Source organism: Leopardus geoffroyi, chromosome D1, assembly GCF_018350155.1.
Source record: "Leopardus geoffroyi isolate Oge1 chromosome D1, O.geoffroyi_Oge1_pat1.0, whole genome shotgun sequence".
Classification (NCBI taxonomy): domain Eukaryota; kingdom Metazoa; phylum Chordata; class Mammalia; order Carnivora; family Felidae; genus Leopardus; species Leopardus geoffroyi.
In genome coordinates, this window is record NC_059329.1 from 105,114,033 (window position 1) to 105,174,980 (window position 60,948).

The window sequence follows — 60,948 nt, forward strand, 5'->3', positions numbered from 1 at the left end:
TGTGACTGCGACTTGGGGTGACACGTAAGACGAGCCAGAGCAGAGGTGAGGAGGCCCCGGGCTCCCCAAACTGTCAGAATTCACCGCCTCCCCCCGGGTCCCTTCTCCCTGCACAGTTCCGAAGAGGCGGTTGCCAGAAAGGGGCAAACGGGGCTATTGCTAGAAATGTCTGCCCCGTGCTGGTGGCCGAGGTAGAGGCGGCCCCCATGCCCGCAGGCCCAGAAGGGACCCCCGGGCCCCACCCCCTGTAACATGTCAGCTCCTCAGCTGGACCAGAGCACGGCCAGGTCCTACCCACCCGGGAACAGACCCCAGCCCCCACTCCACCCCTCTACCCTCCCTGTCCGCTGCCCTCCAGTCACTGGCGGACACACGGGGAGCTCGTCCACGGGGGGCCGTGGGGCGAGTCACAGAAGGGAGCCTCAGAGCCCAGGGAGGCCTGGCCTCCACACTCAACCCACCGTGAGGTCTCTGGGGGAGCGTGGCTCTGAATCCCTGGATCGGGGGTGGGCGCAGCCGGGGCCTCGAGTCGGATGGAAACGGGGCCCAGTTCTCCCCCACAAACGGTTCACGCATCTCCCTGCCTCCCTGGGCCTCAGTGTCTCCACCTGTACTCTGAGAGGTAGATGATGGGACCTGGGCCTCGCAGCTGGAAAGCTCAGAGATAGGAGTCAGGTTCGGGATTCCAGCTGTGATAGCCAAGGCTGTGAGTGAGGCTTCAGGTCCCAGGTCCACACCGGCTGGCGCCGCGGGGTAAGCCAAGCGAGGGAGAACCGCCTTCTCCGTTCCTGAATGTAGCCTTCCCGGGACCGTCTGTGATTCCTGCGATTTCCGGACTGTATTCTATTCCCCTCATGTTTCCATAAAGTGATTTTTCTTCTCGCCGCGCATTATCGTCGAGGGGAACTTTGTGTCAGCAACACACAGGAAGCCGATACCTTTCCACGCAAAGAGGCAAAGCACAAACATGATGGAAACGCTGCAAACATAAGACGAGACTCGCTTGCCACCCCACGCGGTGAGCTCAGCACCTGCTTCTCTGCCTCTCGCCACCCCCGCTTCCCTGAGGCTCCACAGACACTGAGCCACCCCCTTGCCCTTCCTCTGCCTGGACTCTCTTCCCTGGAGAATCACGGCACTCACTCTGCCCGGTAGAGACGGGGCTTCTGACTCTGGGCCACAGCTCGTGTCATTCGCCCCTCCCATCAATCTGTGGTGTAGGTTCTGTCACTATCCCCGTGACACGCAGGCTCAGAGATGTTAAGCAGGCTTCCCGAAGGCACCCAGCTGGTAAAGCAGTAGAGAGAGCCCAGATTCGGACCCGAGCACCCTGACTCCACGCTGACGGCGCCCAGACGTGGCGACAGGATGGCCCCTGCTCTCCAGGAGCGCTACTCTCACTGGTCAGAGGAGACGTGCCCGTACGACAGCCACCACAGTCCACACGGCAAAGTCAGCCCTCAAAGTTCACGGGAACCCCGTCTTCCCAGATGGGTCGCTTGCCGTGTGGTAGCCCAGGTTCGCAGCTGTTCGGGATCGCAGTCCTACAAAACCCCAGGGTGCAGCGATGCCCTCGGGGTCCCCGAGCCTCGCACTGACTATTCCCGGGGTTCAAGGTTGTCTGAATTCTGTCGTCACTTCCCTTGTTGCCACTCCTGGCTGTCACCTCTGGTCTCGGTTAGTGACTTGCCGGTAACCTCTGGTCTCTGCTTCTGTTCTGCTGCGTCTGCGGGTCCCAGCTGGCTTTGGAGCAGAATGTCAAGCGTAAGTCCCTGGCCTTGGACGGAGCATCAGAAGGCCCAAAGCCATGCCGATGTGTGGGACAAACGGTTAGGACAAAGAATCCGAAGAAAAGAACCTCAAAGCCTGGCTGTCTGGAGATCCCGGGTGCAAATTTCCGCTCGGGCGGTCGCTTCCTCTGTGACCTTGACCCGGCCCCATCCCCTTACAGGGCCTCAGTTTCCTCATCTGTAAAATGGGATGTTGTACTGGACCGGTGGTTTCGTTTCAACCAATCTATGAAAAGGAGAGTAGAGCGACTCAACTGGGGTGTGAGCACGCTTGCTTCCTCTTTCTCCATGTGTATGCACGTCCACACCCAGGCACCCGTGCATCTCCGTGTAAGCCTTTGTGTGGAACCATCCGGAAGTGGCAGACACCAGGACCCTCCGTCCCCAGATTCTTCCACCTGCATTTCTTCCTGAGAATGTGAGCATTCTGCACAATCACAATAGTATTATCACAGTAAGAAAATTAAAGATGATTCCAGGGTGGGGCGCCTGGCTGGCTCAGTCAGTTAAGCATCCGACTCTTGACCTCGGCCCACGTCGCGGCCTCGCAGCTCGTGACTTCAGACTCCACGTCGGGCTCTGCACTGGTGGCGAGGAGCCTGCTTGGAATTCGGTCTCTCCTTCTCTCTCTCTCTCCCTCCCTTTCTCTCTCTCTCTCACTCCCTTTCTCAAAATGAATAAATAAACATAATTTTTTTTTTTTTTTTAATTCCAGGGCGCCTAGGTGGCTCAGTCAGTTGAGCGTCTGACTTCGGGCCAGGTCGTGATCTCACGGTTTGTGGGTTCAAACCCCGCATCAGGCTCTCTGCTGTCAGCTCAGAGCCTGCTTCACATCCTCTGTGCCCCCCTTCCCCTGCCCCTCCCCCCTCTCAAAAATAAATAAACATTAAAAAAAATTGGGGGGGGGGCGTCTGGGTGGCTCCGTCGGTTAAGCGTCCGACTTCGGCTCAGGTCATGATCTCGCGGTTCGTGGGTTCGAGACCCGCGTCGGGCTCTGTGCTGACGGCTCGGAGCCTGGAGCCTGTTTTGGATTCTGTGGCTCCCTCTCTCTCTGCCCCTCCCCTGCTCGTGTTCTGTCGTTCTCTGTCTCTCAATAATAAATAAATGTTAAAAAAAATTTTTTTTAATTTTTTTTTACGGAGACCCTGTCCATATTTGAATTCCCCCCATGGTGCCAAAAATGTCCTTTACTGTACTTCAGGTTAAACCTGGACCCAGTCAAGTTTCATGCATTATATTTGTCACATCACTTTGTTTTTGTTTTTGTTTTTTTTCATCTAGAACAATCCTCCCACGTTTTTCTCATGACAGGGGCTTTTTGACAAGAACAGCTGTCTGTGGAGCGTCTGTTTTGTTCCTCACGGTGTCCTTCCCTTGCCCCCCATCCTCCCTTTTCTTGTCACCTGGCAGCGACCCGGAGGCCTGGGTCGATGCAGGGTGAACGTTGAACGTTGGGGAGAACTCCCCAGGGGTGGTGCGGGGCCTTCTCACTGCATCATGTCCCAAACCCGGGAACCTGCTTGTCCCTCGGTTAGTAATCCCAGGCATGGGGGTCACTGTCATAGCTCGCCACTGCCACTGTCATTTTTTTTTTTTTTTAACGTTTATTCACTTCTTGAGAGACAGTGACAGAGTATGAGCAGGGCAGGAGCAGAGAGAGAGAGGGAGACACAGAATCCGAAGCAGGCTTCAGGCTCCGAGCTGCCAGCCCAGAGCCCGAGGCGGGGCTCGAACCCACGAACCGTGAGATCATGACCTGAGCCGAAGTCGGACGCTTAACTGACGGAGCCACCCAGGCGCCCCAACCACTGTCATTTTCTATACCTGCTTTTCCTACCGAGTTGTTGTTGTTGTTGTTTTTAAGAAAGCAAGACAGCTCGCATCACTTATCAGATAGGAAAATGTCGACGTTGGTCTTTCTGTAAGAGCTGAATGTCTAGTATACGAAACTCTCAAATGTCGTTAACACTAACTTGACAGTCTTATATCGAGTACAGTGATGTAAACTCATTCTTTCTTCTTAAAATTTCTTCATTATCATATACACCATGTGTAAATGAAGGGAAATTGGAAATGCTCCCAGGGCTCATACGATTACCAAGCCCCGAAAGGGATTCATGAGCCTAGCGGCTGGGGGGGAGGGGGGGACAGTGGCCTCGATGACCCTCAGGGCCTCAGCGAGCTCTAGAACTTTAGATTCCCGCGACAGTGAGCCAGCAGAAAAGGTGTCACGGCCCACAGCTGGCCTCAAGATGCCGCTGCTTAGAGATGTCAATTCAGTGGTCTTGGGGCAAATAAACCAGAGTGCTCTGTCCCCTGGGTCCCCATGGGGAGTGAGGCCTTCCCCTCCCCAGTGAGGACACCGCCGACCACCCCTGAGCCTGGGGAGGGACCAGCTTTGTGAGCGGTGGGTTCCTGAGAAATGAGCACACACAGAGTCGTGCATGTCCTGGTCAGGGCAGGGGAGATCACGGCGCTCGGGAGGGATAGAAAGTCACTGCGGTAAGAACTTCCTGTGCCACTGACTCCTCATGGAACTGAGCCTCCATTTTCTCATCTGTAGAATGGGAATGGCGCTTCCTCCCCCCACCGAGTGGTAGTGAGGGTCGGAGAAGACTGTGGATGGGAAAGTACCAACTCAGTGTTCCCCAAAGCGTGAGACACGGTGGGGAACGGTGTGGGAGACAAGAACATGGTGATAAAGAACATCAGTGCGCGTGTGGAGGGAGGAGTCCCCTTTTCAATCTCCTTCAATCTCTTGGATTTCTTTTGGGAGAAAGTCTCCGTTTGGGACTGCTGTGTCGTTAACTAACACCAGCTAATGTCCCTTCACGGGGAGACAGCAGACCTCGGGCAGCGAGCGTCATCGCATTGGAAAAAAAAATTATAAAAAGGAAGTCCACCCGAAGAGGCCCGTTAAATAATGGTACAAGGCACAGAGAGATCCATAAAAACTGCGAAGGTAGAGCTTGAATGACCGACGTCTGAGAAGCAAGGAAAGCCGACCTGCCCTCCCCACCCCGTTCACAAGAAGGAAGCGGGTTTGCACCCTGTGGCCGAGCTGAGAAGCTTACTCGGACCCTTGAACCTGATTCGACCCCCCGGTCTCGTGGAACTTTTGCACTGGAAGAATCTTCATGGGTGATCTCACTAATCCCTCGCATGGAGAAACTGAGGCCCAGGTGTCTGAAAGGTGACCTAGCAGGCCCTAGACTAAGATGGGGCTGGAGCCCGGGTCTGGTGCCGTCGCCCCACTACCCATGACGTGCCCCCCACCCCCACCCCCAGCCCCCACCTTCCCTGGGAGTCTGGGGAATGAGTCCAGCAACGACAGCCCCCGGCCTCTCTGGGGTGGAGACAGGCACGAACGATCGCACAAAGAAATGTGCAGCTGCTGTAAGGGAAACAGGTGTGGTGAGGACTGTGCTAGGGACCCGATCCGGAACACCTCCGGGGTGAGGCAGAGAAGGCATGAGCGGACCTGCCTTTCTTCCAGGCCACAGCCTGGAGCTTACCTGCTGGGCTCCCCCCACCCCCCGCCCCGCCCCCAGGGCTGCGACCAGACCACCTCCCCCCCTGCCTCCCCACTGCTTCCCGCCCTCCTGCTGCCTTGCATGCATTCAGGAGCAAACGGCCTACTGTGCGCCAGGCCCCTGCCCACCCGGACCTGTCAGCGCTCCGCCAGAGTCAGAACCAGGGGGAGTCACACACTGAGATTTGCTGCAAGGCATCGTCTGCCGTGGTTGTGGGGGCCGGGCAGGCAGGTGTATCCTGGGCGCAGCAGACACCGGGGGGGCCGTGCTGGATCTCAGGGGGCCCCGCCCGAAGCCGCCCTCCACCACGAGAGTCTCTCCTTCGTAAGGGAAGCTCCACTTCTATTCTCTGAGCCTTCCACTGATTGAATCAGGCCCACCCAGGTTATCTAGGAAACTCTCCTTCACATAAAGCCGGTTGATTGATTATGGATCCAATCACATCTACAAAATACTTTCACAGAAACCCCTAGACTGGTGTTTGAATACGTGGGAACTTAAAAGAGAGGCAAAAAGGCCCCTCTGCCGGGTGGCTCCCGGGAATGGAAGTAAACACAGGACCAGCAGGACAGGGTGTCAGGGGAACGTGGGGGCGGGGCGCTCAGGGAATCCCTGCAGGAGGGTTGGGTGCCTGAGCTGGGCCTCCAAGGCAGGAACAGTGCCCTAATATGGGGAACAGCATGGGCAAAGGCACAGGATGAGGGAAGCAGGAAACAGTTATAAAATTACAAATGGAGGGGGGTTGGGGCGCCTGGGTGGCTCAGTCAGTTGAGCGTCCGACTTCAGTTCAGGTCATGATCTCGCAGTCCGTGAGTTCGAGCCCCGAGTCAGGCTCTGCGCTGGCAACACGGAGCCTGCCTGGGGTTCTCCCTCTCTTTCCCTCTCTCTCTGTTCTCCCCTACTCGTGCTGCCTCTGTCTCTCTCAAAATAAATAAATAAACTCGAAAAAAAGAAAAAGAAATTACAAATGGAATTTCCAAATACAGAAAAGAACCTCTCCACACGGGAGTTAAGCATCCACAGACAGCAGGTAAGATAAAAAGCGTTGCAGTGGCCTGAACGTCTGCGCCCCCCCCCCCACGCCGCCCCAGACTCCTATGTGGAAACCCCAGTCTCCCGTGTGGTGGTGTTAGGAGGTGGGGCCTTTGGGAAGAAGTTAGGTCACGAGGGTGGGGTCCTCGTGACTGGGATTAGTGCCCTTGGAAGAGGCAGGGGAGAGCTCGCTCCTGTCTCTGCTCTCTGCCACAAGAAGATTCGGTGAGAAGCGGCCACCAGCAGGCCAGGAAGAGGGCCCTCCCCAGAACCACCTGGATCAGAACCACCTGGGAGCCTTTAAGTTATGCAGACCTCTCCCCCCCACCCCGCCATGCCCTACCTCCAGCGACTCACGCTTAACTGGGCCAGAGCAGTGGTTCTCATGGGCAATGTCTGGAGACATTTTTGGTCGTGGAGGATGCTACCAGCTCTAGTGAGCGGAGGCGGGGGTAATGCCCGGGACAGCCCCACCTCCCCCAGCAAGGACCAGCCCCCCAGGCCAATATTGCCAAAGCTGGGAAACCGTGTTAGAATGAGGCCAGCACTTCGAGAGTGTGCTGTCGGCCACAGGGAGCCATCGATTTATGTTCAGGAGAGATCTCTCTGAGACTGTGGTGTGCAAAAGTCAGGAGAATTTCTCACCTCAGTGGGGGCCAGCACTTAATCTCTGGCTCATCGGCTCAGGGGCAAGCCCCTGTGCCCGGCACTCGAGGCTTGGTAATCAGGAGTTTCTTGCCTGTTTAATCCTGCAGAAGGGTAAGTAAAGACCCTCTTCACAGTCAGTCTCCCGCCCTGCTCTGGCCAGTACCTCAAGCCCTCAGAGAGGTTAAGTGACTTGTCCAAGGTGACACAGCAGGTGTGAGGCAGGGTGGGGCCGGGGCTGCGTGTGGCCCTGAAGAGGGTGAGACCTCAGACACAGCACAGGGCCCCTCTCTGCCCCGGAGCTCCATTGGCCAGCAAAGCTGGGCCAGCCCACCTCAACAGGTGGGAGCCTGGGGCTTCGTGAGGACACAGGAAGGTGATGGACATGGTGAAGGGAGGGCTGAGAAAAGAACAGAAATGCAGGGGGGTGGGGGCGGGGCGTACGAAGTGCACAGAGGAGGAAGATGCACCCGAGGGAAGCAAAAGCAGCCATGGGGCAAAGATTCCAACATCGGGAAGGTGTAAGTGGCCCAAGAATGTGTGTGTGTGTGTGTGTGTGTGTGTGTGTGCACGCATGCGCGCACGGGTGCGGGTGTGGGCGTCTGGCCTCACTACCTCCTCTCCGTATCCCAGTGATGTGGGTGCAGCGCCCGCTCAGACACAGTGACTTTCTCGGAGAAGGATTTCAGGGAAACGTGGACAAGCGCTGGGGGACCATGATCAAAAAAGACATGACCGCCAATTGCCCTGTGAGCTAGACCCGGGCACTCGGAGGCTCCTCACCGCCCCCCCCCCCCCCCCCCGCCACCATCCTTGGAATGTGGCTTCCCTCTGACTTTCCCACTCCCAGAGGCTGCTCCAAGGACACAGCCACCAGATGTGACGTGATGTTGAAAGCACTGGGGCACTTGGTGGCCCAGTGGGTGAAGCGTCTGACTTCGGCTCAGGTCATGATCTCGCGGTTCTCGTGTTCGAGCCCCGCGTCCGGCTCTGTGCCGACAGCTCGGAGCCCGGAGCCTGCTTCGGATTCTGTGTTTCCCTCTTTCTCTGCCCCTCCCCTGCTCACGCTGTCTTGCTCTCTCTCAAAATAAATAAATTAATTCATAATAAATAAATATATAAATTAACGCAAACAAAGATGCTCTTACTGTCCCCTGTTCTCTCTGGACCTCAGACAGACCTCAGAAGACGTGTCTACCCTTCCCAGGAGGCAGAACAAATGAGGCTACAGACTGGAGGAGAGGAGGGGAAAGGCACGGTTCATTTCTCCAGCAGGTCCTTCTGTCCCCCTCCACCCAGCATGAGAAGCAGTCCCCTTGCTGGCCGGGGGGATGTCCGGGCTCCAGCTCCTGGCCTTTAACCAGCAGAGGTGCAGGGTCAGGGTGGACAGACAGCCCTGCAGGGTCAGGGCGGACAGCCCTGCATTTAGCCATTGTTCCCCTGCTACAGAGCAGAAACCGAGGCCCACGAGTGTGAGGGGCCTGCACCAGGTCCCCATCTGGCGGGCATAGGGCAGAGTGACACCATCCGGCCCCAACCCCACACTCCTCCCCGCTGCTGTCCCTGCTGTGTCCTGTGGCCACCGCTGCTCCCTTTCTGTCCTGGCCTCCCGCTTCCACTCCAAATCCTGGAAAAGACTCTTTCTGAGGAGTTCCCAGGGCCGGACCCTTTGTCTCATCTGGCAGGACGTGGCTGAGGGGGCTCTGAGGAGAGGGAAGGGAGGAGGGTGGGAGCAGAGGGCTCCCCAACAGCCACCCTTATCTGGACCCTCTCACCTGTGATTCCAGAGGACAGGTGAACAGCCCAGGGGCTGCTTTCTGGAGGGGGAAAGCCTGGAGGAGTATGTCTCACCCACCCTACCCTCACTGGTTGTCTTTATGGCTGTGGCCGTGGCCGTTAGAGAATCCCTCCAGCCTCCTCTCCTTTCCAGAACCGTCTTTCTCCAGAACCGTCTTTCTCCAGCCCCATCAGGTGGCCTCTCCACTCCCCCATCTGGCTCTTTTGCCTGGAAAGTTCCCGGGCTCACCTACTCCTCCATGGAGCCAACCCCCCCTCCTCCCCAGCAACACACTCCTCGCCCGCCACCGCACGCTGGCTCTCACGGTGGGCCCTTCATGTTCAAGGGTCTCAAAGTCCCAGCCCTCCAGGAGCCAAGTAAGCCGCATAAACGAATAAAGAAAGTGAGTGTTATGTCAAGAGGAACTGGCCGCCAGCAAGAAGGCTTCCCTCCTAAAGGCCACTTATTTCCAAGCATTTCATACCCTGTCGGTGACACAAGGCCCAGGAATCAGGGAGTTCCGTCCAGGGCCCCAAATACTTGCCCTGGGTCCGTGCACGTCTTCCCCGCCCGCCCACGAGCTCCTGCCTCGCACGGTGTCTTTCATCGTCTGTATAACAACGCAGATGATGAGAACAACAGTGGGCAACCCACAGTGGGTCTCCACCGTGCTCTGGGTACAAATTAGAAGCCCTGGAGGGTGACAGCATGGTCGGCAGAGTTACTGAATTTCCAAACTGGCGTCTCAGCTCTCCCGGGAGTCTCTGCTCCGCGGCCTTCCTGGGCACCAGGGTCCCGTGCCCTGCAGCAGCAACCTGGCCGGGCTCCCTGCTCCCTGGGTGTCCCCAGCCGCATCTCAAACCGCAGGAGGACTTTATTCTCCTCTGTTTCCATGGCAACAGGAGCCAGCGAGGTGCTCGCTCCCCCCCCCCCCAGCCCCTGCAAGAAACATGCATGGGGTTGACAGCCTCACTCAGAACTCTGACGATACTAATCACCCCACAGAACATTAGTGGCACAGCTGACTTGAACTTTGTGATTAGACTTGAACCCATTATTGTTCCTCCAACAAGCTCTTGGGGTCCAGACACTGGGGCTTATGTGTCTGTGTTTCTTCCTGAGATGACCCAGGAAGGAATTCCCAACAAATTCCTATTCTTTGTGAGCCTTTGTCTCCCTCCCTCAGGTTCCAAACACTCTGTCTTTGTCCATTTCCTCATGGGGGATGCGTGGCCCTCACACGGTGGCTTCTCCTGCCCTGAGACCCTCCCACATCCTCTACCCCATTTATGAACTACCTTCGGGGGCTAATCCTTTCCTAAGATGTCCGTGCTTGGCCAATCTCTCCCTTTTTAAACTGAATCTGGTCAGCTGCTCTTCCGTAGGTGTTAGCCCGGCCAGACGGGGGAGGCTGCTGGGATTTTTCTGGCTTTGTATCCCCGGGCATGTGCTGACTTTGTCCTCCTCTCCGGATGTGTCTGGGGAAGGCTGAAGGAGGGCAGAGCTACGTGGCTGGAGTTCGGCTCAGACCCCTCCCCAGCTTGGATGGGCAGAGGGGAGACAGAAGGAATTGATTTGGCACCCACGGGGCCCCGGGCATGAGGATACACCCCCCCCCCCCACCGCCCCATACATAGATGAGGAGGCCGAGCATCAGAGGGGTGACATTCCCGGTCACAAAGCAGCATATTTAATGGAACCCCAGTGCAGCCCTTACAACAATCACTGCTTAACTCAGGCGAGCCCCGGAGCCTGGCTAAAAGCTTCCGTCTTAATTCAGCTGCTGCATCAAAAACACTATAGGCTGAGTGGCTTAAACTACAGACATTTCTCACAGTTCTGGAGGCTGGAAGTCCAAGATCAAGGCGCTGGCAAATTTGGTGTCCTGTGAGAGCCCCCTCCCAGGTTCACAGACTGTCTTCTCACTGTGTCCTCCCATGGCAGAAGGAATAAGGGAGTTTTCTGGGGCCTCTTTCGTAAGGACACTAAACCCATCCGTGAGGGCAGACCACCTCTGAAAGACCCCACTCCCAAATACCATCACATTGGGGGTCAGTGTTCAACATACGAATTTTGGGATACAGTCGATGGAAGGTAAATTCTGCGGAAATGCAGACAGAGTCCAGGCAGGACCCCACAAATGTCAGGCATGGAAGTCACACCCACCTGGACGATGGACGCATTTTTTTTCCCTGCGTCACTAACAATTACGCTAGGAATGTCTACTTGATCCCAACCTGAGACTAAGAATGTCAGAGTTGGAAGTGGCCTTGGGGCTCGTGAGCTGGTCCAACATCTCCATTTTACAGATGAGAAAACTGAGGCCCATGAGGGGAAGGGTCTTGCCAAAGTCACACAGCAAGTCAGTACCTTTACAGGAAAAAGCTACGTTCCCCACCCCCCTCCCCCCGCCCTCCAAACTGTTCCTTCTACCGTCACCAGCCAACTCCCACTGAACTCAGGAGACATTCCCTTCCGCCAGCTCCAACGCCTGCCTTCCACCCCACGCTGGCACCGCCCACAGCTCCTCCACGGTCATGGCCCCCAGAAGTGGCGAAGGAAGTCTAGGAAAATAATCCTTGCAAAAATAAAAGAGTGAAGGTGGCCGTGAGCTTGGAGGAAGGAGAACCCAGGCCTGACCTTTGAGGGGCAACAGCGGCGCCCACAGTAAGCTTGGGGAGGCAGTGAACGTGGGGCTTGGATGCTTCCAGCAGAAGGAGGGGTGGGGATGCCGGCCTGACCAGCACCTGCCTAGGTCCAGACATGGCCCTGAGCTGATGTGAGACTGGCAAGCGATCGGCAGGCACCCATTTATAAAAGGAGGCCCCCTGCGGCAGGTCTACAGGACCCAAGTGGGGACCACACTTTCAAGCCTCAGGAAGGCCCCCCTGGTCCATGCTTCCCGCACATGGTTTGCGTCTAGCAGAAAAAAGCAGCTAACACGTATGCAGCCAGACCTCATTGGTACCACAGAGACACGGCAGGGGCCAGAGGGCCCGAGGGGTGGATGCGTGGATGTGACCCACAGCTGGCCTGAGTGGAAGGATCACCCGAGGGGGTGCTCAAAGCCAGGATTCCCAGGCGCCTCACCTGGAGATGCTGAGGCCCAAGTGTTGGTTATTTTTAGCAGGCACCCAGCCGAGGGTGGCGATCAAGCAAGACTGGGCCACAGGGGATGGGAGAAGGGAGAAGGTGGCAGGTTGTGGATGCGGTTGGAGCAGGGGCCGGGCAGCGGGACGGAGCGGGGCCCTTTTTGGAGCAGGGAGAGGCTGCAGGCTCAGTAAGAGAAGGAGCCATGCGGCGGGAGGGGAGGAGGCGCCCAGGCTGCCGATGGAGGCCCCCACGGTCAGGGGAAGGCTCAAAGTCTCAGGCCTCCGACTCTGGGGGCCTCCCAGCTCTCCGTTCCTGAGCTCAATCGTAATTTGAGGTGTTTGGGGTTTCTGTTGTTTATTTTTAAGGTCCCCCATTTTCGCAAAGGGAGGCAGCGTGAGCCAGTGGACTGAACACAGGGTGTGGGGGTCAGAAGGCATGGGTGCTAGCGTAGGCCCACCCATTTCCGTCCGTCTGACCTGTGATACAGCCCTTCACAACTGGGGGGGGGGAGTGGGGATGGGTAGTAATTAAGCAGGGGCACCCACCTGAGGGAACTAGAGACGTGGTTAACGAGCCGCAGAGACAGGTGTGAGCTGCGGAGTCGGTGGGGTTATTAACTAGCCTGGCTGAGCGGGAGGGGGAGAGGGAGGGGGAGAGTGAGGGGGAGGGGTGGGGTGGGAGGGAAGCCCCAAAGCAGGAACACCTCGGGTTCCGTGGCCAGCTGTCCTGCCTCGGAGGCCAGCTCCGGTCTCTATGAACGGTGTGACCCAGGCAAGCTAGTACTGTTTCCCGTGAGTGCGACGGAGATGGGGGTTACGGAATTGTAAATGCTTGTTGGTAAGCCTGAGCCTAAGACAGGTGGTCCCAACCCGGCCCCCACCTGCTTCAACTGGTCCCTGTACCCGCCCTCCCGGCTCTCATCCTCCAGCCCCAGGCAGCGACCTCGGTATGTTTTGGCGCCCTCGTGTGTTTGTCCGGGGAATCGTTCAGTGTGCAAGGATTTAATTTACACAAACGGCATTGTGACGTCTCGCTCGGTTTCTGGCTTTAATTTCCTACTCAGCCCTGTTTAAGATGCATACGTATCACTCTCTGCCGACAGCCAGACCTCTGCTTTTAACGGCTGCAAGTTGCACACGCGTGAACACCCATGTCTTACCAATGTCCTCTCCTAGCAATGCAGATGGGGAAACTGGGACCCGGGACATGGGGATCCGCTTGGGAATGTTTTGCCGCATCCTTGGTTGACATAGGGGTGTGCCCAGGAGCTCCACGGAGAGGATGTCTGAGGCGGCAGGCTCTGAGACCCCAGCTCTAGCTCCCTCCCACGAGCTTGAGGCAGCCCGGCCCCCCGGCCCAGCTGCCCTTGGAAGTCAGCCCATCAGGGGTGACAAGCCAGGAGCAACAGCCGGTGATGCCCCCTCCTCCCGAAACCCCAAGGGTGTCAAGGCAGAGCCCGGAGGAGCCTCCCCTGCAGCCTCAGACCCAGGAGACCCCCCCGCCCCGGCAGGAAGGACCTCTTCTTCCGGGGACGGCCAGCCACCTCGGGGTTAAGTGGACCACTCAGTCCCCACAGACCCTCCTCCCTCCAAGGTAGACACGAAACAGTCACTGCCAGTCCCAGCAGCTACGGAGTGGGCAGGAGTTGCAGGGCCAAGGGCACGTTCCAGCAGGAAAGTTAGAGCAGCCGGAAAACAAGCCAAAGCTGCAAGGCTTTCCCTGCATGGCCTCCAGCTTGGGGAAATAACAGGAAGCCTGGGGCTGCCACCGCATCCCGGAGGGTGGCTGCTTGAACCCAGAGCCAGCGGGATGACCTGCTCCTGGGGCCACTCTGGGGTAGGCAGTCAGCTTCCCTCTGGTTCCCCTTGACTGTCCTTTGCTGATGTCCCACACCTGCAGGCCGTTCTCCCCACCAGGCCTGAGTGGGTCTTGGCCCGTGGTCAGCAAGTGTGGGCTGAGGATGTTTGTCCGGCACTGAGGTCACAGTAGCAGTTGAACCGCATGTTTGAATCCTACATCATCCGGTCACCAGCCGGGAGCTCTGAGCCTCTTTCCAGAATGGAGGCTCCCTCACCTCGTCCGTGGGCAGAGAAGGATAGAAAGAGCGGAGAGAGCCTGGGAGAAGCTACGTCTCTTGGGTGACAGGGATGCAGCATGTCAAGGGCAAGGTCACGGTGCTGCTCCCGGGGTCAAAGAAGCCGAGAACAAGGTCACAGCTTGGAACAAATGACCACAAATTTGGGGCAATCAGCCGAGGCAACCCAGCATTCTGGAAGGCGAGGTCGAAACTATCAGGATGCTTACATGGAACACGGGCTTTGTGCTTGGGCACAGACAAGGGTGCCTGTCTCCCCGGGTTCTGACAGCTCAGTGAGTTGACGCACACAGAGTGCTTAGCACGCTCGGAGCCTGGTCCCTTGGAGGCAACCCACTTACTAACTGCTAATCTCCCGCGAAGGAGGACCGGGCTGAATGCCCAAAATGAACCTACCCCAAGGCTTCCAAGAGTTCTACAGACCAGTGGTGCCCAGCTGGGGGTGGGGGGCCCTGGGTCTGCCTCTGACTGGCTGTGTGACCCTTGGCCAGGCATTCCAGGCCTCTATTTCCCTCACTGCCAAGTCAGGAGGTGGATGAAGAGGTTTGCCCAAGATCCCTTTTGGCAAGTGACATCCGGACAGACGTCTGCTCAGCTCCAGCCACTTAGGTGCTTGAAAGACGAAGCCCCCCCAGAGACCACCGGGGTTTAGCTCACCCCCACCCCCACCCCACAGGCCCTGCAGATCCTTAGTGGCTTTCTTCACGTCAGCTGCGGGGTTATCCTGGCTGCGGCCCCAAACCTCGTGGCGCCTCCCACCACTTACTGGCACCTGCTGGCCGGCGGACTGGTGGTAAGTATCCTGGAGATGCTGCCCGGTGGTGGCCAGAGGCAGGCTTTCTGCCGAGCCAGGGAGGGTTACGGGGACCTGGGAATCCTCCTCCCTCCCTGGGCCCTTGGGGGAGAGAGTTTGAGTCTGAAATGGGGGTAAGGATTCAGGATGCCGAGCTGTCCTGAGCTCCAGAGGAAGATCTCATTCACCCCACCTCACACCCCCCCTTCAGGGCTGGGTGCTCCCAGGTTGGGAGCTGGGCTTCTGGGTGGTCAGCCAGAGGCTGCCGTTCCCTTGCACGTGGGGTGGCAGGGGAGGGAGCAGGGGACAAGGGTCTCCTGGCCCAGTAGGTTCGGCCCAAGGAAGAAGGAAGGTGAGGTTCCTGAGGTGGGGTGGGGTGGGGGTCCCACATTTGGCACACAAGTCAAGAAATACAGCCTCTGCGGTGGAAACCCTCCCCCTCCCCAGGACGTAGTGTCAGACACCTGATTTCTAGACCCAGATCTATCACTTGCCAGCCCTGTGACTTAGGCGGAGACAAGGGAACAATCCGCCCTGGTCTCTTCATCTTCCTATTAAGAGACTGGTCCTTCCGGGGCGCCTGGGTGGCGCAGTCAGTTAAGCGCCCGACTTCAGCCAGGTCACGATCTCGTGGTCCGTGAGTTCGAGCCCCGCGTCAGGCTCTGGGCTGATGGCTCAGAGCCTGGAGCCTGTTTCCGATTCTGTCTCTCTCTCTCTCTCTCTCTCTCTCTCTCTGCCCCTCCCCCGTTCATGCTCTGTCTCTCTCTGTCCCAAAAAATAAATAAATGTTGAAAAAAAAATTAAAAAAAAAAAAAAGAGACTGGTCCTTCCTTAAAGTGTGATCTACAGACCAGCAGCGCTGGCCATCCCCTTGGCAGGGTGTTAGAGATGCAGAATTTCAGCCCACACCCATCCCCCCCACGACCAACTGAATCAGTCTGCATTTTAACGAGTGCCTAGGCTACTTGTATGCTCATATAGTTGGAGAAGTAGTGGGCGAGGCACCTAGGAGTCTTTAGTGGTCACCTTCTAGAATTCTGTCCTACCAAGTTCTGCAGAGCCCGGTGGGAGACCTCCTGCCCTTCTCTGTAGCCATAGCCCTGTTCCTCCCTGTTAATTGGCCACATCGTGATGAGCCATAGACCTCCACCCCCAGGCTAAATCCTTCACAGATGGCAAAGATTCCAGCGAACTTTCCAGAGCAGGGGTTTTACCGGGAGGCAGAGCCACCGGGATTCTCTGGGACCGTGAATCTTCCCGCCCCTCTCTGCAGGTCTTTATCACAGGAGCGGCCACCCTGATGGCCACGGCAAATTGCACGGCTCCTAGGATGAGTTTCTCAGCCACCGTCTCTACCTCCGGGTACAAGGCATCCTGGGAAAGCTCACAGGATCCTTGTGGGAACCTTTCCACAGGATGGCGGGGAGGGTGCAGAGGGGGCTTGGTTCTCAAAGCTGCCTGCCTGCCGTGGGACACCTGATTACCCTCCTCCCCTGTGGGGGCCTCCCGCATCTGTGCCTGTCAGTAAATGCCCCAGTCCTCCACGCCTTCCGTACAGCAGAGCCCTTCCCGCGGCCGCCATGTTGCCCCTGCTGGCCCAGAACTTCAGAGGACACCACAACGATGATTTTGAATCTAGGGAAGCGAGATGATGTGTTCATCTCCGGCTGCCAGAATGTATTAGCACAGACCAGGGGTGCTTCAAACAACAGAAATTCATAGCCTCACCATTCTGGAGGGCAGAACCCCCAAATCAAGATGGCGGCAGGATCACGTTCTCTCTGAAGGCTCTGGGGGAGAATCCTTCCTTGCTTCTCCTGAGCTTCTGGGGGTTGTTGGCAGACCCTGCCCTTCCCCCGCTTACGGCTGCAACCCTTCACCCCCTGCCCCCTTCATCGCATGACGTACTCTCTTCCTTTCTGATAAGGACATTAGTCATATTGGACTAAGGGTCCACCCTAATCTAGGAAGACCTCATTTTAACCTGATGACGGCTGCAAAGGCCCTATTTCCAAATGGGTCCCATTCACATCCATAGGAATTCAACCTATCTTTTTGGAGGACACAAACCCACAGCAGACGGCGGGCGGCTCTTATACTGACGCCTGCTCTGGTGGATTACCAGGGTTGATGCGTGCTGTCTGCCATGGCACAGGAAGGAGGGACCATACGTGCGTCACCTGTGCCATCGGCACCGGAGCAGTCAGGACCAGCAGCAGCTCTTGGGGTCTGTGGCCCGTGGGGTCCACGGTCAAAGCAGAAATGTCTTTCCTACCTCCGGTAATCAGCTCCTAGTCCCCCGGGGAAGGTCAACAATTCTCCCCCGATCAAGAGCCCATGGAGGAAGCCTGTGACTCCCGAAGCGTGTGAGGCCAGCACACTCCCTTGCTGGCTGGGCCGTGACAGATGCTCTCTGATCTCCTGGGCAGGTGAAGGTCAGCACAGGGCTGAACCTGGTCAGCTTGCTGTGCGCCAGCCTCGGGATGTGCGCCTTGGTGGTGCAGCTGGCTGCCAGGAGCAGGAACACCCGGGCGAGTGCCCCGGGCCCAAAAGGTAGAGCAATTAGAGGGGCCAGGGAACCAGCACCTGCCCTTTGGCACACCTTCGAACCCCGGAAACGACTCCCCGGAGCTGTCTTCTTATTCCGCACTTACCAAGTGGGAGCCAGGGGATGCGACTGAATTGCTTTCTCAATGAGCTCAAAGTCACGTACCTACAGAGGGACTGCGGCGGAACCCGACCCCAGATCTGCCTGCTCCAGACTTACCGCTAGACCTGCTCTTTTGCTTCGAGTGGTATAAAGAATGCTTGCATGGAGCGAGAGGCTCCAGCCCATCACCTCCTACGCAGGGCGCCCTCCAGAGAGCATACAGAGCTGGGAAGACGGTGAGGCTGAAGGTAACTGGGCTTCACCAGTGAGTGTCACCCTCTCCTGACTGGGGTCCAAGTCCGATCGGCAGGAGGACGCACAAACACATCGTGCGGTCACTACCGTGGCCCCCGATGTGACAAGAATAGGGAGCGAGGACACTGGTCGGAGTCCTTTCTGCTTACGTCCCGGGGGAAGGCCAGGAGGGGCCAGTGCCACTCTTCCCAATGGGGTCCAACACCCCACGTGGGCACGGGAGGGCGGACACACACCGTCCCGTCCACTGCCGCTCTGTCCTGACCACCTCAGCAGCCCTACTGCCCGTGACTCCAGACCTTCCCCCAAACCCCCAAGACTCCACTTCCTGCCCGTGACCTCACGTGCACCTGAATCTTCACATGGCCCCCCTCCAAGCTGTCCTTACCAGTAGAGCCCAAATTGTTCCTCCTACCTCCCACCCCGACCCTTGTTCACTGCTCCCACCTCCCGCCTTCCTGAGTGCTGAGACCATGGTCCTCCCTCTCTCCCCTTTCACGGCCAGGCATCTCTTCCCGTCTCTACCTCCTCACCTCCCACCCGCCCCCCAGTTCTCCTGTGCTCCAACGCCAAATAATCCTAGACGCTCTCCTGTGTATTTTCTTACTTGACCTCTCTATACTTTTTGCTGTGGGAAGTCTGTCTGAGTGGCTGATCTTGTGGAATTTGGAACTGGATGGCTTTAGCTCCCCCACTGTGTGGCTAGGTTTTTCTGAACCTCAGTTTCATCCTCTGTGAAATGGGGCTAATACTATTACCGACCTGATAAAGGGATTAGGTACTCAACGGGTGGCTGATGACTGCCACCTCCTTGGAAGCTTGTCTTCCTTTCCCCGTCCCTGTACCAGTCTTCAGCCCAGTACCCAGTGCATGCCCTCCCGGTCAGATCTGCTGGACTGACTCCCAGGACCCGAGCAGGGGTGCAGAAGGGAGGAGGGACAACAAGAACATTGGGGTGGGGGGAGGGGACAGAAGCCTCTCCCCTACACCCAACGTGCAGTGGCCAGGGTGAGCCCCACTGGTCTACACTGGGGGGCTCCTGTGCAGCGGCCAGGGTGAGCCCCTCTGGGTCCATGCTCAGGGATGCTGCTCTGGGGAGTCCCTGAGAATGGAGAAGAGGGCTGGGGAAGAAGATGTCTAGAGGAGCTTAAAGGCCAGGGCCACTGTAAAACGGACAAGGGTAGGTAGAGGGGCAACAGCGTGTGGCAAGGCCAGACAGATTGGGGCAGCAGATGCGACAGGGAGAAAGGGCAGAGGGGTGACACCTCCGGGTCCTGGCTGGTGCCTGAAGCTGAGCCTGCCCTGTAGAGGTTGGTGATAAGCTCGTTGCCCTGGCCCCTCACGACCGGCCTTCCAGGGCGCAGGAAAGGGATTCTGTACCATGTCACAGAAGAAAGTGAGGCTCAGGGAGTTGACGTAACCTGGCTGAGGTCACAGCCAGCTCCGGAACCCAGACATAACTCGTGGGCAACCTTCTTTCCAGGGGATACCGGGGCTATAAGAGGAACTCAGCCCCGAGCCCGTGGTCTGGGGGTCAGGCAAGTGCTGCCTGGCCGGCAAGCGGGGAGGCCTGGGTCGCAGGGGAGCAGACACAAAAGGATCTTAAGGGATCATGGGATTGCGGGGGCTTCAGGGCGAGCTAAAGGCAACTAGCCTGGCTCTTCCTTCCTCTCCCGACTCTAGCACCTGGACCCAGGCCATGCCCATGGCTATAGCAGCGCCTCCTGAAAGCCCACCTCACCAGGTGCAGGAGCCCCCCAGCCACTGCGTAAGCACAAAGCACCTGCTGTTCCCGGGAGCTGAGCTCAATATGGCCTGTGAGGACTCTTCTCTGGCACCGGGCCTCTCTGAGGCTTTGTGGTCTCTCCATTCCTGTCTCTGGGGTTTGGAACTCCCAGCTTCATAGATCAGTCCCCCAGTTGCACACACACACACACACACACACACACACACGCACGCGGGCATGGAGACAGACCTGCTCGTGGTGTCTTGGAAACATCCCCCCACGTGGCTTCTTTGTCATCAATAAAAGGTTGGCACTCAGCTGGGATCACATCTGTCTGGACGCAGTGCCTAAAGTTGCAGAGCTTCCCTGTGTGTGCAAGTCTGGGGACCCCGGGCATCTCATGTCCACACGGGTGGGTAGACAAGCAGGCAGGATTATCTGTCCATTCCTCATGTGGCGACCCGATTTTGTTTCCCAAGACCCCGATGCTAAATGAGAAGCCATGAAAGGAAAATATTTTCGTGAACATGAGTGGAGAAGTTACGATACTTCCATCCATTCCCACCCAAGGAAATCAGGCAACTCTCAGAAAAATGCTCAGTAAAGACAAGCGTACAGGTAGCAAGCCCTGAATGTAAACACACTTATAAAAAAAAAAGTATAATTGTTTCATTATCCCCACCCCCCACCCCAAGGAAGGAAAGCGTTGTAGATAGATGGCGGGTGGAGGAGGAGAAAGTCCCTCCTGAGATTTCTTCTTCAACATCTTTACCAATTTCATGTGATTATGGAAGTTTGGTGAGTCTAAAACTCTGATGGGGTAGACCAGCAGGCTGGAGATTCAGAAAGAGTTGCAGCTCCCATCCGTGCCTTCTAGCCAGAGGCAAATCAGTCTTTGTTCTGTTCAGGCCTGCAACCGATTGGACAAGGCCCACCACATCATGGAGGGCAATTTGCTTTACTCAAAGTCCACTGATTAAATGTTAATCTCTCCCCCCTCCCAAAAAAAACCACCTCCAAAGAAACATCCAGAAAAGTGTTTGACCAAATATCTGGGCACGGTGGCCCAGCCCAACTGACACACAAAATTAATCATCACAACCCTCACTTACCCCAGGCCAAGGCAACCCACCTTCTATGGTGAAACCCCAGTCTCCACAGAAGAAGCCGATAGAAGTCTCGGGAGGTGTACTCTGTGCTCTCTGACAGATTTGCTGGGGAAGAATCCTTGTGGGGCAAATTCTCGTGGACAAAATGCATGCGTACCCGCTCTGGGCCAGACCCCAATGCAGGTGCTAGGGAGGCAGGAAACGGCCAGGCAGAGTGTTCTCCCCACCACACATCTCGACATCTAGCTGAGATCGCCAGGAAAGCCATTCCCGGCCCTCGGGGGACTCCAGAGTGGAAGAGGAGTGCAGAGGAAACTATGCTAAAGCTGGCATCTGGGGAAGGAAGGGAAACTGGCCGGGCAAAGCGAAACGGGGGTCCTTCAGAAGGAGAGGAACACATGCTGAGGACCCACAGGAGATCGCACAGTCAAATCAGAGGGTAACGTGGGAGAGGTGGAGGCTAGCCCTTGCCCCAGATATTCACACCCCCGATCCTTCCAGAAAACAGACCCAGGTTTGTTCGGCTCAGCTGGTTTACGTCTGAAAACAGTGCGAGGGAAAGAGCGTGTGTCTGATGTCAGGGACTCTGACAGGTCCAGTGATGCCGAAGATGTCTTCCGTAAGGTTAGCGGGCGTCACTCACCAGCAACGACCGGGCGCCAGGGCCCTAACCCCGGTCTCTACACGCGTACCTCGGTCCCTCCTCCCACTATGGGACATGGGTGCCAACCTGCACCCCATTTCACACCAGAGGAAACAGAGGCTGGGGAAGGTAAAGTAACTGCTCCCCCCATCACACAGCCTGGTTGCCCACGGCTGAGACGGTCGGACTCAGCAGCCAGCTGCGCTAAACGCTCCGTGTGTCGCTGATTCCAGAGGACCCGAGACCGGTGGCGAACCGGCGTGAACCAGAGGCCTCACCCTGGCAGAGAAGGTCCTGTCGACCTGCTGATAGACATTCGGACACGTGCCGCTTCCTGGTGCCCACCTCCGTCAGAGGTGACAGCAGGTTGCAGAATGCACATGCCAGTACCTGGGACGTGCAAGGTAGAGTGCCCATGTGTCCTTAGTACAGGTCTAGTTACACCTGTCTTCGTGATGTGCCACCCAGACCAAGGCTCCCATCTGGGTGATAAATCATCAGGGCACAGGAGCCCCTGAGAAAGTTGCTCTCAACCCTCAGCCCCAGAGACCTATGATGACAGGCCACCGGGAGGTGGTGTGGAATCAGGTACCGAACGTGGGCAGCCACTGAGGCTGCTGTCCCAGTGGATCGGCTCTGCTCAAGGCTGCACTCAGAAAGATATTTATTTGGGGCGCCTGGGTGGCTCAGTCGGCCGAGCATCCAACTCTTGATTTCGGCTCAGGTCGTGATCTCACAGTTTGTGGGTTCAAGCCCCACATCAGGCTCCACACTGTGCAGAGCCTGCTTGGGATTCTCTCTCTCTCTCTCTCTCTCTGCCCCTCCCCTGCTCTCTCTCAATAGTCCTGCCTGCCGTGCAGATCAGAAATACTTGGTACCCTTCAAATTAATAATCTTCCAATATTTGTGCAACGTTAACTTGGGGTGGGAAAAAATCATTTTCCCATAGATAAAAATGGTAACGCTCTTTCTTCATGGTCGAAATGGAGTTGTATGCACCGACCAGAACTCCGGTTTATTTGGAATTGTCTTTCCTGGTTCTCCTCTCCCGCATGTAACACAAAGCTGGATGGAGCGCATCACTCGGTTGCCAACGGCAGAGTGACTTTCCGGGGGAGCAAACACGTCTCTTTCTACATAGAGTCTCCAGGGGACGCCTGGGTGGCTCAGTGGGTTAAGCGTCCAGCTTCGGCTCAGGTTATGATCTTGCAGTTTGTGGGTTCGAGCCCCGTGTTGGGCTCTGTGCTGACAGCTTGGAGCCTGCTGCAGATTCTTTGTCTCTTTCCCTCTCTGCCCCTCCCCTGCTTACGCGCGCGCTCTCTCTCTCTCTCTCTCTCCCCCCCCATCTCTCTCTCTCAAAAATAAACATTAAGAATTGTTTTTCAAATACAAAAATAGTCTCCACTTGTCTGCAGGTGTTCATGGTTTACTCTCTATAGTTATTCTGTCTGCAGTTTCTTTGCAACCAAAAACTTTTGTGGAGACATTTAAAGTCTCGCGGATGCGATCTTGGTAAACACCTCTTTGCTGTGCATTAATTGGTTTCGGAATCTGGGCTGCCTGGCAATGCCCACCCCAACCCCCAGGGGCTGCCAGCGGGCTGGTCTCATGGCTGGACAGGCCAGAGGACACAGTAATTTGCGATGCACATCAAAAAATATCCCCCTACCCCCACTGACATGTGCCAGTGCTAGGGAGGAGAAAGCTTTCTATTTAAGGGTATTATCCACTTATGTACTTACTTATCTGTTTAAGAGTATTTTGGCAAAAGGGACACGGATTTCCTTTCCACCAGCTCCATGAGGACCTACAGGTGGAAACCTGAGTCAACAGGCAGCAGATTTCTGGTAAATCCCTCTGAGGTTTCAGTGTTCCTCTGAGTCAGTGCCTGGGGAAGCTGCCCACCTGGACCTGCCTCCTCCAAGAAGTCCTCCCTGATAGCCCCTCATCCTCAGGAACCTCAGCTGGTGAAACGTGATCGGTTTTGCCCCTGGGCCTCACTTGCCTACTTGGGTTGGCTGCCTCACAGGCTTCAGCTGGTCTCAGCTAGAGGACAGCGTCCCCGTCTTACGCTGGGTTGTGCACCCGTGACATCCAGAACATGCCAGGCAGCAAAGACAGTTTGCTGGAATCGATCTCTTATGTGTTGACTGATTCTAAATCCCTCTAGAGAGTGTCCAGGAACAAAGTCCTTGAACAAACCCCTTTCGTACGCACCTAAAGACCCCCTACCACTCATCATACGTTTAACAATTTTTTTTTAATTTTGAGAAAAGGTTGGGACTCTTAACTATTCACTCTTAATTCTTTTATTTATTTATTTATTTATTTAGTTTTTTAAACGTTTATTTATTTTTGAAAGACAGAGAGCACGAGTGGGGAAAGGGCAGAGAGAGAGCAAGACAGAATCTGAAGCAGGCTCCAGGCTCTGAGCTGTCAGCACAGAGCCCGACCGGGACTCAAACCCACGAACTGGGAGATCATGACCTAAGCCAAATTCTGGCACTTAACTGACTGAGCCACCCAGGCGCTCCAACCCTTAATTATTTTAAATGTTCCCGATTCTCATCATTCTCTATTATATTCTCCACTATGATTCTCAAGAAATCCCCACCACAGTGTGAGCTGGCCTTTGTCCAGAAAATAATGGTACTTTGTCATAACAAGTATCCCAGGTAAAGTTAAATCTCTCTTGAGAAACCATCATCCAAAGTTGTGTTGGCTTGATGTGTCATCTTTATTGACTCATTCATTCAAATAATAATTTATTGGGCAACTACTAAGTACCAGGTATTAGTCTGGACTCTGGGAATACAGTAACAAACATGATAGGAAAAAAATCCCATCCATAGGGCACCAACATACTGGCCGGTGGGAAATAATAAACAAGTAAGCGTGTAATACATATTAATTTATTGTAACTAAAGAACAAGGAAAGCTTGCCCACCCAATCTGCTTCCAATAAAGTCATGAGGCTGATTAGGCACCATCCCTGCCAATCACATCTGCTCCAAGAGAGGGCGCAAGACGGTCCCCCTTGAGGTAGACACCTGATTGTAAGCAAATACCTTCTGTTGCAGTTACCATTGCTTCGTAACAAACAACCCCAAAACCCAGTGATGTAAAACATCCATTTTATTACGCTCATAGGTCCTGTGGTGCAGAACCTGGCATAGCGGGGAGAGTGGCCTCTGCTCCATGATTTCGGGGACCTCTGCTGGAAAGATGCAAAATCGGGAGTCACCTGACAGGTGGGGGCTAGGATGATCTGGAAGCATCTTGGCTCATGCCTGGCAGACGATGCGGTTGTCAGCTGGAACACCTTCACTGGCCTCTCCATGCGGTTGGCGCATAGGACGATGGGGGCTTCCTCACAACATGGCAGCTGAGTTCCCAGAGTGAGCGTGCCACGAGAGCCAGGCAGACGTGCATGACATTCTTACGATCTGGCCTCAGAAGTCACACACCAGGGGCGCCTGGGTGGCGCAGTCGGTTGAGCGTCCGACTTTGGCTCAGGTCATGATCTCACAGTCTGTGAGTTCGAGCCCCGCATCGGGCTCTGTGCTGATGGCTCAGAGCCTGGAGCCTGCTTCCGATTCTGTGTCTCCCTCTCTCTCTGCCCCTCCCCCATTCAAGCTCTGTCTCTGTCTCAAAAATTAAAAAAAATAAAAAAAATACAAGAAGTCACACACCATACTCTTTTGGCCAAAGCAATCACAAAGGTCTTTCTAGGTTTGGATGTAGGAGAGACAAAGGCCCCGCTACTCAAGGGAAGGGGTGTCGAGGTCACACTGGAAGAAGAGGACGTGGATGGCAGATATCGTTGCTGCCAACTTTAGAAAATGCGGTCTCCCACCCCTTCTGTCTCTAATCTCAAAAGGAAGAAAAAAAAAAAAAAAAAAAAAGGAGGGTATCCGAATCTGCCCAGAGCCATCTCGCAGGTAGAGGGCTAAAACCACTCGGGCAGAGGGTGATAATATCTGAGCATTGTGTGATATTTTATTTTGAACTGAAAGTACCAGAGCCTGCTCTCTATGCAAGGTGTGCAATTTCTTAATGACCTAAAATGTCTGCCTCCGGGCTTATTCTTGATGTAGGTCCGATGGCTAAAACACAAGGGCAGGGAGGTGCGGGTGAAGGCGCACACGCTTTGGGGGCAGAGCACTGCGGTCAAATCCTCTCTGTGCCTTTTGCCAGCTGCCTGTTCCTGGACAAGTTCCTTCTCTAAAACACCCGGGTGGTGGGAGCAACTTCCCGAGGGGGCTGTTGCCACAGCCTCCATGCTTGGTAACCACTCTGACAGGATCTCGGTCATCTGAATTTCCAGGGGCGCCTGGGTGGCTCAGTCGGTTAAGCATCCAACTCTTGATTTCGGCTCACATCACAGTCTCAATCGGTGGGGTCGAGCCCTACATCTGTCGGCACAGAGCCTGCTTGGAATTCTCTCCCTCTCTCTCTACCCCTCCCCCACCCATGCTTCCTCTCTCTCTCAAATAAAAACATAAAACGTTTAAAAAAAAAATAAATAAACTTCCAGGGACATTGGTATGGTTTTGTGTATTTTCCATCCACTGCAACAAAATACCTTCTCGTAGACTGCTACAATCTTTATGTCCTGAAAATCCACCGTAAACGAGACGCTTTTAAAAGCCGCAAACGTCTGTAAACGAACAGACCTGTTTGTTTCTACAAGGGCTGTTCCGCAGAACAAGCCTTGGGGTGGGAGATCCAGGAAAACGAGCCTGGCGGATCCAGCGGGGGCGTCAGGGGCAGCGACTCCATCTTGCACCTGGGGAGTTTGAGGTTCTGGAAGGCGCGTGAGAAGAACAAAGAAGCAAGACCGTTGGCTCGGGGGACACCTCATCTCACTAATCTGACACTGAGTGAGCCAGCTCAGTCTGATTCGGGGCTGGTCGCAGCGCACAGCTGGAGGGTGCAGAGGTGGGGAGAACTGAGATTTCCTGGCCACGGGGCCTGCAGACCCCACCTTCAAACAGGGACCACCTCGCTGGTCTGTGCTTCAGGAAAGGAGCCTCAAACTTTGCTCCTTGGTCACCAAGGCCAGGTGTCCAGGGGTTGCCATGGAGGTGAGGGCTGCCATCTTGGTTGGGGGAGGCATCCCTCCCTGGAGCAGATATCCCGCCAAGGAAAGGCCAGAGCCTAGAAAGACAAATAAAACATTAGGGGAAATGAAAGGAGAAGAATTCGCGATCGGGGAGGAAGGGAGGGGAGGTGACTCACTGTGAAACTCTGCAGTCAGGCAGATCTCGGAACTGAGAGTCGTGGGTGGGGACATGGGAACATCTCTCCGCCAAGTTCTCCATCCCCACACAAGGATGAAGCCCCCAGCTGTCACCCGCTGATGCGTGTCCAAGGCCTGTAGCCCTGCCTCCTAGACACAACCTTCTGGAGCAGAGATGGCTCCTGGCCAGGGCCGGGCAGCCAGATTTCGACTTACACGTCCTGAGTTCAGGTTCTGCCACCTTCCATTTGCGCGTGGGCCGGCAGGTCACATGACCTCTCCGCGATGCTATTTCGTCACCTGGACACTAGGGAAAATGATTCCTGCTCCGCCTTCCTCCGAGGAAAGTTTCAAGATTCGAGGGTTGAATATCTGCGCCCTCAAGACAATGCAGGCGCCCTCCCGGGAGAGGCCACAACTGCCCTGCTCGCTGCGATACACAGAGCTCCGGCCACAGAGCAAACACTCAATAAATATTTGGTGGTGGGGCGCCTGGGTGGCGCAGTCGGTTAAGCGTCCGACTTCAGCCAGGTCACGATCTCGCGGTCCGGGAGTTCGAGCCCCGCATCAGGCTCTGGGCTGATGGCTCAGAGCCTGGAGCCTGTTTCCGATTCTGTGTCTCCCCCTCTCTCTCTGCCCCTCCCCCATTCATGCTCTGTCTCTGTCTGTCCCAAAAATAAATAAAACGTTGAAAAAAAAAATTTTTTTTTAAATAAATATTTGGTGGATCACTAAATGACAGGGGGGTGGTGAGCCGGGCCCCACCCCGTCTGGGAAAGTGAAGCAGGAAAGCTCTTCCTGCACCACTGAGCTTAGAGAAATGCGGCCTCTCAGACCTCCTCCAGACCAACCGAATCACAATGTCTGGGGCCAGGGCCCAGACTGGGTTTCAACACCTCCCTAGGGTTCCGATGCTCCCCGACATTTGGTAAACATTGCTGTTTGCAATGCTTGCCGGGGAGAGCTCGAGGTGGGGTACGAGCTGCCGTGGCCCCCCTCCCCGGGGACTCTCCCTCCCACCTGGCACAGGTGTTCATTCCCCAGCCCACCCCCACCCCTTCTTGGACCTGCCTGGAGACAGGGGGACATGCTGTGGTGGCTGGCGCAGGGAGGAGGTCTTGTCTTCTGGGGGGGCGGGGGGGGGGGGTGTAGGTCTGCCCCTTCCTGTTTTAGCAGAACCTGCAGCTGCCGTGGGGGATGAGGAGATAAGCTTTGAAGGTACCCAAGAACTTTGCAAAGTGGCCCCTTCCCCATCCAGTCAGCTTCTCTGTCCCCCGGCAATGCCCCGTGGGACAGCTGGGAGGCCTCACACCAAGGGCCCCAGGTGCTACTCCCCCCAACCCCCACCAACACCCTCTTCCCCGGCCCCTCTGCTGAGGTCTCTGCCCTGCTCCTCCTGAGGCCCTGAGAGTCAGTGCGAGCTTCTGGGAACACACAGGAGATGAGCATCCGAGATAAGCACCCCTGATAAGAACTGACACCATAACCCTTGTCCTGTCGCACGTTCTCAGTAGGGTCTGATTCAAGGTTTCTAGAAGCAGCAGTTCACACACGCAAAGGGGGAGGGGAGCAGACACTGAAGGAGGGGGAGAGCTGGATCTCCAGCAGGTCAAAGCCAAATGCAGCCAGGCCAAGTGACAAAGCCCGTACCTGTCCAGGAGAGCCAACGGCTCACGTCCAGGATCCAGGGGACAGCAGCTGGAACGAGACTGAGGGTCTCCGTTGATGGCTGGCCATCAGGAAGAGGATGGGGACCCAGCCACCCTGATGGGAGTCGTGGAGCAGGGAGGTGACAAATGCACTCAGCTCTCCATGGGGCAGTCAACCCTGGGGGCCTGCGGGAGCACTGGACACCACATTCTGGAAGGTTGTAGAGCACTGCTGTCTCTCCCGGAGGTTTACTGTGTTGTCTGAGGACAGCTGGAGGAGAGGGAGACATTTGGCCTGGAAGAAGACAACCCTGGGGAAACTACGGGAAAGCTGCCTTCAAATGCATGACAGACCTCTGAGTGGAAGGGCGGCCCAGCCCCACAACACCTCCACCTGTCCTCACTCCAGCCACAGTGGGCCACGTCCCACGGTCAGCCGCCCACCCCCCTCCCCCGACTAAGGAACCCCTTCTACGTCCTCAGCTCCCCCTACCTCCACTCCTGGCTCAGCGATGGGACAGTAAGAGTGTGGGTGTGGCATCAGGAAGCCCCAAGCTCCAGTCCTATCCTTCCCTCCGTGTCACTCTCCCCAGGTGTCACCCTCTGCCAAATCACAACCCCTCCCAGCCTTGGATTTCCCTGTCAGGAAACCCGGCGTTCACCTCCCACCTGGCTCAGGCGTCCGGTCCCAGCCCACCCCCCCCGCAGGGCGGCAGTGAGCTTCTCCCTTTGTTCCCTCATTTGGCAAGTGCTCGTCTGGTCCCAGCAGTCACCCGCTTGCACCGACATCCCACGGGACCGAGCAAGCACCCAGGAGAGGCCTGGCACTTGGGGACCGCCCGGTTAGTGCTGCTGGTGACCACAGGACCCGTTCCCTGGCCACCTCTGATCTCGATGCCGAGCAGAGGACCGTACAGATACGGGTCCCTGACATCTGGAGACGGCCGAGTCCTCTCACTGCAGCACCTGTGGCTGGCTGGGGACCGATGGCTCAGAGGAGAACACCCGATCCATATCTCCGTGGGCGCGCGGTTTTCTGCAGTCAGCAGATCTCGGGTTACATAAGTCAGGCGAATAGTGCCGATACAGCACGCTCTGCCCGCTGTGCGAGGCGCACAGAGCCACAGCTGGCCCGCGGGGCAACCAGGCGCCCAGCACCATGGTGCACGGACCAGGATCAGCGTGAAGAAGAGGCGAGCAAGGCAGCTAAGCATCCCAGCTCTGGAACTGTAATCCTAGCACCTCAGTGTGTAGCTGTGTGACTTCAGGCAAGCACCTTGGCCTTCCTGTGCCTCGATTTCCTTAGCTAGATGATGGGGAGATTCACTCCTTTTAAAAAAAAAATTTTTTTAATGGTTTATTCATTTTTTGAGAGAGAGCACGAGCAGGGGAAGGTCAGAGGGAGAGAGGCAGGCACAGCATCCGAAGCAGGCTCCAGGCTCTGAGCTGCTGGCACACAGCCTAATGCGGGGCTTGAACCCACAAACCACAAGATCATGACCTGAGCTGAAGTCAGACACTTAATCAACTGAGCCACCCAGGCACCCCACCCCCCCATGGAGATTTACTCTTAAGAGTTGTGGCTCTGTGGTCAGACAGCTGGTGTGGATCCCCCTCCACCACTTATTTGCTGTGTGACCTTTATAAGTGTCCCACCCTCTCTGTGCCTCAGTTTCTTTATCTCTGGGAAATGGAGTAATATCAACAGCACCTGCTTCGCAGGGGTGAGGATTAAGTAGGTTTGTATAGAGCAAGCCCTTGAAAGAACGCCGGGCCCAATAATTGCTCACCCCAGTGTTTTAGGCTGGGTTCCTCCACAGCGACTCGGAGACAAGGACTTACATGCAAATAGTCTATTCAGAAAATGAGCCCAGCAGGGGCACCTGGGTGGCTCAGTCAGTTAAGCAGCTGACTGTGGGCTTCAGCTCACACTTGGTCTCACAGTTCGTGGGTTTGAGCCCCACGTCGGGCTCTGCGCTGACAGTGCAGAGCCTGCTTGGATTCTCTCTCTCTCTCTCTCTCTCTCTCTCTCTCTCTCTCTCTCTCTCTCTGCCCCTCCCCCCCCCAAATAAGTAAATAACCTTAAACAAGAACAGAAAATGACCCCAGCAACACCTATAAGGGAGTGGGAAAGCAGGGACCAGGAAAAAGCCAAAAGAGGGTGTCTCTGCAGACCACTGGGGCTCAGTCCTGCTGGGGGCCTCTGCGGAGGGGGGTAGAACCCCTCAGCATCCTTTCCCCGCCCCCAAGGGCAAGGAGGCTGGGATGGTTGCAGTAGGAAGCAAGGGAGTCCCAGCAGTGACCTACCGCATCAGGCTTCTCTGAAAACTTCAGGCCTCTCCCCTGGGCCCCTGAGCACCATTTATAATGACACTGACAAACTGAGCTCAGGAGGGAGTGGAGGGTTCTGGGCCAGAATTCGCTGGATGCCTAGGTTGATGAAGGGTCTCCACGCGGATTCAAAACATGTCTGTAAAACATCTCCCTTTCCCACACCACCCTAGTAGGGATCTGACGCCACCCTCTGGAGTATTTTAAGCAGGGCCTGTGGGGATCCGATCCAACTGGCATTTGTGAGTGACCCCTCCAGCTGAGGACAGGAGTTCAGGACGCAGGGAGCAGAAACTGGCCTGGAGCAGGCCTGGTCCAGTCTCCACCAGCCACCCTGGTCATGCACACTGGGCTCAATTCTGAATGGCGGGCCATTTGGCCTCCAGGCTGGAGCAAAGAATTTAAGGAGCCAAGAGCCGGGGGCTAGGAGAGCTGGGTGAGGAGGGGTCCTAGCTGCTTCTGCAGTGAGGAGCTGAGCTGGGCAGGGCCACTGCAGGGCCTTCCATGGCCCGGGAACAGGAGGGTGCTGAGCCTACAGATGGAAGGGCCAGGAAGGTAAGAGGCTGACGCGTGATTACCGCACGAGAGTGCAACTATTTCTGATGACATGAAGGGATGGTGGAGAAGCCTCCCTAACCCTTAGGGAGGGGGTTTCAACAGGCCGAACTCACCAGGATGCATCTTGGATGCCGTGGGGCACCAGCCAAGGGGCAACAGGTATTAAGGGATTCTCAGTCCACTTTTCCATCCTCCAGAAACCTTTGTCTGGGTTTTCCTCCTCCTCACCTCCTCCTTCATCAGCACTCAAGACACCCTGGGCCCAGTCTGACACTCACTCCCGCTCCAGTGTCAGGAGAGTGACTCAGCGGGTGGGGGCAGTGCTCAGGGCCTGGACTTCTGCTCTGCCTTCTGTGTCCCCTGAGCACCCCTGGACAGCTTCCCAGGCCCTCTCATAACCCCTCAGCTGGAGAAAGAGTGGTCTATAAAAGAAGCCAGTGGGACAGCCGGACAGGGGTCCTGGGATCCCTGCGGGCCATCCCCAGGCAGTTCTAAGGAAACACTGAAGAAGATCTGGGATACAGCTGGGCAGCTTCCAAGATGTTCGTCATCAGACTCACGCTGTGAGTGAATCAAAACTTCCTTTTGGGTCTCATGCAGCAGAAGGGAGAAGGCAGGCTCACACCCTGCAGCAAGGACCTCTGCCTTGGCTAAAAAGCAGCTCAGTGATGATCTGCGCACGGTGTCCAGAACTGGGGCTGAAGGTGCAATTGGGCCACAGGACAAAAAGTGGTGCATCTTACCAGCACCTCAACTTCACGCATGAATGTTGAAAATGTTGAAAAGGGAGAGACATAGATACTTAAGCACGGGATGGGAGAAGGGAAGAAAGGGTTACCTTTAACATGCAACTCAAGACTCACATTTCCCGCTTCTGGGATTCGCTACAGAGCATTAACTCTGGCGGTTATGAGTACTCCGTCAGGATGATTCTCGATACACTAAGCTCGTGCAAAATCACCCATATTACAAATGAGAAAATTGAGGCCCCGAGAGGGAGACCCCTGTCCAATTAATGGCACAGGAGTGAGTTCGCCGCAAAGTTTCCACCCAGCCTTGCCTACAGGCGCCCTGGACCTCTTCCCAATCCTCGTCTCCCCCGGGAATGGGTCACCCACCCCCTTCCCTTCTCTGCCTGCACACTCTTTTCCTCCACCCCGGGGGAGTAAGATTGCACGAAAGGCAAACGCAGCCCACGAACGAGCCATCCCCCGGGGGCAAATGCGCCAAAGCGCTTTGCGCACGCGCCTTGTAAGCCCAGCCCCCTCGGGCCGTCGATCCCGCCTCTCCGCCCAACACCAACCCGGTCTCCCCGGCAACAGCCCCTCCTGCCCCACGCTGATAGGGCGGCCCCTGACGTCATAGGACCGCGCCGGTAGCCGCAGAGACGGTCGCGGCTGCACGTGGGTGAAATTTGGCAACTTACAGGCCCCACCATGGATACACCACTCAGGCGCAGCCGGCGGCTGGAAGGCCTAAACCCTGAGTCCCCCGACACCCCCGGCTCAGTTTTACAGGCGAGACGGGCCCTTGTGGAGTTCAGGTCGGACCCAGAAGAAACGAGGGAGCCCGGGTCACCTCGGAGTGCGCGGCAACCCGGCCTGGAGTCCCCCCGACGTCAGCCGGAGACAAGCCCGGGATCGCCTATTCTACCGCAGGGTGCAGGCTTGGGGTCCCCCCGAAGGGAGCCAGAGCCGGGCCCAGGGTCCCTCCAGCGCCAGCAAGATCCAGGCCCGGAGTCGCCCCCAATACTTCCGGAGTCGGGTCCAGAATCCCCCGGATTTCAGCCAAAGCTAAGTGGGGAGTCCGCAGAGTCCTCCCAGGCCCAAGAAGAACTGGACTCGGAGTTGGCCCTGAATAAGAAGGAGCTGGCCCCGGGGTCTCCCCGACATCAGCTGCAGCCGGGCCCAGCATCACCAGAGCCTTACCTGGGTCAGCAAGCGCCGGGTCCGGAGCCCTCGCGGCCACTACAGGAGCTGACAGCGCAGTCACCCGGCTCCCCCCGGGGTCAGCCTGAGCCGAGCAAGCCACCTCCGGCCGGCGAGACGGTGAGAAGCGGCCTCGGGGCAAAGAAGCGGACGAGCTCTTCAGCCCAGGCCCCAGCGTCCAAGAAGTTGAAGGAGGTGGAGGAGGTTCCTGTAATCCCTAAGGGAAAGCCCAAATCGGGGCGGGTGTGGAAGGACCGCTCCAAGAAAAGGTGAAGTTGGAGACCGCGGGGCAGGGGTGTGGTTCTCTGTGGTGTTGGGGTGCCAGTGCCGCCTGGAGACGGGCCCTGGGTTGGAGAGAGCTCACATTTTGGGGGTCTCACACAAACAGCTAATTATAATCAGAATGTGGTCAAATGCCCCGGGAACCCAGGGAGGGTGAGACCGTGCCCTGGACGGTTATGTGATGCTTTCCTCCTCAGACTACCTGTGGACCTCTCCTGTAACACCTTATTTGTGTTTTCCTTCAGCAAGCATTATCTTTGCCCTCTGCCTACCGAGGGAAGCAGACGCGAGTAAAGCAGCCATAACTTGATAAAAAGCCGGGAGGCCCTCACCACCTTGTATCTGTTAACAGTTATTTGTCTCTGTGATAAGAAGTATTACCAAGCCCTGAGTGTATAGAATACTGCTAAGCATCTTGGTGAGGGTTGGCCAGGGCAAAGGCCTTGCAAAGAGAGGGACCGGCACGCGTCGTGCCATTTAGTCTGCACATCAGTACCGTGAAGCAGCTGGTGTTAAGATTCTGCTCGTTTTACATATGAGGAAATCAAGGCTGTGGGGAGAAATGGGGGGGGGGAGGGGATATCAGACGATAGGTCAGGAGTGAAAGCCGAGAGACCAGTAAGGAGGCGGTTGTAGTAGAAATAAAACAGGTTCAGAAGCTGCAGGCCGGGCTTGTGGATAAGAGCCAGAGGGCCGTTGAATTGATGTCTGGGGTCTTTGAGGAAGCAGCTTTGGCGGGTGGTGAGTGGGCCCAGAGACCGGCGAGGTAGTATCTGCAGCAGGAGGTATCCGAAGGGAGGCAGTCAGCTGGGAAGGCCTGGCTGCAGCCCCACCTTCCAGACTGATGTCAAATGGCACCTGCACAGGACTCCTTGGGTGTGCCATCTTCCTTCTCTGAAGGGTGGCGTTTATTGGGTACATACCATGCGCTAAATGCTTCTCCAGCCTTGTCTCCATTGATCATCCCACACCCTTCGGAACAGGAGCCATTCTCGTCTCCGTATAATGTGGGAAGTCGCCGAAACCCAGGCTACCTCGCCCAAGGTCACTCAAGTAGTAGGCAGTGGATTCAGGCCCTGAAACCCAGGCCGGCCTGCCTGCCTGCCTTCAACCTCCAGGTAAAGCCAGTGCTCTGGAACCGCACCGCCCCAGTAGCTAAGCCGCCGGGCACACGTGGCGATTTAAATTTAAGTGGATTAAAATTTAAGAACCCCCAAATTCCGATTCCTCCGTCACACCAACCACATTTCACGTGCTCAGCTGACAGAGCGACTGGAGGCCACCTTACAGGATAACGTAAATACAGAGCATTTGCAGCATTACAGACAGTTCTGCCGGGCTGTGCTGCTCTAGAAACATGCAGCATTGTGTCCTGGGGCTCTGTGTGTGTCCAAGTCCCCACTTCCTTGTCCCTTTGGGTTTCTCGCAACTGGGGTAGGGAGGAAGTCTGTGCTCAGCCCCGTCCTTTTGGCCTTAGGAAGCCAGGTCTTCAGCACCGGGTCCTTGGGGAGAGGGCGAAGGAGCAGTGTGTGTGTGTGTGTGTGTGTGTGTGTGTGTGTGTGTGTGTGGAGGGGCGGGGGGTGTTCTCGGGTCAGAACTCGGCCGAAGGTGGACAGGCCTGGGGTCAAGGTCCAGGCTGTGCGTACCAGACTCCTGCGGATTAAGAAGGCGGGGAGATGACCCAGGAGAGCAGAATTGATTGACCTTTCCCCACGGTGGGGAATGGGCTCTGCCCTGTGTGCACCACAGCCTTCAGAGGCTGGGGCGGGCCCGCTGACCTCCTGTGACCACTTGGGGTCCCATATAAAGGACCAAGAAGTGGATGAAAAAGAGCTCTTTCAGAAGTCAAGAAAAGAGTAGGGGAGGCAAAAAGGCCACTAGGAGAGGATCTGCGAAGGAGAAAAGGCCCATGGGACACCCAGGAAGACTTTAGATAGTTCAAGGAGAAAGACCTATGGAAAAGGGGAGAGCATAGCTAAGTGAACCCCCATGGTCTCATCACCTGCTCAACTTTCTTTTTCTTCCTGCAGTATTTTCCAGCACATCCTAGATGGATCATTCCACGTGTACATCCTTGCAGTGTGCATTCTAACAGAGACCATCCCGTTTGTCCTGTGACTGTAATGTCACTCTCACACTCAGGAACACCAGGACGTCCCCGATACCTTCTAATGCTACTGCCCCTTTTACATTCCCCCTACTGGGGAGAGAGAGTCTGAAGAGTTCATTACAGAGGCCCCTCACCACCTGCGCTGTTCTGAAACAGAACAGGCCGGCCCCGGAGGGAGGGAGCCCTATCTCCAGAAGCATTAGCACCCAAGCTGACTTTGCTTGGTGGAAGCAGCAGGACTTTACAGAAAGGCTGTGTGGTCTGGACTATGGTCACAGACAGCCTTCAGTCTTGACTGCCGTTCAGGTACAAGGTGACCTTGGGCGATGATTCAACCTCTTTGAGCCTTGGTTTGCTCCTCTGTTGAATGGAGAGGACAAAAGTACCTGTCCCAGAGACCCATAACTAGGGCTTAGGAAATGGCAGCCGGCATGAGTGGGGCCCATTCCTGCCCCAAGTTTCTGCAGACCCGGAGGGCTGACTGCCTGGCAAGCAGGCAGGTAGGGATGTCATTCTCCCTGGGTTCTGGGGTAGAAGGTCCAGAGCCGAGAAGAGAGTGGGCATTGGTGCCCCCCATGGACTACAAGAGTGCCCGTCATCTCCCACACAGGTTCTCCCAGATGGTTCAGGACAAGCCCCTGCGCACATCCTGGCAGCGGAAGATGAAGGACCGGCAAGAGAGGAAGCTGGCCAAGGACTTTGCTCGGCACCTGGAGGAGGAGAAGGAGAGACGCCGGCAGGTGAGGGGCCAGCCAGCCGGGCTGAGGCTGGAGCTCAGGGGCCTGATCCGGTGACTGCTGTGATAGGCCTGGGTGGGGGAGAGGGGGGCTCCCACCTGTGCCCAGAGGGAGGCAGGGCACCAGGCTAGAAGCAGAAGTGGGGTCTGGGACCCCAGGTAGGGAAGCCCAGTGGAACGTCCAGCTTTGCCCAGGGCTCCATACGACACTCGATGATGGGGAGGAGCCCGGGACAAGGCCCCCCCAGTGGCCCTCACTGATGATAGAAGCATTTGGTGAGATGGGCTTAGGGTCCTTGCTCAGGTGGAAAAGCTTCATCCCCGGAATCGTTGCCATCGTTCTCCAAGAAGCAGCCACCATGCGTCAGCAAAGTGGATACCCCACACGTTCCTCCGGCTGTCTCCCGGACGTTCTTCCCCAGGCCAGAAATGCCCTCTCGGAGGTTCCCGATTTCCGGGAAGCCCCAGGGTGGCACACAGAGAAGATGGGTCAGGGACCATCACACCAGGACTGGCATTACTGGAGGAATGTCACTTGCCTAGTGATCCCAGGGTCACGGGAGGAGTGAAGCACCTCACCCCGAGTCCGCTCACTGAGGGAAAGGGCTGAGCCAGTCATTCCGTCATCCGTCGCCTGCTTCGAGCCGCCCCAGCTTGGCCCGTGGCCGAGGCCCTGCAGATACTGAAGCGGCTGCCGTGTGCCAAGTCCTTGTCTCACTTCCTGTGTGGCCCTGACTCCCTCTTGGGCAACACAGGCCTTCTTGTCACCGCCCCTCAGGAACGCCCCTGCCCAGCCCCCAGCCCAGCCGGTCCCCTGATGGGAGCCCAAGTCTCACTTCTCCTTTCTCCCCGGGGGCCCAGGCCACCCCTGTTCCGCTGAGAGGCCAGACGAGGCTCCTGACCATACAGCGGCCTTGGGGCCGACATCCCCTCGGGCCCCACCAGGGATAGCAGTCACCACAGCCAGAAGACACTGGACTCCCCATTCCCAATACAGACTCCAACTAGATTCATCTTTGAAGTGCTCCCAGGAGGCCGGGTACCATTCCAGGGCCGGTGCATGTACTCATTCATTTATTCCTCAGGACAATCCTATGTAACCCTCCTCACTTTGAAGATGGGGCGTTGAGGCAGAGAGGTTAAACGAGTTGGCCAGGGTCACCCATCTGGAAGTAGCAGAGTCGAGATTTGAGCCGGGGCCAGATAGCTCGGGAGCCTCTTCTCCATAGCCTCCACCCTTCCCAGCCCCACGCCTGGACGAACCTTAGGGGAGACCCTGAGGAGGTGGGAGTGAGGGAGAGGGCCAGGCCACGCCTCTTCCCTGGCATTTGATGAGGGGCTGGTGCCAGGGGCCGTGGTGCACGTGCCCGAGTTTCCAGGTAGGGAACCACCTGTGTCTTCCCTCCTCCGACCATCCTCCTATCTAAGCCACATAACCAGGCACCTGCCTTGACTGCTGCAGTCAGGAACTTCCCGCCGTCATGGGCCTCTCGTCCCACGGGCATACCTCTTCGCTGGCCCTCCCCCCGCCACACCACCAGCGACAGTCGGGCCGGGGTGAGAGGGCCTTTCCTCCTCCCTGGGAACTCAGCAAGCTCTCACTCTGGGGCCTAAGAGACCGGGGCTGCCTCAGCTCCTAGACCCAAATCCCCGTCCTCTGTGTGTTCCAGGAGAAGAAACAGCGCCGGGCCGAGAACCTGAAACGCCGCCTGGAGAATGAGCGGAGGGCAGAGGTCGTCCAAGTGGTGAGTGTTGTCTGGCTCGGGGGACCTGAACCACGGCCAGGCTGGGCGCTGTGTTCGAGAGACCTCGGCAGCCCTGCCTCGCGGCCTCCACTCCTGCTGCGTGTGACCCAGGCCCCCGTGGGGAGGCCTCCCTTCCCGGGGCGCAGGGCAGAGACTACAACCGCACTGACGCCTTCTCCTCACCCCACCCCCAGATCCGAAACCCTGCCAAACTCAAGCGGGCAAAGAAGAAGCAGCTTCGCTCCATCGAGAAGCGGGACACGCTGGCGCTGCTGCAGAAGCAGCCCCCCCAGCGGCCAGCAGCCAAGGTTTGAGTCCGGGACACTTCGAGGCCGTCTGTGGCCCACCACTGTGTCAGACACCGCACTTCTCCGGCCGCTGGTCACGTGCCTCTGCGGGTCTCGGCCCTGCAACTCTAGCCCCACTCCACCCCACCCCACCCCAGAGGGGCTCTTGAGCCTTTGAGGACTCTGGGGCCTGGCAGAGACTAGAGGAGGGAAGAGGTTCAGCACCCCCCGCCTTCTTCCCCCTCCTTCTTCAAGTGCCTTGCAACCAAGAAGAGTAAATTCTCTGGTTCCTCGGGGAGCTAACATCTGGAGGGTGATTCCCCAAATGTGTGTTTCTGTCTCAAGGTCATGGGTCCAACCCAGGCCAGGAGGCTGCAGTCAGGAACCGGTTCCCCTCACACCATCCCAATGGCTGCTCTGGGTCCTTCTGCAGGCCACTGACCCTGTCGCCCGGCAGACTGAACACAGCTCCCCTTCCTTTTCCACACTGAAAGATTAAGGCGGGGAGGTTGCAGGGAGCCAGGTTCCCCCAGCTCCCTCTCACCTGTACTGGACGCTGCAGAAGCCCCAGAGATTGGATTCACGCCACGCAGTCTGCATCAAAGATATTTATTGAAACACTGCTGTATACAGGCTCAATTCTAGGTATTGGGGAATATAAAGGCCCCTGCCCACAAGGAGCTTTCATTCTGACGGGGAAAATCTAATAAACAAGAAAACGGCATTGTGCGTCAGGCGGTGACAAGTGAGGGGAGGCTGGCAGGGCGCATGGCGAGGTGTTAAGAGGGGTGTCTGTTCAGCCAGCTGTGCATCTACTATCCGTTTGCTGAGCACTTACTGTGGGCAAGGCCCAGCACCGTGGCAAACGGTAAGCTGGCCAGCCCAGTCTCCGGGACCCCAGCCAGGAGTGGCACAGGCAGCACTGGACCGAGAGCCCAAGAGGGTTTCTCTGCTCTCCCACCGACGTTTCAGCCACCAGTTACTGGCAGCAACTCTGTGCCTGGCCTCGGGACAGACCTAAGCGCGGCGATCTTTGTCCTCCAGTCCATGGTGGCAGAGGAAGCACGCGGCCCAGTGGATGTGCTACAAGGGAGGGACGAGCTACCCCTTACATCTGCACATTGGAAGGCACAGCTGCCCAGTGGCTGCTAGTCGGGAGGTGGGTTGCAAAGATTTGGGGATTACCAGCATTGCCCACAGGGCATCCCATGGAATACCAGGCCTATACAGGTGTCAGATTCGCAAGGAAATGTCCCGTGCTGGGGTTTCCGAGGCTGCCGTACACGTTGAAATACTAAACAATGAGAAGACCTTCAGCAAAGATGCCCGTTGCATTTGGGTTAGCCCCGGTTGACCACGACAGCCCTCACTTTTGCTACTTTATAAGAAAAGCCTTATAGAAAAGGCGTTGCTTTTCTACCTGGGGCAGTGGAACGTGTGATGGTTCATGGTCAGCGTGCAGACCCTGTACTTGGGGCACGTGGATGAACCTCCACGTGCCTCAGTCTGATCATGGAACCTACCGTCCGGATTGTGAGATAAAGCGTCTAGCTCAGTACACGGTGGCTGAGGGACTAAATGAAGAGGTTAGACCAGGTCAGTGCTTCCCAAACCTTTCCCCTCTGTCTTCTACCCCAAAACCCATCACTGGTTTCATGTGAAAACACTCCCCTCCCTCCCCCTCCCACCATCTGACAAAGTTGAGCTTCAGGGGGAGTGTGTCCTGCGTGCCTCAGGAGTCCACTGCCCAGTCGGAGAAATCTTGTGGTTTTCACTGTGTGTTGCCCCTGCGCCGACTTCGTCTCCAGGGATCTTGCTAGAAATGCAGAATCTGGGCGTCCCGCCCCGCCTGCCGCCTGCCTAGGATTCTGAGAAAGACCGAGGAGGCCGAGGAGGCCGGGCGCTGCAAAATGCAGACCCCTGGGTCGCTGCCTGACGTCGCCCTCGGGACGCTCTCGCTCGGCATCGCCGCCCTCCTTTGCCTCCCGGGCCGGCGAGCCCCGGCCGCCCTCTTACCCCGAGGTGGTGCTCAGCGCCCGATTCAGGGGGCCGCTCTCGTCCTGGGACCGGGCCCGGGCCCTCTCCGCGGACGCCAGGCGGCCGCCGCACAGCCAGGCGAGCAGGCGCGGGGGCCCGGCGGCCGGGCGGCCGGGGGCGGGGCGGGGGCCGGAGGCGCGGCGGCGGCGGCTGCTCCCCAAGCCGCCCAGCTCGCTGTCGTCCAGCAGCACGCTCTCCAGCACGCTCCGCAGCGAGCGCCGCAGCTTGCGCAGCACGTCGGGGCACGTGAGCACGTAGAGCAGCGGGTTGACGACGCTGTTGATGAAGGCCAGGCTGGTGACGAAGGGCAGGCCGCGCCACACGAGCGGCCGCAGCGCCGCGTCGGCGTGCGCGCGCGCCTCCAGCAGGCTGAACACGTGGTAGGGCCCCCAGCAGAGCGCGAAGGCCGCCACCACGGCCGCCACCAGGCGCACGAAGCGGCTGGGCCGCCGGCGGCCGCGGTGGCGCAGCTGCACGCTCACGACCGCGTGGCTGGAGGCGATGATGGCCAGCGGCACGACGAAGGCCAGCAGGAACTTGCTGACGGCCAGGGCCGCCTGGCGCGAGTTGCACGTGGCGTCGCGGTCGGGCCCCGGGTTCAGGAGCAGCACGTTGTAGTAGCACATGATGCGGCCGTCCAGCCGCGGGATGGTGTCCCGGAACACGAAGTAGGGCACCGTGTTGAGGACGGCCAGGGCCCAGAGCACCAGGCAGACCCTGTGGGCCGCGGCCACCGTGCGGTGGTTCTGCGCCCACACGGGCCGCACCACCTGCAGGCAGCGGTCCAGGCTGATGGCGCTGAGCAGGAAGCCGCTGGCGAACATGTTGAGGAAGAAGACGGAGGAGTGCAGCTTGCAGAAGGTGGTGCCCAGCTCCCACGAGTGGCCCACGGCCAGGAAGTAAGTGAAGAAGGGCAGGGAGGCGGTGGCCAGCAGGTCGGACAGCGCCAGGTGCAGCACCCAGGTGGTGACCACGGTCTGGCGCATGCGGCAGCCCACCACGAAGAGGATGAGTCCGTTCTCCGCCAGGCCCAGCAGCGAGGCCAGCCCGTGCAGCAGCACCGACACGTGGTCCATGTAGCGGATGCTGGAGTTGCTGTGGCTTTGGATGCGGCTCATCTGCTCCAGGATGGGGCAGAGCGGCTTCAGCGTGACGTTGGCAGACATGGCCGGCTCTGCGGTGGAGAGGAGGGGGTGCTGAGGTAGGCAGAGCGAGGGCAGCAGGGGACCCCCCTCCCCAGGGGATAGGAACCTGACCCGTGAATGGTATAGATGAGGCCACCGGGCACCAGTGACATTGAGCCAAGGCAGTCAGGTGGGGGAATAACATCCCAGCTGCACGCCCTTGGGCGAGCCATTTAACCTTCCTGGGCCTGCTTTCTCCTCTGGTACGTGGGCATCTGTCATAACAAGACCTAGCTCATAGGGCTGTTGGGAGTGTTCAATGAGCTAATATACATAAACGTTTAGAGCGGAGCCTGGCACACAGGAAGCACTGCGTCAGTATTGTGACTGTTGTTAGCAGGTCCCCTAAGGTCACACGCGAGGCCAGGCCATGCAGGACTCCCAATCCCCCGGGGCCACTGGGGCACAAACAAGGCCCCACCTGAAGGACAGGGGTGAGTCAGCCAGCCTGGGGGATGGGAGTGGAAGGAAGAGGCTGTGCCTTTAAGACATGCGCCCTCCCTGTCCACAGCACCCCCAGATCTTGCCTCTCTGCAGCTTCTCTGTGCAGCCCTTTGCTCCCACAACCGTGGCGTGTGGGGTATGTTGACTTTGACCGGTGGAGCCAGCCCCTCCTCTCATAGTTGGAGAGGAAATAAGATAAGAGGAGGGAGAGAGCTAGGCATGAGAACTACCAGACTGGGGCTCTGGAGGCCCAATGGGGCTGAAAGACTGCCATCTGCCCAAGGGCGCCGGGCCACCCTCCTGCCCCAGGAAACCCATTCCTTTACTGACTCACGCATTCATTCAGCAGGTAGTGATTGAGAAACTACTCAGGTAAGCGCTGGGGAAGCCAGCCTCTGGCAGATGTGCGGACACCCCAGATGTGCACACCCACAGCTTCATCAAAACCCCAAGACTTCCTGATGTGAGGCTGGTTGAGATCCACAAGGGCAGGGGGGCAGGGGGGTGGTGGGGGAGGCTGCCGGCAGGAGGCATAGGATGGCTGGCAGGGATTGGGAGTTCAGATCGTCCTGAGGCCCCACTATGCGCCAGAGATTCCAGTAGGTCCTTTACATAAGCGCTCTCTTGCTCAGGACTCTAGAAAAAAGGCACTAGACCTTCACTCCATCCCATTTTACAGGCGTGGAAGCCGAGGCTCAAGCCACCCAAATAACAGACAAGCGGGGAAGCAACAGTTTAAGGCTCAGTGTGTTCTCTGTCCTCTACCTCTGCCGTAAGCAAGAAGAGAAGGAAGCAGGGGGTGGTCTTCAGTACTCACATTTCCAGGGGTAACACTGTTGGCCGGGATGAGAAAACCCACAGTCTTCTCCAGGTAGCACGGGCCTCTGGAAGGCGAGGCCCCAAGAGATCAGACTAGACTCTTCCAAGCAGATGAGCCCCAGGATCGCAGGCAGGTCGGGGCGGGGGGAGCAGTTGGGCCCGTGCTCCCCAAGAAGGCTTACGCTTCTCAAGCTTTACAGTTTGCAGAACAATTCCACTCGCGGTGACCCTGTGAGACCCCATTTTTCGGAAGAGAAAACTGAGGTCCAGAGAAGCATAGCAACTTGCCCACCATTCCTCAGCTGCAGTGGTACAGCTGGGACTCCACCCTGCAGACAGATGAATGCCATCCCCTCTCTGCACTGGAACATTCCCTTCAGCGCAGCAGCCTCTTGCCAGGTCTCATGGGGATGCTCAAAGAGCACAGTCCTGCTACACCCTGGGGACCCATCGGGATCAGTCTTTCTGGCTGCATGGAGTCGGCCCCCAGCCTCCCGGGAGTCTTGTGGAGCCCAGCAGCCAGGGTCCTGCTTTGGGCGGGGGTTAGGGGCAGGGAATGCAAGCTTTTAGAGTCAGTTACCCTAAGACTGCCCCTGTCATCCTCCCACCCAGACTGCTGTGAGTCTGGAAAGAGGCTTTTGTGCTTACCCCTGTGCCCTCTGCTTCTCTGAGCAGTGTGTCCCCTCCAGTCTTTGGGAAACCCAGCCCTCTGCCATCCTGACTTAAAACTGTGCCTTCGTGGATCCAGAGAGGGCACTAAGGCTGCCGAGCCCCTGGGCTATTATTGCTTCCTTACCTGGGCACAGAAGGAGCACAGGATTCCAGCCCCAGAGACGACTTCTGGTGGCAGCCAGACGAGTCGCCGAGTCACCGAGTCACCAGCAGGCAGAGGCAGGGGAGTGGGGCTGAGGGAGGAAATAGCTATCAGCTCCGGAGTGTGTGTGTGCGTGTGCGTGTGTGCATGTGCGTGTGTGTGTGTGTGTGTGTGTGTGTGTTTAGGGGTGGGGTCTGGGGAGGCGGGGACAGCGGAGGCTGACTTGTCACACTGGTATTCCAGTAACATTTATCTCCATCAATGGGAAAGGGACGTAACTGCCGGCAGCCCGTGCTCAACCCCCTCCCTTTACACAGGAGATTTGGCAGAAGCCCCAGGTCGGTACGCGTGCCCGTGGGGGAATGGGAGTGTGCATCGGGGGCTGCATTTTTGAGCGACCGCTGCGTGGGAGAGAGGCATGAGGAAGAGGACATCTTGGGCACATGTCCACCGTCCTGGCTGCCCTCTCCTCACCCCAGAATCCTCAGGAAGGCAGGGCGCGGCAGTGGGCAGAGCGGGGCCGGGCCAGCCCTGCAGCCGCAGCTGGGAGGTAAGCCACTTCCGCTTGCCAGGCCGGGTTTGGCCATCCGTGAGCAGAGCGACAGCGTCTACCTCGAAGGCTTGGCAGCGAGGTGCCTCCGTTCACAGAGCGCCCCGCACACGGGAGGTGCTCTTAGAAGTCAGTCCTTGTCCCCTCCGGGGAGGAAATGGGTAGAGGCTATAGGGCGAGGGCAATGCAGCTTTTATTTGAAGTGGGCTCTGAGCTGACAGAGCTTTATAAATTTCCATTTAATTGCTCCCCAGGTCCTTGCTGACCAAGCTTCCCGGGGTCAGGAACCGTTCCTTCAAACCCAGCGTCCCAGCACGTCAGAGGGTCTCAGTAAAACATGTTTAAAACCCCAGTGTCCCCCGTATCAGGGCAAGGCACCCCCTCCCACGGGATTGAGTGTACAGGAATCTTCCACTTAGACACAGGCTTAATTTCAGGGGCTGAGAGCCTGCGATCCTGAGTGAAGAATGTATAAAATACCAGGACCGTGTGATGGGGATAACATTTCTCACTGCAGCCCAAGGTGGCAGATCGGTAAGAGCCTTGATTATCCAAAATATGAGCGCTGGGAGGCGTCCTTTCCTGTAGGTCACAGGGGGCTTGGTCTTGGAGGCAAGTGCCTACAGCCCTCCCAAGAAAGTAGGCAGGTGCCTCTATTCTGCTTCGGGGAAAGGAGCACCTACCCCACCCCTGCCCTGCTGACCCATGAACATCCTCTAAGGTCATGCAGTGGAGGGTGGTGGGTAAGCTCGGGGACTCTGGGGCCCGACCGCCTGTGTTTGGATCCGGCACTGCCACTCCCTGGCAGTAGAATTTTTACAAAGGACTCCTGCCCAGCCCCTTCCCCAAAGTGCAAAAGTCGGTGCACAAATTGCTTTGGGGGCTAAAAAAGAATCCCCCCCCCCTTCATCCCCTTCCCTCCCCACTGGATCTCTGCCCTCCCTTGCCCCCTTGTGCAGTGAACATCTTGCACAATCTCTCAGGGCAGCCCCGCTAAGGGGCTTCGTACCTGAAATCTTCATTCCTCAGACCTTTCCCCCAACCCTTGTTTCCAAGTGGCTCATCTCCCAACCCTCCTCCCTGAGGACAACTTAAAAGCTGCTAAAACAAACAAAAAAGTATTCCAGATGAACAGGTCCCTAAGGCATTTTCTAAAGAAGGAGGCAGTGACGTTTGTCCCCGTGGGGCCCCTCGGCTGCACTCCCACGGTGGAGACAGACCTCTGGGAACGTATTCCCAGAGCCCGTGTGCCACCCACAGTCTCTACGTGTACGATGCTAGGGTGCGACGAGCCTCCTCCCGGCTGGTTGCAGGAACCAACAGCCTGTGTCTGCCCCTCTGAGAGCAAGCCTCGGGAGCAGAGGGGGCCTGGGGCGGGGCCTTGCTGGCTGGAAGCAGAGGACAGGAGCCTCCAGCGACCAAGTGTCAAGAGCATAGGCTGGGGCCTCAGTCAGTTAAGCGTCCAACTTCAGCTCAGGTCATGATCTTGCGATTCATAAGTTCGAGCCCCGAGTCCAGCTCTGTGCTGACGGCTCAGAGCCTGGAACCTGCTTCAGATTCTCTCTCTGCCTCTCCCCCACTCTCTCTCTCTCTCTCTCTCTCTCTCTCAAAAGTAAACATTAAAGAAAAAATTAAAAAAAAAAAAAAAAGAGTGCCAAGGGCCCTCACGGAGAGCAGGGTCCGGAGGAGGGTGACCCAGGCCTTTGGCGAGGGCCTGAAATAAATAGCAGAGACCAGTAATGTGCCGCTGAGTGTACATCTCCCAGGGGGCTTGTTGAACCCAGGACGCTGGGCCTTCCCCCAGAGCGTCCGGTCCAGCAGGTTGCATTTCCATCAGGTGCCCCGAGAGATGCTGGGGCTGCTGGTTCAAGGGGACCACAGAGATCGCTGACCCACAGGAAAGGAGAGTCAGGGTCCTTGGGGTCTGGTATTAGCCGAGGGCCTTCCGTGACCTCCCTCCCTCCTGCTTCGAGGATCAGAGGAAATAATGAGCCAACGGCTCAGCTCACGGCCCCCACGGGGCAGGGATGCACAAACCAGCTGCCATTTAGTTATTTTCAGTGCCGTGTGCTTTTATCTCAGTCTCTTCCTGACTCCGGACAGATTGCATTTGCCTTTCCCACTCACGTATTGGCTGAGAACCTCATTCTGGAAGCAACTGAAGGCCACACCGTAAGCGGTGAACCACAAGATCTCTGTGAAAGAAAAGTCAAGCCCTGTGCTCCAGAGACCGTCAAAGTTGGTATTGTTATTACCTGCTGTGGCTGTGTTCCCCGTTTCCAGGGCTTTTGCCGCAGACCTATTTTTTGAGGGGTCACCACCCAACCCACTACCGATAGCACTAGCTAACATTTATGGGGTACCCACTACGTGTCAGGCACCCCACTCGGCACTTCGCATGTTATCGGTCCGGAGAGGCCCCGTCCTCCCGTGGCACCCTCCTTCTGTCCCTGGCTTTCATGAGCAGGAGAGACAGGACGGAGAGCTCAGTGAGCCCGTCTGGCTCACGGCACCCCAGCGAGGTTGATCTTTATCTTTTTCTTTTTTTTTTTTAAGTTTATTTCTTTATTTTGAGAGAGAGAGAGAAAGAGAGCACAAGCAGGGAAGGGGCAGAGAGAGAAGGAGAAAAAATCCCAAGCCGGCTCCAGGCTCTGAGTGGTCAGTGCAGAACCCAGTGCGGGGCTCGATCTCACAAACCGTGAGACCATGACCTGAGCCGAAACTGAGAGTCGGACGCTTAGCCGACTGGGCCACCCAGGCGCCCCTAGGTGGATCTTATTCTTAATTCCATTTTACAGATTAAGTAAGTGAAGCCCCGTTTTAAAAAGTGAAATGTAAAACGGTAAGAAGAAAATAGAATGGTAAGAAGAGATGAGCAAACTGAGGTTTAGAAAGAGGCCAAGTGGGAAGCCGAAATCCCGAGTCTGGTCACTCTGATCTGACCCTCTTTCCTCCGCAGTAAGAGCAGTGGCGGCTTTTATTGCCACGGTGTTCAAGTGATGCAGGCTTTGCTCTCAACGCTGCACGTGGGTCTTTTCATTTCACCTTCACGGCCAGCCTACGAGTTAGTTATTGGCCCCATTACACAGATGAGGAAATCAAGGCAACATGGTCTCCAATGGGTGAGCAGAGGAGCTGACATCCTTCCCAGGCTGATGAGCTGTGGGTGCCCGAGAGCCTTTGCAAGAACTGGAATCCTAACCAAGGGTTCAGGGCTCCCCCTCTCCAGGACAGCTTGGCACAACTTTTCCAAAGGCATCCTTCCGCCCTTGGCCGTGAGGAAGTTCCCTTGCTCTTTTCCTGCCTTTCCAGGGCCTCGGGGGACATGTTGCCTTCGTGTGCAGGGACCTTTCTGTATATCAGATTCCATCCCTACCATAATCATTCCCATTTCTACTTTACTGGTGGGAGCAGGTCCCTTTGCCCCTGAGCAGTGAGCACAGGACAGAATCGAGGTTCTCCGCTCCTCTGGCGGGGGTGGGGGGATTTCTCCACCACCTGAACCCTGTTTCCTCGCAGGGAGACCACTCTGTTATGGCAGAAAAGCAGATACACGGGGAAGGAATGATGGAGCCAGGAAACCACCGCACCCGTGGGTGACTGTTTGCTAAGGAGCAAGGTGGTCACAGACCCAGTCTCAAGGGGTCTCCTATGTTCAAAGAGAAACAGTAACTTGACCGCAGAGGCACCTGGCAGGCCGCATCCCACCCAAGTGTCCGGATTTATATCAGCAGCGATAGGACAAACCAGCATGATGAGCCTCCTGACAGAGTGCCCTGAGAAGGACACAATGTCACTTCTAGGCTATTCCTGCCCGTTACGGGCTGAATTGTTCCCCCCCGCCCCCCCCCATTCATATGTGGAAGCCCAACCCCCCAGCACCTTGGAATGTGGCTGTATTTGGAGACAGGGCCTTTAGGGGGTGATTAAGTTAAAATAAGCCTGCGAGGGTGGGCTCTAATCCAGTCTGACTGGTGTCCTTATAAGAAGAGGAAATCTGGACCCACAGAGAGCCAAGAGAAGACCACATGAGGACACGGCGAGGAGGCAGCCATCGGCAAGCCAAGGAGAGCAGCTGCAGGAGAAACCAGACCTGCCAACACCTTGGCCTTGGACTTCCAACCTCCAGAACTGTGAGAGAATAAATTTCTATTGTTGAAGCCGCCTACGTGGCTGTATTTTGTTACAGCAGACCCAGCAAACTAATACACCGTCAAAAATGCATAGCCTGGATCTAAGCAGGAGGAAACGCCAGACAAAGCCGAGGGAGGGCCATCCTGTAAAGAAATTGGCCTGTACTCCTACAAACATCAAGGGTATGAAGAACAAAGAATCACGGACTATGCCAGGTTGGAAAAGCCTAAAGAAGCACCATCTTGGTCTTGTATTGGATCCTAGTCGAGGAAAAACAAACTTTGCCCCTTTGCTATAAAAGTCACGATTAGGACAGTTGGGGAGCCGAGTAAGGTTTGTACGTGAGACACTGGTGTTATGCCAGTGTTGATCTGGTTTGGATCATTTTCCTTGTGTTTTAGGAAGTCCCGTCTGCAGTGTTTGGGGGTAAAGGAGGACCATCTGCAACCAGCTCTCAGACGAGAAGGGAGAAAGTGTGGATGTGGGTGTCTGTGTACATAACAGAAAGAGCTAAGAGGAAGAGCTAAAACAAACGTGAAAAGACACAGCGTTAAAAAATAAAGTGCAACTGAGTACGTTTTAAACGTCCTCTTGGCTTTCTGCGACCGTTCATGAATCAGGCAACATCCAGTCTAACGGGAAGGTGCCCTGAGGAGCTGTCCAAAAAGACTTTTCTAGGCAGAAGGGAGCGAGGGCTCGTGTTCACCGGAAGCGGGGCTTGAGCTCACCTGATGTGAGACTCGAACTCACAAACCATGAGATCATGCCCTATACCGAAGTCAGATGCTTAACTGACTGAGCCACCCAGGCACCCCCCTTTTGTCTTGTTTTTAACAACAGCTAACATTCAAGGAATCTACGTGAAGGGTATAGGGAGATTCTTTTCAGTAAGTCTGAAATGCTTTCAAACTAACTTTAAAGCCTTCCCTTGTCCTTCAGGAAAAACCCCCCTCACCAGCCCCGCCCCCTCCAGGGGCCCAGACCAGCCTCAAGTCCACGTTTGCAGCCCTATGCCTTTATCTCCCCCAATTCCCGCCGCCTCAACACAGTACCCCCGCCACCATCCCCTGTGCCCCCCACACTTCTGACCACCCCTACCCCGGCCTGGCCCATCCCTTAACCCGCTCTGTACCCCGGGTGACCCACCAAGCTTCCCCCACGTAAACTCTCGTCACGGCAAACCTCGTCGCCGCCAAGCGCTAAGTCGTTACCACAGAGAACTTGTCCCGCCCGTTCTTCGTCGCTGTCCGTCTTTCTGTCCACACTGCGAGGTTGGATTATCATCCCCAATTCACAAGCCGGAAAAGGAAGCAGAGAAAAGTGACGTGGCCCGGCTAGAAAGAAGCAGGGGCTGGGTCGGAGCCTGACTCTTAAGGACCGAGCCACCACGTGCCAGCTGCCGTGGCCCACGCTCAGCGGCACTGGCTAAGGCTGGTGGGGCCGGGGCGAGGCGCTCCCCTGACATGTGGATGGCGGTAATGAGGCTTTGGGACAGCCTGGCACGTGGGGAGCCCTGCCACCTGTGAGCCAGTCTGCTTGTGGTTAATAGACTTTACTTCTCTGAACTGCCCAGGATTTAGCACAGAGGTCCCAGGTTCCCCGCACCCAGGGCCCCGTACAGTTACCATCTCACGTTGGGGCAGTACGTTTATTGGTTGATGAACCACTGTCGATCCACCGATACGAACCTAAGTCCATTTCCTTGGCCTCTACCTAATGTCCTTGTTCTGCGCCAGGATCCCATCCAGGAGGCCCCGTTATATTTATTGTCCGTCCTTGTTATTTTCCATTAGTAACAGCCACGGTCCCATTGATGTCCTGACCCTCAGGACAGCCCCGTGAGGGGCCACTAGTCTGTTTACCAACCTGTCCGCCCACCATCCATCTGCACACTCTTAGGGCAGGGGCAGTGTCTCGGCCTCTGGGGCCTGCACAGCCGTCCGAGGGCCCGGTTAGTAAATTAACCCAGCCTGCTGCCCGCCCCCACAGCCCCCGCAGCTCTCGGTGGCCCGGAGGCCCCAGTGCAGACAGGAGGCCCTGGAGAGCCAGACTGGGCAGGGAAGGGATGATGAGGGACTTGGAACCACCCCCTCCGCCTGCCTGCAGCCTCAACCGTACCAGAAGATTCCCTCCTCCCCACCTCCCAGCCAGGATCACTCAGCGGAGCCAGCATCAACCCCCAGCTGGAAGGCAGGAAGTCAGGGTGAGGGGCAATTTTCAGAGCACCTTCAGGGCCCGGGCCTGGGAGGGTGCCTTCTTTGGCCTTCAGGGAGGGAATTTCACCAGAGCCCCTGGTGGCCAGGCTCCTCCAGGTGGGCCCCCTTTGCCCCTAGAAGTTTCCAGTCACCACCTCCCCCATATAAGGCCTGGGCGTCACCGGGCCACGAGTGAGTGGGGATCGTTATGGTGGCCGTGGTGTATCTGATGACAAGAGCCTCGGCCATGGTCTGGGATGGCTGCGTGGCATTGCTGCTGCTGCTGGTGGCCGCTCTGGGGCTGGGGCAGCGGCCGCACCCTGAGCCTGGTCTCCGGGGCCTGCGGCACAGCTCTGACTGTGGGATCAAGGGCATGCAGCTGCTGGTGTTCCCCCGGCCGGGCCAGACCATCCGCTTCAAGGTCGTAGGTGAGCGTGGCCGAACGCGGGTCCCCACCTCCCATGCAGCAGGACGAGGAGAGGCCCCTCGGCCCCCCACTCTGTCACCACACTGGGGAGGGGGGGGGAGGAGGAGGGAGGAAGGTGAGTTGCCAGCCTCAGTTTCCCTGGTCACCCAGGGCCTCTTTTCCCACGGCGAGTGTTCACGACCATCTTGCTGAGAGGCAGGTGTTGGTTTCACTAGGGCCCAGGCTCTGCGTCGGTGACCACGGTCAGCTGATGCCCAGGCTGCTGGCCCACAGGCCCCTCTGAGGGGCAGGGCCCCGGTGGTTGTGGCCTGGTATGGAGAAAACGGGAGTGGGTTTGGAGGGGGGGTTTGAATCTGCAGCTTCTCAACTTTGTGTTCTTGAACAAGTGACCTGACCTCTCTGAACCCCTCTTTCCTTAACTGTAAGATGGGAACGGTGACCCCAGCCTCGCCATGTGCCCTGAACGGGAGTTCAGGGGTCATGCCCGCCCCCCGAGGGGTGCCCTGGTGCTCTGGGCGGGCAAGGTGGGTGGACACCCAGCAGGTGTCCCCCCCCCCCCCATGACTGCAACGGCCAGTGAACCTGGCAGACGGGTCACAAGATCCCAGTTCCAAATCCTTCTGCCCCTCATTGTGTGCAGCTGAGCAGCCTCACACTGAGCACCTTAGCCACAGAACGAGGATCCCCGACTTTACAAGAACAGGTCTAAAATCCCCAGCCCAGGGGCACCCGGGTGGCTCAGTCAGTAAAGCGACTGACTTCGGCTCAGGTCATGATCTCACGGTTCGTGGGTTCGAGCCCGGCATCGGGCTCTGTGCTGACAGCTCAGAGCCTGGAGCCTGCTTCCGATTCTGTGTCTGTCTCTCTCTCTCTCTCTCTCTCTCTCTCTCTCTCTCTCTCTGTGTGCCCCCACTCACATTCTATCTCTCAAGAATAAAGAAACATTAAAAAAAAAAAACCCTTTTAAATAAAACAAATACCCAGCCGGCCGCCCTGGACTGTACTAATCTTTTCTCCTCCAAGTTTTCATTCCTGCTTGCCATCCAGTACTGTTAATGGGGAACCACAGCAGGAAGGATCCTAAGACCAGCTGAAGCTATTCCCTTACAGATGGGCAAACTGAGACCAGAGGGGAGGGGCCTGGCCAAGAACACACCGGCAGCGAGTCGCCAAGCTAAGGCTGAAGCTGGGGTCTCCCGCTCCCGAGTGGGGTTTTCTCAGCGGTCACCAGCAGCCCCTGGCTTCACCCTTCAGCACTGCTGGCCCTCCCAAACTTCCATCCCTGTCTCCCCTGCCTCAGATGAATTTGGGAACCAATTCGAGGTCCACAACTGCTCTGTCTGCTACCACTGGGTCACCGCCAGGCCCCTGGGACCCGCCGTCTTCTCTGCTGACTACAGAGGTTGCCACGTGCTGGAGAAGGTAGGGATCGCTGCTGAGCTCGGGGCAGACCCCACGGCTGGGAGCCAGCTTGACCTCCCACAAGCCCGAGAGGGAGCTCGGGATCGCTGTGCTGGTCACGCCCACCTGTGGGCTGGTGACCGGGGCTAGCCCACAAATCCAGCTCCCTGCCTGACGCCCTCCTCTGCCTGGGAGGCCCGGTGGCCTCACCTAGCTGCTCTCTGGTCACCTTCTCACCTGCAGGACGGGCGCTTCCACCTGAGGGTGTTCGTAGAAGCCGTGCTGCGCGACGGTCGAGTTGACGCGGCAGGAGAGGTCACCCTGATCTGTCCTAAACCTAGCCACACCTGGACTCCGGAGTCCCACCTGGCCTCACGCACAGGCTTCTCCCTGCCTACCCCTCATACCCGGCCCCTCCGCCCCACCCAGGAGCACAGCTTCACCCGTCCGACCCCTGCCCTGCTGCCCCTTAGACCTGGAGCCACCCGTCCCACCCTGACTCTGCCCCAGTGGGACATCTTGGAACACTGGGGGGTTGACGAGCCCCTTCACCCAGGTACGTAGGACTTCTCCGTGCGTATACTGTGTCTGGGCCTTCTGGAGCAGCGAACTGCCTGTTCGCCCTTGACTGGGCCCAGAAGCCAGCTGCCTCTGTTTCCCTTGGAAGTCTCCTGCCCAGTGTGGCCCTTTCTTGTGTCCTCACCGCTCTGTCCTCTCCCCAGGGGCACCTCTGACCTGGGAGCAGTGCCAGGTGCCCTCTGGGCACATCCCCTGTGTGGGGAGAAGAGGTTCGAAGGAAGCCTGTCAGAAGGCTGGCTGCTGCTATGACAATAGCAGAGCGGTTCCCTGTTACTATGGCAACACAGGTAGGCCTTTCTACACCTGAAACCAGAAGCCATGAGGACGCGAGGGCTTCCTCCCCTGCCTCTCCCCCAACACTGCAACTGCTTCACACCTAGTCCCTAGGAGAGCCCGAGCCCCCGAATGGAGAATGGGCCACAGACGGTACCTTTAGATGGGGGGACCACAGGTCCCAGCTTGCCTGATAACCGTTGTCCCAAGGAACTAGTAGCAGATCTAGCTTTTTTTTTTTTTTTGTAACATTTATTTATTTTTGAGAGACAGCGCAAGCAGGGGAGGGGCAGAGCGAGAGGGAGACACAGAATCCGAAGCAGGCTCCACGCTCCGAGCTGTCAGCACAGAGCCTGACACGGGGCTCGAACCCACGAACCATGAGATCATGACCTGAGCTGAAGTCAGACACTTAACCGACTGAGCCACCCAGGCGCCCCCCTAATAGATCTGTCTTTGCATGTACCCCTACCTTTTAGATCTAGAACATTCCAGTTTATTTAAGTTTATTTAAGTAATCGCCACAACCCAACGTGGGCCTCGAACTCATGACTCCAAGATAGAGTCCCATGTTCGTCCAGCTGAGCCAGACACCCCTAGGGCATCCCAGTTTAGATGACAAATTCAACAGTGCCCCTACTTTCGTAGTTTATTTCCACGCACGAGAAAATCTGGGTCTGTAAAGGGCTTGCTCAAGCCAACACAGGCCCAGAGAGTAAGAGAAGCCAGGTCTCCCGACTCCCAGGGCAACACCTAAGTACTGTCTCCCAGCCCACCCCCCCATGTCTGCCTCACAGACACTAACTCCGAGGTCCTGGTCGGCCTCTTTGATCTGCCTTCGTCCTAGCAACTGTCCAGTGCTTCAGAAATGGCCATTTCGTCCTGGTGGTGTCCCAAGAAACAGCCTTGGCACATGGGATCACGCTGGCCAATATCCATGTGGCCTATGCCCCCACCAGCTGCTCCCCGACTCAGGACACGGGGTCCTTCGTGGTCTTCCAATTCCCTCTGACCCACTGTGGGACCACCGTCCAGGTAGGAGTGGGGCCATGGCCTGGTGCCCAGGACTGCCCCCCCTGGGAGGGCCTCACCTAGCTGTCCTTCCTCTCCCACAGGTGGTTGGCAACCAGCTCCTCTATGAGAACCAGCTGGTGTCAGACATCGACGTCCGAATGGGGCCACAGGGCTCCATCACACGGGATGGCGCCTTCCGGTGAGGGCAGCCTTTCTTGCACAGGCTGGGCTGTGGGCTTGGGTGTGAGGGGAGCACGGGTGAGCTTAAGATGGGCTGCGGAGCCACCTGGGCTCCTGTCCATGCTGTTCCCTGCTGTGTGATCTCAGGAGAGCCCCTGGGCTCATCCCAGCCCCCCCCCCCCACCAGCCCCAGGGTCCTCAGCAGCACTTGCCTTTTTTCCTCCAAGAACTAAGCTCAGAAGCTAAGCCGCAAGCATCCTCATCGAGGCCCCTAGAAAAAGTGGAGGCCGTGAGCGTGGCTGTTGCTACCTCCCCATTTCCGAGGTCACAAAGCCACAGATGAGGCAGAAGATACCTGGGCGGAGGGGGGGGGACTCTTGGAGGGTGTGCTGGGGTGGAGGGAGGAGCAGAGGGTTACCTCTTGTTGAAATGGGCCCCTGGGACCTGCAGGCTCCGGTGGCAGAACGAGCCCGGGAGGCCAGGGTGGGCACTCCGAGGGAGCTGGGCTTGTCACACCTGCCCTTGAACTTATGGGGCCAATACATCTGTGCATAAAATCCTGTGCTTGGCACAGAGCGGAAGCCCAGGTGTGTTTCTCTCCACCCCACCCGCCCTGAGGGCCAGGGAAGGGTGCTGGTGTGAGGGTCCAAGTGTCTTTTGCTTTAAAATTCTAAGTGCCTCTACAGGCCAGGGGGTAGTTGGGGGTGGGGATAGATCGGCTGTGCTGTAGACCCTTGGGTTCACAAGTGGTGGGAGCTAGTCGGAACCCAGCAGGGCTCCAGATTCCCAGAGGAAGGGGGCCGTGAGGGGGAACAGCTGTAGCCGGTGGGAATAGGCAGGTGGTCACACAGGGTCTGCAGCTGGAGCGCGGGCCTCGAGCGCGGGCCTCGAGCGCGGGCCTCGAGCGCGGGCCTCGAGCGCGGGCCTCGAGCGCGGGCCTCGAGCGCGGGCCTCGAGCGCGGGCCTCGAGCGCGGGCCTCGAGCGCGGGCCTCGAGCGCGGGCCTCGCTCTCAGAAGTAAAGGGAGAGCGCCTAGGAGCTGGAGCTGGAGGTGAAGGTGGGTGGGGTAGGGTGGGGTCTGCTTCCCTAGCACAACACCAGGGGGCCGGACGTGGGCCCCCCACTGGGAGCGTGTGGTGTCACTTAGGCCAGGGAGAGACCCCAGTCCCCAGGGCCCACCATCTACCACTGCAAGCACAGTGGTGACACTGGGGCGCTATCTGTGACCAGCTTGTGCTGTCCTGGGCAGGTGAGTGGGGTGGGGGGGCGCAGGGCCCCCTAGCGGCTTGCTCGGTGGGGTCCGGCCACCCTGCTGGGCCACGCGCCCTGGTTGTTGCATCCACGTAGCTGGCGGCTGGTTTACTAAGTGAGCAGGCCATGCTGATGCTGGGTCTTCTCTCCACTCCGTGCTGTTGCACTTGGACTTCAGGCTTCACGTGCGCTGTACCGTCAACGCCAGTGACTTCCTGCCGCTCCGGGCGTCTATCTTCCCACCCCCCTCGCCGGCCCCCGTGATCCAGTCCGGCCCCCTGCGGTTCCAGCTGCGGATCGCCACGGGTACAGTCCCCGGAGCCCTCCTCTTCCTGCCCCGCGTCCCCACGCACAGCCCTCCAAGGCTCACGAGTCCCTCACCCTGCAGATGAGACTTTCCGCTCCTTCTACGAGGAGGGGGACTACCCCATCGTGAGGCTGCTCCGCGAGCCTGTGTCCGTGGAGGTCCGGCTCCTGGACAGGACAGACCCCGGTCTGGTCCTGCTGCTGCACCGGTGCTGGGCCACTCCCAGTGCCAGCCCCTTCCAGCAGCCTCAGTGGCCCATCCTGTCAGAGGGGTGAGCGGCAGTGGGGGCTGGGGCTGCCCTGGGGGCTCCCTCCATCCCCCTCCCTGGTCCCTCTGCGGCTTCCTTGGCCTCTTTCCTTCTCAGGTGTCCTTTCGACGGTGACAGCTACAGGACCCAAATGGTAGCCTCAGACGGGGCAGGGCTGTCCTTCCCATCACACCACCAGCGCTTCACCGTCACCACCTTCGCCCTCCTGGACCCTGGCTCCCAGAGGGCCCTCAGGGGACAGGTGAGAAGTGCCTCGGAATTCCTGCTCCCCAAATGTTCCATGGGATAAGCTGGTCCCCGAAGTCCTCCAGCACCCTGCAAGCTATGGGTCCCCGGAGGTCCCCAGACGGGGCTTCGTGGAGGGTGGTGAGCCAGGTCCTGGCCACCTCCAGACCACTCAAGAGGGAGGAAGGGAAACCCGGAGTATGGATGCCACCAACCCTAAATCTGCACCCTGTTCACGGTGTTCTAGAGTGACTTTGCTTCTGACTCTAGAAAGCGTGCGTTTCAATTCTGCTTGGAATGTTTATAATCTCCCAACTTCTCCGGGAGGTAAATGGGTCCACTTAGGGCATATTTAGGTTTTCTGCAGAACGCACAAGTGACCCCGTAGGCCCTAGGCTTCCATGGAACTTGGTTACTGAAAGATGCCCTCACAAGACTACATACAGCCAACTCTGTATCTCGAAGCAGCCGCACGTTATTAGCCCAGGTGCAGACAGACATTGATGGTTAGCACTGTGAGGGTGGCTTCATTCTCCTCTTTACCACCTGCCTCTCGGGAGCCAGAGTCTCTCGCCTGCTGGATGAAGGCGCGTCTGCTGGCTGGGCCTCCGGGGGCTGGCTCAGCTCCACTCTGCTCCTCCAGCTTCTCCTCCTCCTCCCGGGAGCTGCCCCTGGCTTTGTTTCTGGAAGCGGGGATAGCCCGTCCCCCGGCTGCCTGGCGGAGCCCCACTTCCTCGGAGGCCAGCACTGCCGGGGGACTCTGCAGTCGGGGCCACACTGGAGAAGCTGAGGGCTGGGGCCAACTCCCAGGCCGAGCTGCCTGCCCGCAAGGAACCCAGCTGCAGACTTGGGCCACCGGGAAGGAGGGGAGGCACAGGTTCCAAATTAGGAAACAACGGTTCTGGCGCTGACCCTCAGCAGGCGAGGCTGTGGTTTTGGTCTTGGTCTACACAGCCAGACCTCAGCCCGCCTGGCGGCCGGACAGCTAGCAGCAGTGTGGACTCCGCCTAGGTCCTGGATTCTGGGTGCTTCCTAGGTCTGGTGCTTCCTGCCCGTGGCTCCAAGCTGGCCCCGTGCTCTTGACCGTATTCTCTTCCCACCAGGTTTACTTCTTCTGCCACTCCTCTGCCTGCTCCCCCTCGGGGCTGGAGACGTGCTCGACCTCGTGCAGCTCTAGGCCCGCTAGTGAGTCCGGGGCGGGGCAGAGGGGCGGTCTTCGTTCTTCTGGCCGCAGGCCTGTTCCTGGCTTCTGGGCCAGAGACCGGCCCACGATGCCACCCCTCCCCCGCCCAGGACAGCGACGATCCTACACTCCGCTCGGCGAGGCCACCAGGCCGCAGAACCTCGTGAGCTCTCCAGGGCCAGTGGACTTTGAGGATTCCTCCGGGCAGGAGCCTCCGCTGGGGCCCACAGGTACGGGCAGGCGTGTTGCTGCTGGGGGACGCTCGGCCACAGTGCAGGCGGGAAAGGGTGTGACAGCACTGGGGGCAGGGAACTGAGCAAAGACAGTCCACCTAACCTGGGGGGAAGGCAGGCTCAGCTCTGCCGGGCGTCATCACAAAGGTCTGGTGGCTGGAGACGGTCGGAGGCGCCTCGCTCAGCCCTGCAAGCCTTCAAACCCCTTCTCTCCCGCAGGCTCCCCCAGGAACGCTAACCAGAGGCCTCTCCTCTGGGTGGTCCTTCTGCTAGTGGCTGTGGCCCTGGTCCTTGGGGTCGGGGTTTTCGCGGGCCTGAGCCAAGCCAAGCCCAGAAGCTCTAGGAGGGCGACAGAGGGCGACTGGGCTCAATAAAGCGCCGTGTCCAGCCTGCCCAGCGGGTGTGGAAAGCTATTCGTGGCGACTAGAAAGATTCGGTCTCAGAAGCGTGTTCCTTTGTGTCAGGTCTGTCGTGTCAGAACCGTGACCTCTTCGACAAATGCTTAATACGGGCCGCACCCTGGGCAGAGTCCAGCGTCTCCCAAGGCTGATTCGGGAGACTTTGCCTTTCAGCAAGGAGAGACGGCATTCCAGAGAGAACCAGATAAGCGAGGGTAGAGGAGGGTACAATCACAGCAGAGTCCGAGCCCCAGTAGGTAGGAATGGGGAGCCCCGAGGGTGAAATGGCCCGTGAAGGCCTGACCCCGTCGCCCAGACGTGGGAGTTCTGACTTTCTCACAGCATGCTGCTCAGCTCCCCGTGGGGAAGGGGCACCCAGAGCTCCTGGGGCCTTGAAGGAACTCTTCAGTCTTGCTCTGAGCCTCAGCTTCCCGCTAAAGGATGCTGGGGCCCGCCAGCCTCCCTCTCCCTTCCTTCAGCACACGCCCCCCACCCCACCCCCCCCCATCGCCAGACTAGTCCACTCCTAGGCTGACATGACATAGCAGCCTCTTGGCCCTGATGCTGGCTGCCACAGCGAGCCTGCCCCCACCCCCCCCACCCCCCCCCCCCCACAGCTCTACCAGCGCTGGTTGTGTGGCTGACTTTCGTGTGCCCCTGTAGGACCTAGGCCTTCATCTCTGACTTGGCCACAAAGAACTTTCCAGACTGACCTGTACATCTAGGCTGGGAAGGGGTAGCAGTTGGGAGGGATTGGGGGGGTGGGGTAGGGTTCAGCCTCTGGTGACAGGAGAGAATAATCTGGTAGGTGGGTCCAAACTTGACTTTAGAAAAAAGATCGAAAGGCCTTGGTGGGGCATGAGCTGTGACAGGGAACCACACAAGTCAGGCCGGGGGCCTTGACGCTAGGCAGGGGCTCCTCCTTTCTGGCCCGCTCTACCTTCTTGGTCTGGGGATACTGGTCAAATAGAGGGGCTCCAAAATCAATCTGCTTTGTTACAACCCCAGTACTGTCTCTTACTAGCTGTAATACTGAGTTACTGAACTTTTGGGAGCCTGTTTCCCCCTCTGGAAAATGGGGGTGATCCCCATCCCCACCCCCACAGGGGTGTTAGGTAAATTAACAGAAGAATCCCTCAAGGAGCACGTGACAACATTTACTGAATGTCGTAAACTACTAGAATTTTTCTTCTCTGCCCCAAGCTTCATGCTTTGCTTAAACTCTGAAGACCAGTTTATAGCCCAGAGGAGGAGGGGCTGGGGAAAAGGCTAGCTGGGGGTGGCAGCATGGATCTTCGGGCCCGAGTGTTCTAGACACTTGCCGTGGGAGTTAGCCAAGGAACTTCCCTTGTCTGGGGCTGCCTTCCCGCTGTGACCAGGGATGGCCAGTGCTGTCCGACCTCCTGGCCTGTACTCGGGGCCAGGGTGAAATTATGAGGATTCGTAGCTTTGGTGTTGGGTGAAGGAGCCAGACTGACTTGGTCTGAAGGGGTCAAGGTTCTGGTTCTTCCATCCAGGACCGACTCTTCTTTCTTACCACGGCCTTCATCATCCAGGCTCACGTAGGCATTTCAAATGGCACAGAAGGGTGGTTCTATGAATTGCATCGATGCTGTGCTTAAACACGATGCTGTAGATCCCACATGGAATCACATTATGTAACTTTAAGGGTGTCGTGTGTGTTTTCTTACCACAAAGGTAGACCTCTTGAGTTATTCCCTATTTTAATAGCTGCCGTCTCTTCCATATCGCCGTTAAACTGATACATTTGATCCCCTTTGGGTAGAATTCAAATCTATGAATGTGAACCCTTGTTATCTAAGCATGTGATTCTTTGTATACAGTTCTCTCAGAAGTTCTCAGAACCGCTGGATCAAAAGCTGTGCGCCTTCTGTCAGGCTCTGGGGGAACACACGGGGTGCCAGTAGCCTGCCCCCCCACCCGCACCCCACTCCACCTTGCTGCCACAGATCAGTATCGTTCTAAAGCTTTGCCACCCGCGCTGCCTAAGGCAGATAGCGTTGCTGGCCTAAAATGTAACTCTTTGGGGGTGCCCGGGTGGCTCAGTCGGTTAAGAGTCCCACTCTCGATTTCAGCTCAGGTCATGATCTCCTGGGCATGAGATCGAGTCCATACTAGGCGTGGAGCCTGCTCGAGATTCTCTTCCTCTTCTGCCCCTTCTCTCTCTCTCTCAAATACATATTAAATTTTTTTTAATAAAATGTACCTCTTTGATTAGAGGACAAGCCTCTATAGCCTCGGGGTCTTAGGAACTTTCTCTTTGTGTCTCTGCCCTCCTGAACTTCTCTCCCTGTCTGCAGAGAGCTTCCCCAAGTCAGGGGGCAGGCAGGGTCTCCCATCTTCTTTCCCACCAAGTCTGCCCCTGCTCCCTTCCTCGGTGCAGCTCTCCTGTCTTGCTGTTGGAGAGGATTATGCAGCTGTCGTTTTTCCCTCCTATTTGTATTTTCGAATGTGGCCAGAACCTCATTACCCTATGTAATCACGAGAGGATCCGTTTGCTCTCTGGATGTCCCAACGTGGTGCTTGAGGTGTTTCTCGCTCACTGTCAAGTGTATGCAGGTGTGGGGATTTTGACAGCTTTGGCAATCGGTACTTGTCCGCGGAGTTTGTCAACACTCCTGTGTCCAAGGGCTCCGTTGACAGGAGCGGACGGACGGACGTGAGCGGTGAGGGTCGCTGCGGCACGAGGTTCCCTTGCTTTCCCCGGAGAGGGGCAATCTCGGCTTTGGCTTTCGCAGATCTCAAAACCCCGTCCAAATTCTGCCCAACGTAGAACTTCTTCCCTCCCCTAAACCACCTCTGAGCCGGAGCAGGAACTCGAGCCTTGACAACAGTTGGGTCAGACCGGATGGGGTTGATAACAAACCACTTGTGCTGACCTGTGGCAGGAAGCAGAGCGGCTCAGGGGCCTCTCAGGTTCTCTCTTCCTGCCCTTTTAGGGAGGGGGTAAGGGCTAGGGCTGGAGCTGGGTGAAGATCCCACGGACTCCCCTACTTCGCCTGC

At 57.3% G+C, this 60,948-nt stretch overlaps 4 protein-coding genes across 14 annotated transcripts in view; 3 read left to right on the forward strand and 1 right to left on the reverse strand.

Moving 5' to 3' along the window:
* The window catches only part of MS4A10 (membrane spanning 4-domains A10), a 12,428-nt gene extending 9,876 nt beyond the window's left edge, over positions 1 to 2,552 (forward strand). For 3 of the 7 annotated variants that reach the window (XM_045485404.1, XM_045485399.1, XM_045485405.1), the window contains one exon: positions 1 to 2,448. This exon is cut by the window's left edge and continues 83 nt beyond it. In XM_045485404.1, coding sequence (XP_045341360.1) covers positions 1 to 28 — 28 coding nt within the window. In that variant the 3' untranslated portion in view covers positions 29 to 2,448. Of the gene's footprint in view, positions 2,449 to 2,505 lie in introns of those variants that run through there. The other 4 variants (XM_045485402.1, XM_045485400.1, XM_045485401.1 and 1 more) reach the window with 4 other exon arrangements.
* A 29,566-nt stretch (positions 2,553 to 32,118) lies between these two features.
* Positions 32,119 to 38,733, forward strand: CCDC86 (coiled-coil domain containing 86). Its single transcript, XM_045485413.1, has 4 exons — positions 32,119 to 33,118; positions 35,852 to 35,981; positions 37,648 to 37,722; positions 37,917 to 38,733. The coding sequence occupies exons 1-4, from the start codon at positions 32,358 to 32,360 to the stop codon at positions 38,034 to 38,036; spliced, it is 1,086 nt and encodes a 361-aa protein (XP_045341369.1). The 5' UTR covers positions 32,119 to 32,357; the 3' UTR covers positions 38,037 to 38,733.
* On the reverse strand, positions 38,603 to 43,410 carry PTGDR2 (prostaglandin D2 receptor 2). 2 transcript variants are annotated; one of them, XM_045485411.1, is made up of 3 exons: positions 43,290 to 43,410; positions 42,492 to 42,558; positions 38,603 to 41,220 (listed from the first exon to the last, which is right to left on the reverse strand). In XM_045485411.1, exon 3 carries the CDS (start codon positions 41,210 to 41,212, stop codon positions 40,022 to 40,024), a length of 1,191 nt encoding a protein of 396 aa, XP_045341367.1. In that variant the 5' UTR covers positions 41,213 to 41,220; positions 42,492 to 42,558; positions 43,290 to 43,410; the 3' UTR covers positions 38,603 to 40,021. The 2 variants fall into 2 exon arrangements, with proteins under 2 accessions (XP_045341367.1, XP_045341368.1); XM_045485412.1 differs by lacking the exon at positions 42,492 to 42,558.
* ZP1 (zona pellucida glycoprotein 1) lies at positions 41,195 to 60,172 on the forward strand. 4 transcript variants are annotated; one of them, XM_045485407.1, is made up of 14 exons: positions 41,195 to 42,137; positions 43,625 to 44,391; positions 47,377 to 50,614; positions 51,914 to 52,035; positions 52,258 to 52,570; positions 52,737 to 52,880; positions 53,714 to 53,901; positions 53,982 to 54,079; positions 55,489 to 55,616; positions 55,699 to 55,888; positions 55,982 to 56,126; positions 57,214 to 57,295; positions 57,404 to 57,523; positions 57,746 to 60,172. In XM_045485407.1, exons 3-14 carry the CDS (start codon positions 50,395 to 50,397, stop codon positions 57,898 to 57,900), a joined length of 1,905 nt encoding a protein of 634 aa, XP_045341363.1. In that variant the 5' UTR covers positions 41,195 to 42,137; positions 43,625 to 44,391; positions 47,377 to 50,394; the 3' UTR covers positions 57,901 to 60,172. The 4 variants fall into 4 exon arrangements, with proteins under 4 accessions (XP_045341363.1, XP_045341362.1, XP_045341365.1 ...); XM_045485406.1 differs by lacking the exon at positions 41,195 to 42,137 and adding an exon at positions 45,940 to 46,095 and having other exon boundaries at positions 43,650 to 44,391; XM_045485409.1 differs by lacking the exon at positions 41,195 to 42,137 and having other exon boundaries at positions 43,650 to 44,391; positions 48,393 to 50,614.
* Positions 60,173 to 60,948: the final 776 nt, after the last annotated feature.

What these genes read in the sequence shown, in the direction of transcription:
- CCDC86 (XM_045485413.1), top strand. Translation starts at nt 32,358, where the DNA reads ATGGATACACCACTCAGGCGCAGCCGGCGGCTGGAAGGCCTAAACCCT. An exon ending in AAGGACCGCTCCAAGAAAAG is followed by an intron (nt 33,119 to 35,851) that starts GTGAAGTTGGAG and finishes TCTCCCACACAG; the next exon opens with GTTCTCCCAGATGGTTCAGG. An exon ending in GGGCAGAGGTCGTCCAAGTG is followed by an intron (nt 37,723 to 37,916) that starts GTGAGTGTTGTC and finishes CCCCACCCCCAG; the next exon opens with ATCCGAAACCCTGCCAAACT.
- PTGDR2 (XM_045485412.1), bottom strand. Translation starts at nt 41,212, where the DNA reads ATGTCTGCCAACGTCACGCTGAAGCCGCTCTGCCCCATCCTGGAGCAG.
- ZP1 (XM_045485407.1), top strand. Translation starts at nt 50,395, where the DNA reads ATGGTGGCCGTGGTGTATCTGATGACAAGAGCCTCGGCCATGGTCTGG. An exon ending in CCAGCTGCGGATCGCCACGG is followed by an intron (nt 55,617 to 55,698) that starts GTACAGTCCCCG and finishes CTCACCCTGCAG; the next exon opens with ATGAGACTTTCCGCTCCTTC. An exon ending in AGAGGGCCCTCAGGGGACAG is followed by an intron (nt 56,127 to 57,213) that starts GTGAGAAGTGCC and finishes TCTTCCCACCAG; the next exon opens with GTTTACTTCTTCTGCCACTC.